Genomic DNA, 72,089 nt, shown 5'->3' with positions numbered 1-72,089 from the left:
AATTGGTAAGTTTTTTATCCAACTTAAGTCTTTTTTGTCATGCTTTGTTGTATCAGTGACTTTCCTTTCATAAATGTACCTCAGTGCTTGGGTTTCTTGACCATTTTTTCCTCTGGTTGAATCTCAGCTTGAGTTTGCTTGTCTGCAAATGGCTTGGTGCTTTGGTAAGGATTTGTTTAGAGTAATGACTTTCTCTTAGAGGTTTCTTCTCTGGTACAATACCCAGACCTTAATTTATTTTTATCCCAATCATTTTTTTTAGCTGATGGCACTCTTTCAATGTCAAATCTGCTTAACAGCCATCAAAAGTCAACAGGCCCTTACTATAATTAATTAAATTTATTTTTCTTCAAGTAAAGCAGTAAGCACTAACCCTCTTGTTTATTTGTTCTGGATATATTTATGATGGTCTCCTCACTGAAACTTTAAAGTGAATAGCTTCAGGGTTCAAAGTGGTTTATCTGAATGAAGAAAGTTTATCTTCTTTGGCTATTATGCACATCTTTTATTTCATTTTATTTATATTTTAATGTTGCTTCTATGTTGTATGTTTCTAAGGCCTATCAATAACCAAAATACTTCGTTGTTGGATTCAGTATTTATACACAATTAGTGACTACCTTTAGAGACCATCCCAGCATAGCATTGCATCCCACATATACGCACATTAGCCAAAATCATTCAGTTTCTTATTGAATTATATACTCATTTATATAGGAAACAATAAAGTAAGTGTTTTCATTTTGCAGGTCTTAAGAGTCTCTCAGTCCTCACAAAATGGTAAATCTGTTGCAGTTCCATGTGGTGGTGGGGGAATTCCTTTTTCCTCCATCCTGTCTCCCTGATAAATGAAAAAACAATAATCAGAATACGAAAATACGTAAACAGATGCTACACAGAATATTAAGAAGACAACTTACTGGATATATCACAGGCTTCTTTTCAATAATACCATAGGGAGTGGGCTGCAAACAAAAACAGAAGAATAATGATTATGAAGAAAGAAGCAATTTGGACGTTCTTTGGAATTTATCTGATAGATTTTTCCTCTCTTGGTATCTTTTCAATTCCTTGTATTATGGAATCAGTACATTTGACCTCAATGCGTTCTCAGCAAAATTCTCTGCAGCCAAGTTAAATCAGAATATAGACATTTTCACGAATAGGAGGTAATCGTTTTTTAATTAGGCTTCTAGAAAATACCTGTATCTGTTTCTTATTTATGCATATCAGCACATGAATGAATAACACAGTTTCTTAACAGTGAAAGAACACATTTCCGAAATTACACAGGTGCTTACTAAATATATTACTGGTACGGTCAAATGCCAGTATTAGAATGGGGAATAGTGGTGTGGTAAAAAAAGAGATGAGAGTTGAAGCTCATCACACTAAGATTCTATTTCACAGTTTTCAAAGGAAGACCCAGGACACTGCAGAAACATCTGTGCATCATTGACGCTAACTGCTTTGGTGGTTTTATTTTAATTTAAAATTTTGTATTTTGCTGCAGAGTCAAATCCCACAGGTAATTAAATTTTCAGAACCTTATTTCCATTAACACATTTCATTCAAACCAAATATAAAACAATGTACTGTCATACCACACCCTAAGCCAAAATTTACTCCGTCTGCTTGTCTATGAATGTATGATTGCTAATGCTCATGAGCTGGAAAGAACCATAAAACCATTTTGAAAGAATTTGGCTTCCCTCGATCTATGGTCAGTCGAATACTGCATGAGGAGAGAAAAAACAATAACACTGTGGAGTACATTAGGAAGATGACCCTGAAGAAAATGGGCAAGAACTATTATAAAAGGGGCCTGAAAAATTCCTTATGTCTTGGACAACAAGAGTATTTAGAAGAGACCTGAGCAGGCTCGTCTTCGATATAAGAGCAGTTAAGCACAATCAGGCTTGCAAGATGTTATTGTTCTGTCTTGCCTATCTCAAGAAAGAACAGCTCTAATCTTCCCATGGGGTCAGTTTCCTAATCAGGTCTACCCTGAAGGACATGTGTGGTGATCCAACACATAATCAACCCAACAGAAAGACATACAATACTCTTGTTAGGTCACTAACAACAGCAGGGATTTGCAGGCCATTCTTGCTTTTTCTGATGCCAATTTCATAAATCCACTGTAAGGAATTTTCTTAAAAAAGAGTGCTGTGCACTGGAGAAAACCACTGCTGCACTCGTTGAAAGCAGATTGCTCACCCCAGTACCCTCTACTTGTCTCAAAATTGTCAAAAGCCATGCGGATGATGTAGCAGGCTGTTTGAACAATGCCATGTTGACAGGTGAGGTGAAAGCAGAACCGCTAGGCATTGATGAAAAACACTACATATTGTGGGGGGAAATGTTGATATGCTGCATTCCAAGAAAAGATCTTCACTGCCACCATGAAAAATGGTAGAATCAACGTGCCTCGGGGCAGTTTCCCAAATTGCTCAAGATTATTGAGTGAACAATGGGTAATTTGCAGCAGATATCAAGGCAGGATATATTAGCTAAAATGAGTGGTGCAGTGGCCTAGAGGTGGAGATTTCACCTCACAATCAGGAGGCTGTGAGTTCAATCCTAAACAACTCCTCCTCATTGGCGATAGGAAGGGCCAGTAAACACTCATCTCCATTCAACTGCCCAGATTTCATCCTGCAAGGGATTATGGGGTTGTTAAAGAGGATGATAATGATACATTTTATCTAAAATGGCTGCCAATTGGGAGGAGAGGAGGAGAAAAAAACCTTAAGACTGGAACAGTGGGTAGAAACAAACAAAGGAATTTAATATGCAGAAACATAATAAGTAAGACAAACAAAAATATATACAGGATGGGGAAAAGCTTGCTCAAGAGCAGCACATATAAGAACTTGACTGTATTAGTAGATCACAAGCTCAATATGTCCCAGCAGTGTAATGCAGCTGAAGAAAAAAAAAAGAGCGAGTGATATCTTGAGGAGCATCAAGAGAAAACAGGTATCAGATGATACAAAAGTAATTATCCCGCCTTAAGCCTCATCTGGAGTATCATGTTCAGTCCTTTTCAGCTCAGTTTAAAAGATATTGATAAACTGGAGCTAGTCTAGAGAAGGGCTACCAAGATGTTGAAAAGATTGGAATTCAAGTCCTACAATAATAAAATAATTCCCTCAACACTGTTCAACTATTTACAAAGTGTACATTATTACTGTTAAATCTTCTCACCACTCCTTATCACCCATCCCCTCCCACTTGACTGTTTCCTGGTATGATTTGATTGTTGATTGTACCCTATGACTATCATTAAGTGTTGTACTTATGATTCTTGATTCTTAACAAATGTATCTTTTCTTTTATGTATACTGAGAGCATTTGCACCAAGACAAATTCCTTGTGTGTCCAATCACACTTGGCCAATAAAGTATTCTATTCTATTCTATTCTATTCTATTCTATTCTATTCTATTCTATTCTATTCTATTCTATTCTAGGGATGGTTAAAAGATCTAGATAAGATTAGTAGAGGAGAAGTTTGAAAAGAGATGTGATAGCTATTGTCACATTGTAGAGGGCTCTGACTTATTCTCACTTGCTTTAGGTAAAGACTAGAATTAATGGGATTAAATTTCAAAGATATTAAAAAAAAACATATTGACAGGACAAACAACCAATCTTCCCTTCCCTGGAAGTTTTCAAAACAAACAAACAAAAAAGGCTGGATAGTTCTATAGCGGGAATGAGGTAGTGAATGCTGCAGTGTGCAGGGAATTCAATTTGGTGATCTCTTAGGTCTCTTTCAACTCCACAATTCAGGACCGCACTACCAAATGTCTATGGAGATTCTCAGTCATCCAGGTCATGGTTGTCCAAAAGGTGTTTTTTCAGGAGGCAACTGAACTTTCTTGGGTTCTTTTTGAACACGTTTCACTTCTCATCCAAGAAGCTTTTTCAGCTCTGACTGGATGGCAGGGAATGGAAGGATTTATATTCCTTGCAGACAGCTGGTCATTTGCATTCTTTTAGAGAATAGCTGAGCTCCCTAGGAGGTTCGTTTAATGTCCTCAGAGTCACCTGAGTAGTGCAAATGTGTGTGTAGAGCCTTCTTGGCTGCAGGATGTTTTCTGCCCTGTGTCCCTTCACTGTTGAAGAGAGGTGCGAGGTTGTTGGGGATGTGTCTGTGTCGTCTGCATCTCAAACAGAAGCACAAATGGTTCCTATAGTCTGCAAAAAAAAATCTGTATTTTTGTTCTGGAAATCCGTTCACAGTCCCACATCATTTGAAGGGCGTTCACCCCAAAGTGCATAGCTAAATGTCTATGGAGATTCTCAGTCACCCAGGTCACAGTTGTCCCAAAGGTTCAGAAAACATCATGCAGCTGAAGAAGCTTCTTGGATGGTGAGAAGCAAAAAACAAGAAAGTCCAGTTGCCTCCTGAAAAGGCACCTTTGGAATGACTGCATTACCAAGTTCTAGAGAAGAACGTCAGAGTAGTATTGAGTATAAGCTGAAGTTTACACAAACGTGAGCCATGCAGCACAATGATCCTGAACACACAAGAGAACATTTATAGCAGAGGAATTTTCTAATTCCAAAGTGGTCAAGTCCATTCCCAGACCCCAATCAATTAAATTGTTGTGACATGACCTAAAGCGAGTAGGTCATGCAGGATTACAAGTATCACTGAAAATACTTCCAAGGCCATATGCTGAATAGCTATAGGAAAAGAAAAATGTTAAAGTCATTATTGTTAAAAGAGTAGTTAACAGGTATTAAATCTAACGGTTCACTTATCATTTCCCCCAAAAACAATTAACGCTGGCTCAGTGTGTTCAGGAAAGCTATTGAGGCAGTGCATTGTTCTTCATGTGCTTTAACCAGAATTTCTTACCCATTAAAAGGCTTTAGACAAAGTTCTGATCAAACTGTAGGCATTCATAATTATTATTTTGTAGTAGCATAGTATCAAAGACTTTTGCATGTTGCATTTTCCTGGTGGGGGCATATCAGATTAGAAAGAAAGAGATCACCTTTGGTACTGCTACTGGATCTCAGATTAATTGAATAGTTTTTTATATATATATATATATATATATATATATATATATATATATATATATATATATATATATATATATATATATATATGTTTTCTGAGGTTCTCAGGGTATTTATATGTGGATCTTTGGTTGTTAGGGTTTTCTCCCGCGTAAGATTTGAGGTATCTAGGCAACGTTTCATGAAGTCTCATTCATCATCTTCAGGCTTCTGTCTCCGGCTCTGTGCTTCTCAGAGTAATGGAGATTGCAGCTGCTTCCTCCTTTTAACTGCCAGTGGGGGTGGGACTTGATTGGGTGGGGCTTGGCTGTGTTCTGATTGGGTGGGGTGTGTTCTCATTGGTAGGGGTTTGGCTGTGTTCTGATTGGTTGGGGGTTAGCTGTGTTCTGATTGGTTGGAGGCGTGTTCTGTTCAGGAGGGGGCTTGGTTGTGCTCAGGTTAGTCTTAGTTGCTGGGGGATTTGAGCTGAGGGGTTGTGATCTTGCTGTTTGGCTTCTAGTTCGTGGTCCTGCTGCATCTTCATAGTGGGTGTCGGTTTGCTTCATGTATGGCTCAGAGGGTTTGAAGTGGGTAGTGATGCAGCTGCAGTGCAGCTTCTGGTCCATGGTCGTTTCTCATTTTTGAATGGGTGGGAGTCTGTTTTCTACATGGAAGTGTGGTGGTGGCATCTTGTGTGGCTCTCATGGGTGTGGGTCCGGTGTCCTTCTTCATGTTAGGTACTCGTCTGTTCATGAGGGCGGGTTTCCAAATGGCTGGAAGGCGGGAGGTGTCATCTCGTTTGTTCATGCTGTGTGGGCGTTTTTCTATCTCTATGGCTTCTCTGATTATTCTGCTGTTGAAGTGTTCGGTTTTGGCGATAGTTCTGGTATTTTTAAAATCAATTTCATGTCCTGTGGCTTTGAGGTGTTGGACCAGGGAAGAGGTCGTTTCTTCTTTTTGATTGAGTTCTTATGTTCTTCAATGCGTGCACTTATTCTTCTGTTAGTTTGTCCAATGTATGTGGTAGGGCAGGCAGTGCAGGGGATTTCGTATACTCCTTGGTTTTCTAATTCGATTTTGTCTTTGGGGTTTCTTAGGATGGTGGATATTTTTCTGTTTGTGCAAAATGCTGTTTTGATGTTGTGTTTTTGGAGGATCTTGCTAATTTTGTCTGTAGTGCCTTTTATATATGGGAGGAGGGCTTTACCATTTTCTTGTTCTCTGTCTTGGATTTTGGTTGGGGTTTCTTTTTGGATTAGGTGGGTAATCTTCTTTCTTTGGAATCCATTGGCTGTAAGTACGTTGGTGAGAGTGTGTAGTTCGGTTTTTGGTGTTGTTCATCGGCTAAGCATTTTGTTCTGGAGATGAGTGTCTTGGCTACGGAATTGATCTGTGCTGGGTGGTGGTGTGAGAGTGCATGTAGATAGCGGTTAGTATGCGTTTTCTTCTGGTAGATGGTGTGTCCTAGGGAGCCATTGGATCTTTTGTATACCAAGACATCTAGGAAGGAAGTTGATTGTTGGCTTCTGTTTCCATGGTGAATTGTATTTTGGGGTGTAGGCTGTTGAGGTATGTGAGGAAGTTGTTCAGTTTTTCTTTCCCGTGTGGCCAGATTATGAAGGTGTCATCTACGTATCTGAGCCAGAGTTTGGGTTTGTGGTCGTATTTTTCTAGAGCTTGTGTTTCAAAGTGTTCCATGTAGAGGTTTGCGATAACAGGTGAGAGGGGTGATCCCATGGGTGCTCCTTCTATTTGTTTGTATTTTTGTCCATTGTAGGTGAAGTAAGTATTGGATAGGCAGTGGTTGGTTAGATCTAGGATGTGCTTGGGGGGTTGTATTTGTTTTGGATGGCTGTCAAGGCTTCTTTTATTGGCACTTGGGTGAAGAGGGATATGACATCGAAGCTTACTAGTAGGTCGCTAGATTGTAAGTTTTGTTTCTTTATGATCTCGATGAACTGGAATGAGTTTCTTACGTGTGAGTTGATGGATTCTGCATAGGGTTGTAGTTGTTTGGCAAGAAATTTGGCCAGGTTTTGTAGAGGTGAGCCTATGGAGCTGACTATTGGTCTGAGTGGGGTTCCTTCTTTGTGTATTTTGGGGAGACCATAAAGCTTGGGGCATCTGGATGATTTTTCTCTGGGTATGATTCCTTGCTGGATTTCTTCACTGATGGGGGAGGCTTTTATTTTGGATTTGGTAGTTTTTTTCTAGGTAGGTGGTGGGGTCTGTCTTTAGGGGTTTGTATGTGGGGTCTTGGAGTAGGTTGGTTAACTTGGTTTGGTAGTCAGATGTGTTCATTACCACTGTCGCGTTGCCCTTGTCTGCTGGTAGGATTATTATGCTGGTGTCTTCTTTCAGGTTAAGTAGTGCAGTTTGTTCTTCTTTGGATAAGTTGCTTTTGGGTGGTTTGCTAGTGCAGAGGATGTTGGTGATTTTGAGTCTGATTTTGTTAGCATCATCGGGTTGGTTTTGGTCAGGCTGGTTTCAACTCCGCATATGATGGTTTCTGTGGGGATGTGTTTGGGAGCGACAGCAAAGTTGAATCCTTTAGAAAGGATCTTGGTTTCAGCTTCAGTGAGGATCTTGTCTGAGATGTTGTGCACTGTTTGTTTCATGTGTGGCTGTGGGGGGAGGAGTTGGTTTCTGGCGTTGTTGTAGTTTCCTGAGTTTGTTGGTGTGTGTGTCTGTCTTGAGGATGGTCTGTGTTTCGGCTCTCCAGACAGCGAGTTGTTTGGTTTGTCCCAAAGTAGAGGTGAATCTTGTTGCTGAGTCTGAGGTGGAGTGTGAGGAGATCTTTGTTGATTTGGTCTAGGAGAAACCTTTTTGTGTGAAGTTCATTTCTGATTAGGGCCAGTTCTGTTCTTTTAAGGATGCGTTTGGTGGCTGCTGTGTTGGTGTGGAATTTCAATTGGAAGCTTGTGGGAATTAAATTTTGATCTCGGCAGTTGCATAGGAATGCAAGGTCACATAAAATGGAGGCTCTTTGGACTTCAAGTTTTCATAAGTCCTGGTCAGATGGTGGGTTTCCTCCCGTGAGGTGCAATATTTGTTTTCTGAGGTTCTGGGTATTTATATGTGGATCTTTGGTTGTTCGGGTTTTCTCCCGCGTAAGATTTGAGGTATCTGAGGCAGCGTTTCGATGAAGTCTCATTCATCATCTTCAGGCTTCTGTCTCCGGCTCTGTGCTTCTCAGAGTAATGGAGATTGCAGCTGCTTCCTCCTTTTAACTGCCAGTGGGGTGGGACTTGATTGGGTGGGGGCTTGGCTGTGTTCTGATTGGGTGGGGTGTGTTCTCATTGGTAGGGATTTGGCTGTGTTCTGATTGGTTGGGGGGTTAGCTGTGTTCTGATTGGTTGGAGCGTGTTCTGTTCAGGAGGGGCTTGGTTGTGCAACTAAGACTAACCTGAGCACAACCAAGCCCCTCCTGAACAGAACACGCCTCCAACCAATCAGAACACAGCTAACCCCAACCAATCAGAACACAGCCAAACCCCTACCAATGAGAACACACCCCACCCAATCAGAACACAGCCAAGCCCCCACCCAATCAAGTCCCACCCCACTGGCAGTTAAAAGGAGGAAGCAGCTGCAATCTCCATTACTCTGAGAAGCACAGAGCCGGAGACAGAAGCCTGAAGATGATGAATGAGACTTCATCGAAACGTTGCCTAGATACCTCAAATCTTACGCGGAGAAAACCCGAACAACCAAAGATCCACATATAAATACCATGAGAACCTCAGAAAACAAATATTGCACCTCTACGGGAGGAAACCCACCATCTGACCAGGACTTATGAAAAACTTGAAGTCCAAAGAGCCTCCATTTTATGTGACCTTGCATTCCTATGCAACTGCCGAGATCAAAATTTAATTCCCACAAGCTTCCAATTGAAATTCCACACCAACACAGCAGCCACCAAACGCATCCTTAAAAGAACAGAACTGGCCCTAATCAGAAATGAACTTCACACAAAAAGGTTTCTCCTAGACCAAATCAACAAAGATCTCCTCACACTCCACCTCAGACTCAGCAACAAGATTCACCCTCTACTTTGGGACAAATCCAAACAACTCGCTGTCTGGAGAGCCGAAACACAGACCATCCTCAAGACAGACACACACACCAACAAACTCAGGAAACTACAACAACGCCAGAAACCAACTCCTCCCCCACAGCCACACATGAAACAAACAGTGCACAACATCTCAGACAAGATCCTCACTGAAGCTGAAACCAAGATCCTTTCTAAAGGATTCAACTTTGCTGTCGCTCCCAAACACATCCCCACAGAAACCATCATATGCGGAGTTGAAACCAGCCTGACCAAAACCAACCCCGATGATGCTAACAAAATCAGACTCAAAATCACCAACATCCTCTGCACTAGCAAACCACCCAAAAGCAACTTATCCAAAGAAGAACAAACTGCACTACTTAACCTGAAAGAAGACACCAGCATAATAATCCTACCAGCAGACAAGGGCAACGCGACAGTGGTAATGAACACATCTGACTACCAAACCAAGTTAACCAACCTACTCCAAGACCCCACATACAAACCCCTAAAGACAGACCCCACCACCTACCTAGAAAAAACTACCAAATCCAAAATAAAAGCCTCCCCCATCAGTGAAGAAATCCAGCAAGGAATCATACCCAGAGAAAAATCATCCAGATGCCCCAAGCTTTATGGTCTCCCCAAAATACACAAAGAAGGAACCCCACTCAGACCAATAGTCAGCTCCATAGGCTCACCTCTACAAAACCTGGCCAAATTTCTTGCCAAACAACTACAACCCTATGCAGAATCCATCAACTCACACGTAAGAAACTCATTCCAGTTCATCGAGATCATAAAGAAACAAAACTTACAATCTAGCGACCTACTAGTAAGCTTCGATGTCATATCCTCTTCACCCAAGTGCCAATAAAAGAAGCCTTGACAGCCATCCAAAACAAATACAACCCCCAAGCACATCCTAGATCTAACCAACCACTGCCTATCCAATACTTACTTCACCTACAATGGACAAAAATACAAACAAATAGAAGGAGCACCCATGGGATCACCCTCTCACCTGTTATCGCAAACCTCTACATGGAACACTTTGAAACACAAGCTCTAGAAAAATACGACCACAAACCCAAACTCTGGCTCAGATACGTAGATGACACCTTCATAATCTGGCCACACGGGAAAGAAAAACTGAACAACTTCCTCACATACCTCAACAGCCTACACCCCAAAATACAATTCACCATGGAAACAGAAGCCAACAATCAACTTCCCTTCCTAGATGTCTTGGTATACAAAGATCCAATGGCTCCCTAGGACACACCATCTACCAGAAGAAAACACATACTAACCACTATCTACATGCACTCTCACACCACCACCCAGCACAGATCAATTCCGTAGCCAAGACACTCATCTCCAGAACAAAATGCTTAGCGATGAACAACACCAAAAACCGAACTACACACTCTCACCAACGTACTTACAGCCAATGGATTCCAAAGAAAGAAGATTACCCACCTAATCCAAAAAGAAACCCCAACCAAAATCCAAGACAGAGAACAAGAAAATGGTAAAGCCCTCCTCCCATATATAAAAGGCACTACAGACAAAATTAGCAAGATCCTCCAAAAACACAACATCAAAACAGCATTTTGCACAAACAGAAAAATATCCACCATCCTAAGAAACCCCAAAGACAAAATCGAATTAGAAAACCAAGGAGTATACGAAATCCCTGCACTGCCTGCCCTACCACATACATTGGACAAACTAACAGAAGAATAAGTGCACGCATTGAAGAACATAAGAACTCAATCAAAAAGAAGAAACGACCTCTTCCTGGTCCAACACCTCAAAGCCACAGGACATGAAATTGATTTTAAAAATACCAGAACTATCGCCAAAACCGAACACTTCAACAGCAGAATAATCAGAGAAGCCATAGAGATAAAAACGCCCACACAGCATGAACAAACGAGATGACACCTCCCGCCTTCCAGCCATTTGGAAACCCGCCCTCATGAACAGACGAGTACCTAACATGAAGAAGGACACCGGACCCACACCCATGAGAGCCACACAAGATGCCACCACCACACTTCCATGTAGAAAACAGACTCCCACCATTCAAAAATGAGAAACGACCATGGACCAGAAGCTGCACTGCAGCTGCATCACTACCCACTTCAAACCCCTCTGAGCCATACATGAAGCAAACCGACACCCACTATGAAGATGCAGCAGGACCACGAACTAGAAGCCAAACAGCAAGATCACAACCCCCAGCTCAAATCCCCAGCAACTAAGACTAACCTGAGCACAACCAAGCCCCCTCCTGAACAGAACACGCCTCCAACCAATCAGAACACAGCTAACCCCCAACCAATCAGAACACAGCCAAACCCCTATCAATGAGAACACACCCCCACCCAATCAGAACACAGCCAAGCCCCCACCCAATCAAGTCCCACCCCACTGGCAGTTAAAAGGAGGAAGCAGCTGCAATCTCCATTACTCTGAGAAGCACAGAGCCGGAGACAGAAGCCTGAAGATGATGAATGAGACTTCATCGAAACGTTGCCTAGATACCTCAAATCTTACGCGGGAGAAAACCCGAACAACCAAAGATCCACATATATATATATATGTATGTATATGTGTGTGTGTGTGTGTGTATGTATATGTATATGCGTGTGTGTGTGTGTGTGTGTGTGTGTGTGTGTGTGTGTATATATATATATATATATATATATATATATATATATATATATGTATGTTGTTATTCGGGTTTTCTCGCATAAGATTGGCAGTATCTAGGCAACATTTCGATGAAGTCTCATTCATCATCTTCAGGCATCTTCAAGCCTGAAGATGATGAATGAAACTTCATCGAAACATTGCCTAGATACTGCCAATCTTATGCGGGAGAAAACCCGAACAACCCGAACAACCAAAGATCCACATACAAATACCCGCGATAACCTCAGAATATGAATGTGTGTGTATGAGCCAGTAATACTTCTTAAAGGAGAGACACTATTCCAATCAGGAAACAGGCCCATCCTAAATCCTTGCTTCATCAGAAAAAACTCTATTGTCTCTCAGAAGCTAAAATAGAAGGGACATTTCAGCAGTCTGAATTCAGCACTCTGATGGGGAGGGGGGAAGGGGGCTTTAACATATCCTAAGCCTAGCTTTCTAATATCAGAAATAAAATCTGTTATTGCAGTTAAATCAGCAAAGAGATACACCCCACATATATACATACCTGGACATGATACTTGACAATATAATGGGCAATCCACAGAGGAATAAAAAGATGAACTATAGCATATTTTCCAACATTGTAGACATTGAATACCTAAAAATAATTTTAAAAATTAGTTCTTTGATGCTTGATTACATCAATACAATTTCATTGGATTTGTTGAAATTTAAACATTATGTTTAATGTTATTTTTATGTAATAGCAAACTATGGTCCTGTAGGAATAAATCTTCTTTGCCTTCTGGAATAGCCTCCAGGTTTTAGAAATGTATCTGTACATATTTTGTTATCCATACATATTTATCATTTCATCCTGTACTAAACTATAATTTTATGCTGAAAGATAAAAGATGCCTTGCAGCATGTGGTTATCTCAGAGACTTTATATAAATTGCCTTTATGCCCAAATTAAGAACTTTCACATATTGCCAAATTCCTGTTTTGTTCTCCAAATATAGGAAATTCCAGATATATTACAGAAATGCTTCACTTCCTTTGTAGAACACTGTGCCTTTTAATTGCATTGCTTGTAATTTAGTTTTTCAGAGATTTTCAAAAACAGAAGGCTGAAAAACACTCTGTTAGAAAATATTGCTGGATTTCAATGGAGTTACTTCAAACATATACATCATGTACTGGTATGTATAAAAGATCTTTTGTTGTTATTTTGTCCATACTAGGGCCCTGAATAAGATTAATCACCTTTGTGACTGAAGACTATACAGGTAGTCCTTGACTTATAATAGTTCATTTAGGGACCGTTCAAAGTTACAACGGTACTGAATGAAGTGACTTATGACCGTTTTTCACAATCACTTCCTTTGTAGCATCTCCATGATCATGTGATCAAAATTCAGGTGCTTGGCAACTGGTTCATATTTATGACCAGTGCTGCGTCTCAAGATCATGTGATCGCCTTTTGCGACCTTCTGACAAGCAAAGTCAATGGGGAAGCCAGATTCATTTAACAACCGTGTTACTAATTTATCAGCTGCAGTGATTCACTTAATAACTGTGGCAAAAAAGTCATAAAGTGGGGCAAAGCTCACTTAACAAATGTCTCACTTTACAACCCAAATTGCGGGCTCCATTGTGGTCATAAGTCGAAGGACTAATGGATGTGATTCCCCTGTGTACTTCATTCTTCAATCTCTATTTTTCCCTCCCTATTTTCTACTATACTTTTATCTTCTTTCCATCACGACCCCCTCAGAATCAATCTGGAATAGGGGCAATATCTAAATCCAATCCAATCAATAAAGCTCAATATACAAAATCTAGGAAGATCTGATTTGCTAGGGACATATTTTATTATGGGAAGCCTTACTGTACATATCATTATATTTACCTTAATGCACTTTTTAAAACTCTTTTTTTTTTAGCTTTCTTGGGAAAGTGGCGTGACCAAATGACCTATAGATTCAATATCGCTCCAGTAGAAAGACACCAGTAATTACTATGGGAGCATCTTTAAGCAAGATGTCAAGAAGGGGTATGTGTGTGTTTGTGGGGGGGACACAAATCATAACACGCGTCTGCTAAGTGGCGCTGGTGGGATCTCACATCCAGAGGATCAAGGAAGAGATTGGGCTGCCATCTGTCAGAAATGGTGTAGGGTCTCATGCTTGGAGGGGGGGTGTTGGACTAGATGACCTACAAGGTCCCTTCCAGCTCTATTCTGATTGATTGATTGATTGATTGATTGGAGTTTCTACCTTTAATCCCAATAAAATATAGGTTTGCAATCTTAACCCATCAAGACCTTGCTTTGCTTCAGTAAAGCACCTTCCCCGAAGCTGTTGCCCGGGCCAGATGCTGTACTACAACCCTCATCGTCCTCAACCCCCGTGCCCAGAAGGTACCGACCAGGCTACCCCGGTAGGAACCCCATTTCCCCCCGCCCTCCCCTTCTCCTAGGCTTCACCTGTCTCTTCCACAACCTCTCGGGCTGAAGGAAACGCTGCCAGAAACCTTCCACCCAGCCGACCTTCCGCGGGGGAAGGACCGGTTCCCGGGGGCTCAGCTCCTGGTCTTTGAGCCAGCGGCGCCGGAGCTCGCGCAGCTGCTGGAGCCGGAGTTTCTCCTCCGGTTTGTAGCCGATCACTTCCTCGGGGAGGTCTCTGGGTTCCAACCCCGAACCCCGCGGCATCTTGGCCATCTCTGGTCTGGGAACTTGCTGCGGCTCTGCGCCTGCGCGACCTTCCCGCGGAGAGAGGACAGTCCTGGGTGGAGGGAGGAGTACATGGATGTCACTTCCGAGTCGCGTGCCCAGCCATAGAGTTAGGAATAAAGACAAGCGATATCAGACACTATACGAAAGGGCATCTGCTTCCGGTTGCCCATTTTCCTCTTCATTATTTTTTTCCTCATGATTAGCAGGGTTGGAGTAGGCAGGGGGGACGCTTCCCAGAATTCCTCAGCCAGCAAGGCTTTCTGGGAGTTGAAGTCCACAGGTCTTAAAGTTGCCAAGGTTGGAGACCTCTGCGAAGTGTCTCGAAATCTCATTGTCTTGTATCTTAAAACGAACGGGAAAGGATTTTTCCACAACCACTCCCCCCCTCCCGTATCTTGAATGCCTTTTCTATATGCAAAAGAGTGATTCCTAATAAAAGAATTGTATACAATATAGGCATAGCATATATAATTATGTTGCATTTATTGTGTTATATTAATTATAATATCAGGATGCCTGGACTGTCCCAATCGGAGCGTGTCAAGTGAGCTCTGAGGGGTCCTTGGGGTTCTCAGAACTTGGTTGCTTTCTCACAGACATTTCATTATCCTTTCCTTTGTGCCCATGAAAGTGTGAAGGGTCCCTTAAAAGGACTAAGTAAACGAGGTCAACCTGAAATTATTCCCTCAGGCAATTTAGCAGGCTAGTAGTGCAAGCCTGTCTAAATTGGAAACTTAAAATGAAAGGCATAATGGATATGGATGGTGGGAGAGTTTCTACTTCTTTATAATAATTTTATAGCAGACAGCAAGAACAAGCGAAAAGCACCTGGGAAGAAGATAAACAAATTATCAGCAAATTAATTAAATGGCCCCCACAATGGGAAACATGTTGGCAGATGATGGGACATCCCCAGTCACGTTGATTATCATCGGCTTCTTGCATTTCCTCCTGCTGCCTGGAAATCAATCCAAAATATGTCATTGGCCCGCAAGGAACAAAGTAAAAACAAATGCAACTTTAAAAGGACCGGGAGAGGAGAGACTCAAACAATAAGCGTTTACCTGTGGGTTTTTTTTTTTAATAACCCTAAATTGGTCAAGACATGACATCTGATAAGGGTGAAAGGGTGGTAGAAAAGAAAGTTTGACAATATTTGATGCAGGCTCCATGGAATGGTATGATCTATCCAAGAACAAAAAAGGGTTTTGTTTTCAACTTTTGGTTTTAGAACTAATCACTGTTAGAACTATTCACCCAATAGCAATAGCACTTAGACTTATATACTGCTTCGCAGTGCTTTTACAGCCCTGTCTAAGCGATTTACATAATCAGCATGTTGCCCCCAACAAGCCGCCTCATTTTACCTATCTCAGAAGGATGGAAAGCTGAGTCAACCTTGAGCCTGGTGAGATTTGATCTGTCAAATTGCAGTCAGGAGAAGTACCCTGCAGTATAGCATTCTAACCAATGTGCCACCATGGCTCAAGGAATATGTACTCCTGTATATTTGAGCTCTGCAAGATCTCATTCTATCTAGGGAGTTATTAAGCATGGAAAGGTATTAAAATTCATGTGCAGCTGGAGTAAATAGGGATGAACTGGACAGTTTAAGTCTTGCTTTAGGACTATTGGCTACACCTTTAACCTATTACAGTATGGAACCAGCTATCTGGGGCAATGCCCGCCACATGCTAACCCTTTCTGCTTTATATTCCCTAAAGGAAAAAAAAAGTGCAATTAAAGTGAAAGCAGACAAATTCTTCCAGTTCTGGTAAGCTAACTTTCTTTTGGTAGACTTCAATAGGAACTTGTCAAGAGAAACTGCGGACACTTCAAAAAGAATTCTCCAAATTACTGAAAAATTATACAACAACACCTGATGCCATTAGAAAACTACAAATTGAAGTCTCCTCAGTGTATCAAATTGTTACTCAGAACCCTATGACTTTTTATTGGCAGATCAAGGTGGAGTTTGTGCACTCATTAATGCTAGTGGTTCTACCTATCAACAGAGCCAGGTTGTTTGTAGATGTACAAACTATTTTAACTCAGTATGCTGTTTTTCACACTGTAGGTATATGTTGATGCCCCTCTTCCTCTCGGTTTGCTTTGCTGAGGTCTATTCATGCCAGGGCACGAGCCTAGAGCCAGACTTGACTGTCACATTGCTATATGACAAGGAATGTCACACTGAGAAAACAATGATCTGTCTAGGTAGGATGAAATGACATCTCTTCTTCTGTGATGAGATCATTCCATTTATCCACCAAGAACATAGAGAAACAGTGAACTGCTGAGGGAAGAAATCACCTTCTCTTCTCCTTCACAGGCAGACCATAAGAAGCATAGCTAGGCCACATGGTTAGTTCATTGGAACTTTACTTGCAAATGATACACATAGGACTTTGTTGCTAGTTATATCCATTTGGGAGACCCCACTGATCAGCTAAACGTCTGTCATGAAAGAAGTATTCTTCTTTCTATCAAGCCCATCAGAAAGAGAAGTATTCTAGATTAACTCTCAGAATATATTTCAAGGTCATATTCAAACAGAGGTTTTGTTCCCTCTCTGTCTTTTTCTCACACAGTGCATTTGCCTCTATGCTATAATCTGGACTGAAATATTTATTGGGAGATCACCTCCAGTCATCTCATCTTTTTGAGAGATTGGACAGAATCAAAAGTATACATGCAACTCAAATTAGTTTAACAACTGCATGCCTTTGTGTTAATCTAACTGAATTTTCAGCTGAAATCAAACTGAAATCTGTTAGTGACAGTTAGTCAAATAATTCAACATCATTAGTATGTCCTTGTGTTTTCTTTCCCATTCTCTCCTGGGAAAATTAGAGCAAGTTCTAGGTGCTCTTTACACTTGCTCGTATAAATGTTCATATTCCTGTTTTCCTTTATTTATCTTGGGAGATTTCGTCCACTTTCTTGCTCAAAAGGTTTATATTGGCCATCTTTCCATGCACCCTGACTCGATAAATGCAGGTGTACTCTGGATTTCCCCAGTTGCTCTGCACTTTGATTTTTACATACTGGAATGCCTTCTCTTGTTCATTCTGAAATGTAGATGAGGGAAGAGAACAAACATAATAAACAACAACAGAGATCTAGAAGAAGTCACCATCTTGAATGGCTCTATCATTTTAACAGAAGAGTGCAAAACCTATATATCTGCAAACCTGTTTCCCAAATAGCTGATATAACTGCTTTGGGATTGTTACAAAAGGATTTTTTTTTAACTATGTCCCATGAGCTCCCATCAGTACAGGCAGTCCTCAACCCATGGCCACAATTGAGCCCAAACTTTATGTTGCTGAGTGAAAAATTTCTTAAGTGAGTTTTGCCCCATTTTACATTTTTTTTTTTGCCACAGTTATTAAGTGATTCACTACAGTTGTTAAATTAGTAACACGGATGTTAAATGAATCTGGTTTCCCCACTGACTTTGCAAAAGTTGATCACATCACCCCAGGATACTGCAACTATCATAAATGTACAGTGTCAGTTGTCAAGCATGCAAAAGTAAATCACGTGGCGATGGGGATGCTGCAATGATCATAAGTGTGAAAAATGGTCATGTCACTTTTTCAGTGCCATTGTAACTTTGAATGGTCATTAAGCAAACTGCTGTACGTTGAGGACTAGCTAGCTAGCTACATCTTATCTAAACTACATTCCTTAGGAGGAGCTCTGATTTTCCAGCTCTAGCCTAATCCATTCCTTAAAACGCTGAATTAAACGTTGTCCGATTTTTAGGAGATGTGGCAGAACATGGAGAGGTTCTTTCAAAACCGTTCAATCCGACATAGCCTCTTCAGGTTTACTCTCTCCTACTGCACTCATTCTTGGTTCTACCTCTGCCCCACTTCTCTCATTTCTAGTTTACCTTCAGTGGGAATGTCTGAATTAATTCTTTCTCAGTATCATACATGAACGTTCCCAGCAGGATCTCCTCTTTTGTTTCATCATTTAGCCCCTAAAATTAAACGAAAGGAATCAGCGTAGAAGATTCAAAAAAAAGAGTTGAATGCTGCAGTGGCGCTGAAGGACAACCTAGAAACAGTTCTTGGTCAACGATGTCAGGTCAATGCAGAGATAAAAGAAAGGAAGCCTTGAGTCTCGACAGGCAGACACTCTTAATGGTGAGGGGAATTATTTTATATGAAATGGGCAGAGAGCTATGGAGAGTGGTGTGATAAGTACACTTTTCACCCTATTGCTAGGGGCATTTGAGACTTTGTTTTTAAGATGATGTTAAGATACCTACGTTAGGGCTTGTGTATCAAAAAGCCATGCTGCTGATTTCCAGCAATTCTGGTGCACTGATCTAGAAATTAATATTCTCAGAAAAAGCTGGAAGTAGCAGGAAAAAGTCTTGTCCATTTCATCCTCCTCCCACATATTGTATCCCAAATCACTCTCCTGTACAGTGATGGTAGTGAAGGCAGAAAGTTTCCCTGATAGTCGCCTTATGGAAGTATCCCAGGGAGTGGGCAAAGGGACAATCTTTAAATGAACTCATATGGGAAGCAGCAAAGAAAGTGCTAGTCATTTTCTGAGTTAAAGACACCAGAGAAGGTGAAGCCATACCATTGGATAAGCAAAATTAATAACTACTTAGGGCAGAAGCTGGTAGAGTTAGGGCAGCACTATTGCTTGTCTTAGAATCCTACAGTTGAAATGGCCATTTAGCCCATTATTCCAAAGATTTGTATCCTACTTTTATTATAATTTAAGGCATGTACATAATGCTTCCACCTCCCATTCTTTCCCAAGAACCTTGAGAGATGAATTGACCTGAGAGAGAATGACTGGCTCAAAGTCACTTCGCTGGCTTTTGTGCAAAAGAGAGGATTAGAACTCAGAGCCCTGATTTCTAATCCTTCACCTTAACCCTTACACCAGAATGGCTCCTTATCATATATCAGATCAATATCAAGGGCTTAGTAGCCTTAGTGCTTTCTAAATCAAAGTTCTTTCAATGCACCTTAGCGAAAAGATATAGCAATATTGTACTCACATAAATCAAAAAATCTTTTAAGGCGCTTGTGATTCCTTCCGAAAAAGCTATTGCTTTAGAGATGTGTTGAACTGTAATGGCTGTGAGTTGGACTTTTTCAGGCAGTTTAATTACTGCTTGACCATCAGATCCTGAGAATGCCCAGCAGTTTCCAGGGTTAACGTCCGGCTACAAACAGGAGGCAATTAATATAAATAAAATGTTCAACAGACACAGTCTAAATTCAGGTCCTGCAGATTGATTTTATGTGTGAGTACAACCACCACTGGAGTTTCTCCAGGAGTGTGGTGAACTTTAATTGTGAATGTGTGACAAAATTGCTTCTGACCTTTTACCTGTGTTCTCTCTGGCTTATTAAGAGGTCAGATACATCAGCAAAGTAAACTATTACTCGGCAAATAAACCAGAATAATATCCCAACAAGTGTAAATTTTCCAATCAATTGCAATCCAGAAAATGTCATTCTTCCCCCATTTCTCCCTTTTGAATGAGGCATTCTTTCTTTCTCATGACTGGTCTGTCTATCTGCCTTTTAATCTCACTGAGGAGATTAGTGAAGAGAACGGGCAAGAAAAGCCCCGGATCTCCAACACTTTTATTTGCATCCCCCTAGAAATAAAGAACATGGGGAAAAGGTTTACATAAAGTGAGGAAAGTAGAAGGTGAAAAGAACAGAGAAAGGGGATGGATGGGATTAAGCCCATTACAGGAATGTTCCTGGAAGATTGACAAATGGTTACTAAAGATGGCATGGTCCCAAGCATTTATCACCAGCAGTGTGGTAATATATCCATCATATTCTGCAAGTTCTTGTACAGCTTTGTAAGATCTGGGGGTATCACAAACGCTCCTCATGAGGGCAGTAGTGTCTTTATGATGAGAGTTTGATCCTGTTATCTGCAAAGCTCAGAGGACAGGAATGTGTGTGGGAGTTCACAGTACCTATCCGAGCCATGGGACCTTTGGTGCCCTGCTTTCTCACGGGAAATTTATCACCTTCGCCAAGGCCTAGCTAGATAATGTTGCTGAGCTAATGTTGAAGTCATTGTTTTGATTTTGTATTTGCATTTTCTTAATAAATACTGCTACCCGGGGGCTCTCGGGGCTGGCAGTTGCTCAGACGTCTTCTCTGCGTCTCCCGTCATTTTTTCAATTGCCAGTCCACCACACAGCAGTCAATGCTTTACCCGCATCTAACTAAATATACAAGGAACCATTTTCTTCCATTCTGAATGCCAAATAATGAAGAATTCTATAGAAACCAGAGGGAATTCTCCTTTTGTTTCCCAATGTCCAGAAAGCATAAATAAGGAGTCTACGTTATAGCAATTGGATTTATATACTGCTTCAGAGCGCTTTACAGCGCTCTCTGAGCTGTTCAGCATATTGCCCCCAACAATCTGGGTCCTCATTTTATCGACTTCAGAAGGATGGAAAGCTGAATCAACCTTAAACTGGTCAGGATTGAACTTCTGGCAGTGAGCAAAGTTAGCCTGCAATTCTGCATTCTGGCCACTCTGTCACCACAGCTGTTGCCATCATTTAAAATATTTTTAAAGACAGCAACACGAAATTTCACAAACTTCACAAACTATCCCTCACTCTGCTCTAAACCAACCAAAATCACTTATTGTAATTTGTATAACGCAAGGAAATGCAACAATTATATTTTCCAGTCAGAACAAAATAAGCCCTAAGGAACTGCAGAAAAAGTTTGCAGAGCCATACACAAATATGTGCATAATGAATATAACAAGCGGCACTGAGCTTTCCTTAAAATTAAATGAAGTCAGATTTTTATCAACATTTCATTTGGGAATACAAGATCTCTAAGAAATCCAAGGGCTATATAGGCTAGATTGAAAAATTAAAGAAAACACCCAGAAGAAAATAATGACATGTAATTATGAGATAGAAACTGGACTGAGAGGACAATCATTTTTTTCTAGTTGAGACATTGTACTATTCCATTGAATTAATAGCAATGATAGAAATACTGCACCTCTAAAATAGTTTCAGGGGGGTTGGCTGAGGAGATAAATGGAAACCAACAGTATTCCTGATGCAAAAAATTGTAACTCTTAGATGTCCTGTCTTTATCGATCGTGGCTCCTAGATAGACAGACAGATGATTATGTACCCTCAAGTCATGTTCCATTCCTAGTGAGCACATAGATGCATTTTCTCATAAAGCTAGGTGACAGATTTTTTAAAAAGTCTAGAATTAGTACAGAGTAAAATACAAAGAGATTTCTTATCAGAAATTTCATTCATTCATTCCCAATATCAGTTCCCACATAGATAGTCCAGGGGTGGGATTCTACCAGTTAGCACCTATTCACTAGAACCGGTTGTTAACATTCTAAGCAGTTCGGAGAACCAGTTGTTAGAAGAAATTACTGGCCTAATCCTGTTAGGGAGGCGGGAAACATTCTGGTGTTGCTTACAGAACCTGCCTCTCCGTTAACCCCAGGGGTGGGATTCTACAGGTTCACACCTATTCGGTAGAACCGCTTGTTAACATTTTAAACAGTTCGGAGAACCAGTTGTTAGAAGAAATTACTGGCCTAATCTTGTAAGGAAGGCAGGAGGGAAACATTCTGGTGTTGCTTACAGAAACTGCCTCTCCGTTAACCCTTATTACATTCTTGGCAGGACTAGACTTCCTGTCTCAGGAACATCTCTGGAGATTTTTCCCCTCCTTTGCTGGTACTTTGCTTGTGTGGAGTGACCGTTCAAAGTAACAATGGCACTGAAAAAAGCGACTTATGACCTTTTTTCACACGACTGTTGCAGCATGCCCAGTCATGAGAGGCCAGGCGAGGAGATGCATGCCTCGATGTGAGTGATATTGAGTTGGCCACATCCAGCCAATAACATGACCACCAAGCCATGCCCACCACCTAAGCCACACCCACAGAACTGGTTGTTAAAAAATTTGAATCCCACCCCTGAGATAGTCTCCATGTAGATAGATGATAGGCTTGTATAAATGCTAGAATAAGTACAGAATAAAATATAAGGAAGCTTTTCATCAAACATTACATTGTTTTATATAATTATCCAATAGCAACTCATCTTTTGTAGAGTTTAGTGTGGAGAGAGAGATAAATCTTCAAAAATGATTTCAAGTCACTTTTTTTTCCCAAGCTTCAGTTCAGTTCTTTTCCATTCTCATACCAATTTGTTCAACGTGTCTATTTGCACACATTTCCTTCACTATATATGCTTATTTATTAAACATATCCATATGGCTGCCCAACTCTTACACAGTTATTCCAGACAGCTTACGACAATAAAAAGATTACAGTGTGAAAAACCTCACTATCCCTCCCTCCCCAGTGACAGTTACCACAAACTCACATCAGCTGCTTGGTTAGCGCCATATCAACCAGGGGTCCTCAGGCCTGCTGACAAAACCAAGCCTTGCGAAAAGTAACAAGGTGGAGGCCAATCTTATTTCTGAGGGAATGATGTTCCAAAGGGAGGGGGCTACTATAGAGAGAGCTCTTCTCCTTGGTCCCACAGGATGTACCTCCCTAATAGAAGGAACCCACAACATACTTTGCCTTCCCACTCTGGTGGACCAGAAAGATGTAACTGAGGAAAGGGTGTCCTTGTAGGGATTTAAAGGTAATATACAGCACTTTGAGTTGCACCCAGAAGCAGATTGATAAGTTTCCTCATAAAAGGTGATACATGCACAAATCTTGTCTTGTGCAAAACTATGTGGGCCGTTGAATTTTGAATCAACTGAATCTTCCAGATACTTCTTAAGGGCAACCCCACGTAGAGCACATTATAGTAGTCCAAATGGGAGACTACTACAGCATGGGTGAGGGCGAAGCAGGCATGTGGGTTCAGAACTGGGTGTAACTGGTGCACAAGTAGCAGTTTATGCAAAGGCCCTCCTGGCCATGAGTTGTAAACCCAAAACCACTCCATCTTGTCAGGGCATTACCTATTGACTTTTGAGCCCAGTCAGCCATCTGTATGTCATCTTCAAAAATCTTCTTAAAAGCCAAATTGAGTATATTGAGCACTTCCTGTGAAGGAGAAGAAAAATGCATCAGGGGAATGGTTTATACACCATAAATTATAAATAGCACAAAGGCTTGGTTCCAACTGCTAGCAACAGACACAAGAATATGGAGAATGAAGCATCATGTCAAAAAAGCCAAAATTTGCCAATTCAGGAAATGGTTTGTTCCTCATGTTTGCTGGATAAAGATAGAAATGTGCCCAAATGAATAGCTCATAAAGGAATGTTAACTGGTATCTAATGTTACCAGTTGATCTAACCTAATATTTGTTTATATCAAAATTTAACTAATAAAGAGTGGCTGCTGATGCTGTGTACTACAATTCTATTAGATAGTATTCAGATGTCTTCATATATGATTTAAATATGTAGAAAGATGATGGTTATGAAACACTCACTGTAGCCAGCCCTAGGGCACAATTGAGAGCTCTACTTCAAATAACCATCTTGATTTCTCTAGGAAATGATGATTTCTTCAAATCTTTCAGACCACTGAAAGACAGCATTTCATTTTGAGAGCTCTAGTCAAAGGCACTTTGAGGCCAATGTCAAAAGACAAAACTTTATGTCAGTGCAGAAATCTCCATGCAATGCCTATATTTTGGGGTGTGTGAAGGTTGGGACTTTTGCAGATAAGAAAAGTGGACAGAAAGGAGAGGTGATTTAATAATTCATAGGACATCAATCAATTGAGCCAGACTAGTTCATGTAGCAGGTTGAAGATCTACAAATTCCCTTTGAACTTTTGGTAAATGGTAATCCTATAATTTTAGTTTTTATTTATTTATTATTAAATTTCTATACCACCCAACTCTCCAAAACACTAATTGTCTTCATCATAAAGACTTAAAACATACTAGAACACCCTTTATTATAAGTGTTGACCTATTCCCCATTAGGAGAATGAGTGCACTCAGGAAACGTAGTGAGAGTGGTGTTGAATAACACACAACCAGCATACAGATACAATGAATAGTAAAATGTAGGTTTTACTTCCAGTAAACGGGTAAACAAAGTCCAACAAACAGTTCAAATCATACACATTTCAAGCAGGTAGTATTCAATACAATCAGTCCAGGGATAATCCAAAAACGAAGTCCAGTATCATAAACGAAGTTCAGAAACCTGGTTTGCTCTCTTCTTGCATTTCCTTGTTGCCTTTTGCCTGAATATCGTTCTGCTTGGATTGCTGTGAGTCTTGCAAACTATTAGCAAACTCCATTTACTGAACTTTGTTTATGATACTGGACTTTCGTTTTTGGATTGACTGTATTGAATACTACCTGCTTTAACCATGTATGATTTGGACTGTTTGTTGGACTTCGTTTACCCGTTTACTGGAAGTAAAACTTACATTTTACTATTTAGTGTATCTGTATGCTGGTTGTGTGTTATTCAACATCAGTCTCACTACGTTTCCTGAGTGCATTCATTCTCCTAATGGGGAATAGGTCAACAATAAGTATCACTATCATGAGCAGTGGGAAACCTGTCTAGGGGTTGTCCTACTTTTGCCTCATGTTACTACATACCTGGCACATCCTTAGCCAAGCAGACAAGATAACTCCCATCATACAGAACACACTATGTCCTCACTAAAGACATTTAAACACATAAAAGAGCTAAACTGTACACCATGAAAATCTATTTAGTCCTTTCATAGAATAACAGAGATGGAAGGGAACTTGGAGGTCCCGTAGTCCAACCTCCTGCTCAAGAGCAGGAAACCCTATACCATTTCAGAGAAATGGCTGTCCAGTCTCTTCTTAAAAGCTTCCAGCGACAGGGTTGCAAAACCTGGGAAGGCAAGCCATTCCACTGGTTCGTTGATCTCACCGTTAGGAAATTTCTCCTTGGTTTTAGGTTGCTTCTTCTCTTGATTAGTTTCCATCCATTATTTCTTGTCCTGCCCTGTGATGCTTTGGGGAATTTGACCTTCTCTTTGGGGCTGCCCCTCAAATACTGGAACAGTGCTATCTTGTCATCCCTAGTCCCTCTTTTCATTAGACCACATATACCCAATCCTTGTAACCATTCCCTGTATGTTTTAGCCTCCAGTACAGTGGTGGGCTGCAAATTTTTTAACAACTGGTTCTCTGGCTGGGTAGGCGTGGCCGGTTGGTCATGTGACTGGGTGGGTGATGTCACTTATCACAACCAACTCCACCTCCTGGCCACTCGCCTCAAAGGAAGAGGTAAGATCCAGCCAGTTGGAGCTAATCCCACCAATGGCTGGCCCCACCCTGCCCATTTGTTGGCCTGTTTTTGGTCTGTTTTCAGGCTGTTTTTTGGGCCTGGAAAATGGCCCCAAAACAGCCAGAAAAACAGACCAAAAAAACAGGAGGGCCAGGGCCAGCCAACGGTGGGATTTGCAGGTTCACCAAACTGAACCTAATCTTAATTACCAGCCCGCCAGAACCAGTGTGAACCAGCAGCAGCCCACCTCTGCTCCAGTCCTCTAATCATCCTTGCTGCTCTTCTTTCTCAAAATCTTGTTTATATTGTGGTGACCAAAACTGGATGCCATCTAGGATACTAGCGCCCAGTATGAAATTGTAACACACACACCCTTTGCAGCAGGAAAGAGACCCTCACTGGGGTTCAATGTTTTCCCTACTGTATTTTTAAGCATATTTGGTAGTCTTGAGGCTGGGCATGAGAACAAGTCTAATAGACTTAGTTTTGTGAAAGAAAAAAAGAAAGAAAAAAATGACGTTCTATGGGAGCAATAGATGTGAAAAGAAAAAACGATAATCTGGAAAGATAGGAAACCAGAGAAATTCTGAGATTAGCCTCAGCTTCCTACTTTCTTCTCTCCTGGAAAGTCACTTTCCTCAATGATTTGCTTTGTGGACTGTAGGATGCCTTTCTTGATGCTGCCGATCTCAGAATACATCTGATCCATCTCTTTTTTAAGGCCCTGAATTTCCTGGAATTGTTCTTCAAGCAAATGTTGTGATTTCCTTGGAATAAAGGGGGAAAAATGGGTGTCAGGATTATATATGGGCTGCAAAACTCTGAAAAACTGTTAGATGGCAGCAAAAGGATACAAATCATTCTACTGTTGCTGCCATCTTGTGTTGCCCGGAACTTCGCCGTAGACCAGAGGTCTCATTCTCGCGGCCCGCGGGCCAATTGCGGCCCGCAGGACGATATCCTGTGGCCCCCACCATGATATGAAAGTATAATATTAGTGTATAATATAAATATAAAGTATAATATAAAGTATAATATTATGCGGCCCAGCCTCACCCAGACTCTGCCTCCAGCGGCCCCCAGGTAAATTGTGTTTGAGACCCCTGCTGTAGAGTAATGTTAATACAGGGAGCCTTTGACTTACAACAGTTCACTTAGTGATGGTTTGAAGTTATAATGGCACTGAAAAAAGTAACTTATGACCATTTTTCACACTTACGACTGTTGCGGACTCCCCATGGTCACAGGATCAAAATTCAGACATTTGGCAACTGATTGATCACCTTTTTGCAACCTTTTGACAAGCAAAGTCAATAAGGAAGCCAGATTCATTTAATAACCGTGCTACTAACTTAACAAGGGCAGAGTTTCACTTAACAAGTGTAGCAAGATAGTCTTAAAATGGGGCAAAATTCACTTAACAAATGTCTCGCTTAGCAACAAAAATTTTGGGCTCAATTGTGGTCGTAAGTTGGGCACTGCCTGTCATCATAACTGTTTGCCAGACCATTCCTGGGCCTGCAATGCAGCAGCCTATTATTGTGGCTAGATTCAGGAAATGATATATTATGCATGCCTGACCCCAATACCCTAAAAATACATAGTCAGGAATGAATCTTACTGAATTCAGTGGAACTTACTTCCACAAAAAGGTCCATAGAATTGCAACTTAAATATTTTATCGTGCAGTGCGAAAGAATGTTGCACTGTGGTCTCTAACCAAAGTTATTCTCTGGATAAGTCTTCCAATCAGAGGTAGTATTCAGCAGGCTCTGACCAGTTTTGAAAAACTGGTAGTGGAAATTTTGAGTAGTTCGGAGACCTGGCAAATACCACCTCTGACTGTCCCCACCCCCATCTATTCTCTGCTTCCCATTGAGTCCCAGCTGATCGACTGGGTCTTCTTTTGTTGCCCTGCACAGGAGAACGGAGCTGGAAAGCAGGTTAGTGGGGTGGGAAGGGAATGGGATTTAGCAGTAACCTTCCCCTGCCATGCCCACCAAACCGGTAGTAAAAAAATTTGAATCCCACCACTGCTTCCAATGTGTTTTCAATCTTAAGACTGTCTCCAAAGGGATTGGTGTAGGCCAAGGATGGGATTGGACAACCTATCATTTTAATCCTAATGTACATGAGGTCATGAGGGTTGAGGCCTAAACTCCTAAACTAGGACATGGCTGGTTGGGAATTCTGGGAGTTGAAGTCCACAGGTCTGAAGGTTGCCAAGGCAGGGCAGTCCTGTCTTAGGTGGTTCATGTCAGTCTAGCCTGGCTGAGGTGATGCTGCATTTCAATAAGCCACATTCCCTGAGGTTTGTACAGCTCTCATGCTATACAAGCCTTTAAACCATCACTTTTCTTCCATATCTTAGGTTTGAAGGGGAGAAACCTCTTTGGGGTGTTTTAGTTTATTGAATGAGGATCTCTAGACTTTTTTTTTAAAGCTTATGCACATTCTTGTTTTTACTATTGTATTTTGTAAACTGCCTAGAGTTGTGATAGGCTGAAGCAGCTTATAAATTTAATTAATGAGTCTTTTTTTGGAGGGTTGTAGAATAGCCTTACCAGAGTTCATTTAGCTCAGTTTCGTACACTTTTGTAAGTTCCTGTTGGAAGAATAAACAAACAGATAAGATTCAACTTTAATATTAACAGTCAAACATGTGGATCCTAACCATAATTAACTGTAGTTAATCTACGACCATCTTAGAAAAAAATATCTCTTGACTTAAGTTCAATTCCATACCTACCCAATCAGAATTATGTGGCAAATTACAATCTTATCATACTGATTACAGACAAGTCTTCATTTAGTGATTGCCTCAGACAGTGACAATTTACAATTACAAAGATGATGAAAAAGTAACTTTGAGACTGATACCCACATTTACCTTTGCAACGTCATTTGGTCACATGTCCGCATTGCCTTGTGCTTATCCCATTCCCCTCATAGAGCCAAGAGATTTTTATGTTTGCTTGTTTGTATCCCACTTTCTACTATTATTATTATTAATAATATTAATATTAGTATTATTATAAACAAAATAACCTATTGTGGTAAGCCAGGGGGGTTTCTACCGGTTCTGTTCACCTCTGTAGAACCGGTAGCTCTGAAGAGCAGCAGACATAGAACCGGTTCTATGTCTGCTGGTGTTTTTGCCCACCCGCCCACTTGGGCTCTTACCTGATCTTTATTTCCTAATTTTTCAACTTCAGCTACCAAAGAAACCACAGCTGCAGTTAAAAAAGCAGGAAAACAGGGCTGTTTCAAAGGCTGCATCTCTGCACACAGCATGCTGATGATGATTTACAGGCGCGTGGCTCACAGCATGCAGGGAAGCTCGTAAATCCCGAACCGGTAGTTAACCCTGTCGTATCCTACCCTGTGGTAAGCATATCCAACCTTCTTCCTCTTATTTTTCCTACAATGTGAAGTGAATTAGGCTGAGAGAGAGTTTGACTGGGTCAAGGTCACCCAGCTTGCTTTCATGGTTAAGGCAGGACTAGAACTCACAGTCTCCTGGTTTCTAAGCCAGCACTTTAATCACTATACCCAATTCAACCAAGCTATCACTTCCTGAGCTGCTTGTTTGTATAGCAGTGCTTCCTCCAAAATTGCTGAGAACAACTTAATAGGCTCAGGTGTGTAATCTTAATTAGTTGATTACAGCCTGCTGGCAGCTGCTGTCTGGAATTGACAAAATCCTAATCACTTTCACCCTGAAGGCATTGGCCTCCTAAGAAGCTAGCAGCTACACTCCTTTCAATATGTATTCCCCCATTGTGTGCCTGCTCACTCTTGTAAATACAAACATTAACTTCCTTCTAATCATCCCAGTGCTAGGGTGAGCATTTCAAGTGGTGTGGAATAGGGGAAAAGGGCATTTTCCCCAGGTTCTTCATAAACTGAGTTTCCAACACCTTCCATACTGTTTGGGCTCATGCAACTGTTTGGGATTGTATCTTTCTGATGCTGTAAAGCAAGGGAAAGCTGAAGTAAAATAATAAGCAGAATTGTGGTCATGTAATTTTTCACTTAGTGACAGCTTTGCTGAACAACCCACTTGTAGTTTGCCAATTGCAGTCACTAAACAAGGACTGTCTGTTATTGGATACAAAAACAGAGGAGCTACTTGAGCCATTCTTTTATTTAAAAAAACAAAGGAAATCCAGGTTTTAACTGTCACTCCCATGATGGTGGACTATACACAAATTCATTTTCTGTTTTCCAGATACAACATTTTTGGCAGCCTCAAAACCCAAGAAAGCAAACATGAACAGCACCTCCATTATGTTGGCCTCTGCTTATCCAGCAAGTGCTTTTTTCCATTGAGAATCGCTAGTGAGGAAAAGCTCTTTGTGTGTGGCACCCATTTTGTCTTGAGGCCCACGGCCTACTTCCCAAATTCTCCATGAGTTGCCCAATCTGGCCTCAAACCGTTTTGATGACTTCCCTTTCTGTGGAATGGTATTTACCTTTGATGCTAGGCCATCTGATAATTGGAGGTATTGACAAACGCAGTAAACAACACCTGTAAGAAATAAGCAAAAATGGGAAGTTTCTACAATTAACTCTAAAAATGTCTTTTAACTTGAAGCTTCATGTCCGAGAAATGGCTAAAGGGGCACAAAATTCAACCTGGTTATTTCACACAGAGGGAATTGCTCAAGTGCCGATTCATAGACTTGCTTTTTCACACTGCAAGTCCAATTTGAAATTACATGACTCTCACCTACAGCCTCTTAACTGGGACTTATTACAGAACAACTCTCAGCCTCAGTATCCAGTTTAGCAAATATAAAATTTCCTTTTATTGAATGTGGGTCAGTCACCGGATCCAGAGGTTGACTCCCAAGCTTTTGGACTCCGGTGGGAGCCCATATTCAGGAAACTTCTCTCTACTGGAATCTCCTTTGAGTGATGTTTAATGTCTATTACCTATGCATGTGTCCATGCAGTTTTCATAGTACTGGTAATCCTCGACTTACGACAGTTCGTTTAGTGAACATTCAAAGGTACAACGGCACTGAAAAAATGACTTATGCCTTTTTTTCACATGTACTATTAACTTAACTGCAATGATTCACTTAACAACTATGGCAAGAAAGTTCCTAAAATGGGGAAAAACTCATTTAACAAAAATCTCACTTAGCAACATAAATTTTGGGCTCAGTTGTGGTGATAAGTTGAGGAGTACCTGTATTTCTGGGTCTCTGACAGGACTGCAGACATGCGACATACTAGAACAGTATTAGGAAAGAAGTCTCTAACATGTTATCCCAGGGGTCTCCAACCTTGGCAATTTTAAGACTTGTGGACTTCAACTCCTAGAATTCCTTAGCCAAGCAAAGCTAAGACTGGAGACTTCTGTGTTATCCTCTTTCCTCGAAACACTTCAAGAAGTAAATTAATCCTACTTCTGCTGAGATTTGGTAACTATATTGAAGACTTTCATTTTGAAAGAATAGAAAAGCTTGGAAGACTAGTTTTATAAACACTGTGTAATATAGAAGTGTATATAAGAAAGATATCACCACACCAAGCCATCTTCTCCCACTACCTGACAGAGCATTTAAAAACTAACTTCTTCCTACCAATACTTGCCATTCAAACTCCCAACTATTTCTACTTCAACCACCTACCCAAATTTTCCCTGACAGAATCTCTTTCAGTACTGGGAGAAAAATCTGTATCTGCTAAGAAAAGGGTGAAAGTCATAGGATGCATAATAACATGCCCTTGATGCAGGTTGGATCCTTCTGCCGTACGCTGTCATGCATATTTGTCCTGCAAGAATCTGCAGGTGTGCCATGACTTTGTCGGATCCCGGTTCAGAGCGGGAGTTGGAGTTCTTGGAGCTGGGACCTCCCAATAGGGAGGACACAGTCCTCTCCAAAGGAGTGGAGAGTTGAGGGGCTGAGGACGAGGCAGTCCCAGGGCTATCTGGCAGTGTAGAGGGTGGCAGCCAACTGGATGGGGAGCCCCCTGCTGGAGCAGAGCAGCTGCAGAGGGCCAACAGAGATGACAGGCTCCAGATCACGATGAGGAACAACCCTTTCCCTCGCCAATCCACAGATGAGCAGAGCAGAATAGAGAAGGACACAGAGGAGGTCAGCGAGGTTGCTTGCGAGGAAGCAGCTTTGCCCTTCCTCACAAGGAAAGCTGGGGAAGGGTGATTTAACCAGACATTTAGGACGATGTGCTTGTTGGGGGCACCTTGCTCATTTTGAAGTGTTTCTTCCCGGCTTCGCTGGATCCTGTTCCTTGAACATTGGACTTGGACTCAGCTCTCAGACTTCGGACTCTTGGACTGTGTTTTGGTTGCTGGAACACTGGACTTGTTGGTATTGTTGCCTGCCTCTCGCCTTGTGGGCTGGCTGGAACTTCGTCTGTGAACCCAGGCTGATGGGAAACTGAAGGCTGGGGTGGAGCTTCACTGGCACCATTGCTGGGTTGTTTGTCACTGTGATAATGAGCAGTAAACAGACCCTCCTTGACCTCTGCATTGTCCACCTGACTTGTGTTATAAAGCATGAACTTTTTTGGATAAAAGTGACTGTTATCTCTGGCACATTGGGACTTCTGACACTCAGATCCTCAACATGAGCTCACCTTTTATGTTAGACCCATGAGAACCTGCCACTATTCAGATATTTTTCAAATCTCAAATGGAACAATGAGTACTTACTTACCATAAATGATTGAGGCAGCTATGATGAGCAACGTCAAGCATCTCACACAGTTTGCCATGGGGTTTTGATTCCTGAGGAGGAAAGTAGGATCATTAAGTGAAAGTCAATGGACGGAACAATTCTTAGGACTTGCTAAGGATAAGAATAGGAATCTTGATAATAGCGAAAGTCACTCAAGGACTTTACTGGTTTCTTCCCAAACCAGAGAGGTTTATTAACAAGTCATTCTAAGAGTTGCTGCTACTTCATGTCTTTTTCTCTCTCCTCTCTTCCTTGCTTGATATCTGCCATAAAACAATGCATGGTGTGATGTCATCAACAGGGTGTTTCCTTAACCCCCAGTGCCAATGGTATCACATCATACCTTATGGCCATACTAGCTGTTGCATGAGAGAGGGAACAAACACCTAGAACTTGCATTTACTGAGTTCAATCAGATCAGTATTGCTTAAAATGTTAGCAGCATTCTTAGATTTCAAACAGGGGCCTTTCCCAGACTGGATAAGCAGAGATGGAATTGGAAATTGCTTGCCTTTGTGTAAAACTGGTCATTTTCTCCTAAGCATCCAATTCTAGGCAATGCTCAAGTTGTTCCATTGCTTGAGACACAGAAAAGTAGAAAAGAGAGGAAAGGAAAGAGAAGAGTTGTTGGAAACCAGGAGGGTCAGCAGAAAGACTACTCGTGAGTAAGCAGTACAGGAAGACATAGCACAAGCCTTGTCTCTCTTCCTGCAAGTAAGGGAGGAAGTAAGCTGGTAAGAAGGCAAGAGGCTATTGGAATAAATTAGAATAAGATTATCATGTAGAATGAATGAAATGATATGATATATGATATTGTAGGCCTATAATGTAGACAAGACTAGAAACCAAAGCCATATAAATTCAGATGTTTTATTGCAAATCTGTACTAACAGAATCTTGTAAGTTGACATGCTTCCTCCCTCCTTCACTTTATCTTCATATGACCTGGGGAGGGACCTGAGATATTTTCACACATTATTTTCTTGACCTGGGCTCAAACTTGTTCTAACTATTGCCTTCATAGGGATCTATTTTCTGCCCTTCAAGGACATTCCCTCTGCCCTCCACATATCTTGGCTGTTTGAGAGCAATCCAAAAGTATCCAGAAAGAGGCAGCCATCTTGACAGGTGGAGGGCAAAGGATGAGATATAAGTATCATCTTGCAGACCACCTGATTTTTGTACTGTCGTGTGATACTGGGGAATATCAAAGGCCAATACATGCATCATGATATGTATTTTGTCCTTTGCATATCATCATGATCTGTGATGGATGCATATGCAGTTTGAATTATTAGGCCATTATTCAATCTACGTGCATTTTTAAATCAGTTATCTATATATATAAAAGCGAAATACCACTCACACATCATCACAAAATCACCAGAACTGTAAAGCCTACAAACTTGAAATTGTATGTTCCTCTTGGCTTCTAGGTGCTCACCAAGAAAGGATTTTTCAAAATGACCATCAGAGCATTAGTATTTTGTATATTATTATTAACACGCTCTGATGCTAAGGAGTTCTAATCCCACTCCCCACCTGAAAAGAAATCTCTTCCAAATGCAAAACACAAGCAGAGAAGAGTTTCAGCTTCAGTTTTAGTTTCACAGCACCAAGTAGCTTTAGTACAGAACAATTGAGCTAGCCATGCCCAGGCTCATTGCTATCTCCTCCTTGCTCACACAGAAAAACTCTTTCAGTTTCCAAACAGCCCTCAACTCTCTCTCTCACACACACTGATAGGATGCTAGACAGATGAATATCGATGGATGCTTGTAGGCAAAGGCAGAATTCCCCCTCCCCCTTCTTTTCCTCCCCCCCAAACTAAGCCGGACCACATAGTTTCGTAGCGAAGCATGGGTATCGAGCTAATCTTGATATATGGGGCATATATTTTATGCAGGGTGTCCGTTCTAGTTATCCACAGCACTTTAGACTGCAAATGCCCTGTGCATTCCTATGTTTAGGATTAAAATGACTTCTCTGACACACTACAATCCTTACTCCACTTCAAAACCTTCTATTACAAACACATTAAACTGACTTTCTAGGTCAATAGTGCCTTCCCGTTTCTAGACATAAAAGCTGTAGCACATGGGAACATCAATGCTGTTTCTTCAAATATGTACCGTGTTTCTCATATAATAAGGCCGGGTCTTATTTTTTTTTTTGAGCCCCGAAGAAATGGCTAGGCTGTCTTTTTGATGTGTGTGTGTGTGTGACTTAATCCCCCCCCACTTGCATCTTTGGGCGGGCTGGTGGCGATGGCTTGGAAGTTGACCTCGGCGTTGGTGGGGCTCTTTGTATCGGGGTCAACGCAGGCAGCACCATATCCGGGTGTGCAACAAAAGTACTTCCTAACGGCAAGCCCCCCCCTCACCATTCCCCTCCATTTTGCATGTTTTAATATAGGCCTTAATTTGGGGGGAGGGGCTTAATTTCATTTCATGCCTATAAAACATGCTGGGACTTCCTATTGGGGGAGGCCGTATTGTTGGAGAAACAGGGTAGTGATACCACCACACAGTGAGTCAATTATTGTGAATTAAGCCTCTTGGCCCCTAGACCTCATTATACAACTTGGGTAGTGGCATGATGCGAGCAGTTAACCCCAGTCTTATTTCTCCCTCTTTACTGTTGATTTTGGTTTGCATCTACTGTGAGCCAAAAGGCTTGATAGGCTGTTTGGGCTTGATAGCTACCAGAAGTATTACCATTCATTGTCCCGGTATGGTAAATGAAATCCAGGGGATTGCAATAAAGTTGGTGTAAACTAGGCAAAAGTTGAAATGTTAAGCTAAATCACAGGATGTAGAAGAGTTTGTTCTTCTAAATATCCTGACTCTGGGAATATACTTTAACCAGCTCCTAAGAGGATCAGGGGAAATAAACCAGGATCGTGATTAAGAATGTGCTCAGAAGCATGTTAAGGTCACACAGTTGAGACATGGAAAAGCAGAAGGGAGAGGAAAAGAAAAAGTGGTTGGAAACCAGCAAGAGGAATACTGTGAATAACCAGTAGAGGAAGACATAACACAATCCTTATCTTTCTTCCTGCAAGTAATGGAGGAGAGAGGCAGCTTGAATCCATGCCAAGGATTCACAAAGTCAGTGGATATCTCAGCTGGATCTACGACTATTTGATGCGGCCCACTCGCCATAGCCAACTCACCACGGCCAACTTGCCACAGGACAAGAGTTACACTAATATCAAAGAAATGATGGAATGGAATCATTGAAGAAAGGATGGGAAAGGAGGGACAGGATGAAATGTAAATGACAAAAAATAAAACATCTTTAAATTTATTTTAAATAATAAATTTGAATTGTTAAATTGTCCCATGGCAAGTTGTCTTGCGGGTAGTTGGCCATGGTGAGTTGGCTGTGGTATATTGGCCGTGGCGAGTTTGGTTGCAGGGATGAGTTTGGCTATGGCGGGTTGTCCCATTCCCAGCTCAGCCAGGGTGGGTAGAACAAACTTGGCAACTTTCACCACCAAAGAAATTGCCAAGTAAGTTGGCTGGAGAAGATATGAGGTTTGGGGAAGTAGACTTGAATGGAGAGGGAGGGACTTAGTACCAGAGAGACAACAAGCAAGGAAGTGCAAATGGGACCATGCAGAATTCGTTACTTTTGGAGTCAAGGAAGGGAGAAAATAAGGATAATTAATTTGTGCATAAAATGCACCATTAAAATACAATAAGATAGTGGAATGTTTCATAAAATTATAACAAATTATTTTAATATATAACATGAATTTACAAATAAATAAAATATTTTTTAAAATATTTAAAATACGTAAAGTTCATTAAGACAATTAAAATAAGAAAGGTGTTAGAGAAAGCACATCTTTAAAGTCTTGCCTGTCAAAAGACATCTTAATATATGACATTTCCAACTTCTACCCCACCCAAGTGAGATCTTCTGTAATGGAGAAGACTATCAGAAGCAAAGTCTTGGTCATGATTTCTTTCCAAAGGAGCTTGTGAACATTTTTGCACTGCTACTTACCTTGAACAGTAGCAGGACTGTAAAAGTTTTCGAAGAAAGCAGATAATAGAATATATGATGAGGCTGGGAATGCAGCATATGGTTTCTGTGAAACAGAACAATTCACAAAACATTGAAGGAGTTATTTCTGAAAGTTTATAAAGTAACTGGGAATATACTTGTTTGGTCATCTGATCTGCTGAGGACTGTTAAGTATAAAGGTAAAATAAATAAATGAAATTGGTAAATTCACAATTCAAACTCTTAGCAAATACACCAGTTAGTACTATTTCTGGTATGCACCATGTATGTTGTTGCCATGTATGATTCATCATGTCACAACATGAGATATCGGATCAAACTCTATTTTAATGTGGTGGGATCTAGTCAACATTAAAACCCCAAATAAAATGTTAGGTTACACTGAGATCTAGATCTGCATCCCATTCTATCAAATAAGGCTCTCCAAATTACTGATATGCAGAATTATACAATGAAGTGGCTTAATCTGAAACTCAGTAGATCAAATGAATATAGCCAATCACTACTACTGACCTTAGGTTCAATCCAGAGGAGATTAGGCCTTCTTAAATCTTACTAAAATCAGAGGAACTTTTAGAGTTAAATGTTCATTTCAGTTAGACTTTTTAAGGTTAACTTTTTCTAGACTGTATAAAAAAAGGGGGGCTTTAATTTTAAATGCATCATCATGTCCACCAAAACTGTTGGTGGAATGTAATCCTATTCTTTAAAAAATATGTCACTTTAGCAATATATTTTAAGACTTTCACACTAGGTCAGAAAACTATTATGTTCTGTAGGCAACCTTGAAAAAGTTTTCTGACACTCACTGTCCCTTTCTACATATAGGAAGAAATACAGTAGATGAGAAAGATGGATAAGGGTATTCTCAAGTCTGTCATTCCTGCATTTAGCACTTACTATAGGTTTGGATGAACATGTAAGTTTCTGTGCTACAGATCTGGTATTCCAGAAAAGCCTGAACACCACCAGGTGAAACATCTTGTTACCATGGTTGTGTCAAAAAAAAAAGCACCTTTGGGACAATCGTTGTGTCAAGTAGATAAGAAAAAACTCCAGAAGAGTTTATATTTGTCAATCTACTTAAATATCACTCAAAGACAAAACAATATGTGACCATCATGATATTCTAAAGTTGGAAGGTGTCTTGGAGGATTAATTTCCATCCTTGGTTGAAAGCTGTCTAGCTCCTGCTTCAATAACTTTAGCTATCAAATGCACCATATTTTCAGGAAAGCTGTAGGAAAGTGGAACTGCTAGATACATACTCAGCGTACTCCTTTGAGATGAAGCTGTGGAATCAGATGACAAGCGGCTACAGCAATTCTCACTGGCAATGACTTCTCTGGTAAAACCTCCTGCCAAAGAAAACCCTTTTCATTATTCAATCCTTACTGTCATTCTAAATCTGTGATGGCAAACCTATGGCACACGTGTCAGAGATGGCATACACAGGGGGCAGGGGGCATGCGCGGGGGAGTGCATTGCATTTTGGGGATGCACGCGCACTTTGGGCACTTGGTGCCAAAAAGGTTAGCCATCACTGTCCTACATCAATGATTTCTGTATATAGATTGGATTGACAGCAGCTGCTCTGACTTCCATCTGCATCAATATATATTTCTACAATCTGTACAGTAGTTTCTTTTCTTTCCTATTCTTATTTCTTCGCCCTCTTGAATAGATTAATTGCTAGAGAGAAGATACAGGGGGGACTGCAAAATTATGTGTTGTTAGGCCAATACTGAAGATCTTTAGTGGATTTGTATACACTGCACAGATCTAAACTAGCAAAAAGATGCAAGATGCAATCCTGACATATTTTTTCTATTTTTGTTTTAATCTGTGGCTTCTAATGATTAGTGGGTCCTCCAAAGCCTAAATGTTTCTTAGACTTACGCCCATTTTCTTCTCCCTGATCATAAATTGAAGACACCTGGTTAGATGTAGATGTCCTGGGACAACCTCCTGAAGAATTAAGCAGGTACCAGCTGAAAGAAGAAGAGTTACAAATGATCTCCAGCACTCTAAAAATGCACATGTTATGCTGGGGCACCATTTGTAATTACCGTGAAAAATACTAACCCTTTAGCATTGAGCAATAGCATTTAAGACTTATATACCGCTTCATAGTGCTTTACAGCCCTCTCTAAGCAGTTTGCACAGTCAGCCTATTGCCCCCAACCACCTGGGTCCTCATTTTACCGATCTCGGAAGGATGGAAGGCTGAGTCAACCTTGAGCCGGTCAGGATCAAACTTCTGACAGTCAACGGTGAGTTAGCCTGCAATACTGTATTCTAACCACTGTGTCACCACAGCTCCTGAATAAAGCTTTATTCATGTTTTGTAGCTGTAACGTGGAGGCTGCCTGAAATACATTATCCTAAGAATGATGTTCCTTAGCGTCAGTCTCATCCATTGTGGCAACAAGGCATATTAAAATACTATTTGCTATTCCTAAATATTGGTTCTAGACTATAGTTTCCCAAACATGGCATACCTGTCTTGGGAAAGTGCAGACAGGATCCAAAGGAGGTGTGAAAAACCTTTTAACCCCATTGTTACAATAAATCCATCTTTCCCAAAGTTTCATTGTATTGCTTTCATTGTTCATTTGTGTTCATATGAGTACAGTATTAAGGGAGATGTGTACATTTAGATTATATAGCAGAACCTCTCGTCATGAACGCTTCTGACCACAACTAAATCGAGTTCCAACCCAAAAATTCACAAAAGATTTTCACAGCCGATTTCCTCTTCTGTGCCATTTTTTTTTTTTTTTTGCAAGCACCAACTTTCCAAAATTCGGTTTGGGTAACGACCAAATCAGGTTGCAACCAAAGTTATGGAACAAATCATGGTCATGACCAGAGCTTCTCCTGTACTTGTTTCCAATACTTTTTATTTTATTCAAAAAATTAAAACACAAAAACCCAAAGGGGAAAAAAATTAACAAAAACAAAACAAAACTAAACTAAAACGTTTAAAAAAGATGTGAGTTAAAATGACAAAAAAGAAAAACACATATCATCCCTCCTAGTTTGAACACTGACAAATATATTGCAACAATAATAGTTTTCTCCCTTGCAAAACAGGTCCCAGATCAGAGGTGATATTCAGCAGGTTCTGACCAGTTCTGGAGAAACGGTAATGGAAATTTTGAGTAGTTCAGAGAACCGCCAAATACCACCTCTGACTGGCACCGCCCCCATCTATTCTCTGCCTCCTGAGTCCCAGCTGATTGGCTGGGTCTTCTTTTGTTGCCCTGCACAGGAGAACAGAGCTGGAAAGCAGGTTAGTGGGGAGGGGAGGGAATGGGATTTTACAGTAATCTTCCCCTGCCATGCCCACCAAGCCACGCCCACCAAGCCACACTGCCCACCAAGCCACAGAACCGGTAGTAAAAAAAATTGAATCCCACCACTGTCCCAGATTTATAAACTTCTACACCTATTTGCAACCCAGTTTGACCTGTCATACATTTTATATACATGAAGAAAACATAGTTAACAGTATGTAGCAGATGACCAGGCTGAGCCTGAGGGAGGGATCAAACTTGTCATAAGTCACAAGTCCCTGGGCACCCACAAGAGAAGTCCAGCCCACCTTAAATGCCTCCTGAGCATTTATCTCCTGAGCATTTCCCTTAATGGTCAGTTGGCTAGATGGTTGTTTAAACTTGCAATAAATCTTTGTACACATTGATACTTACCTGAATGGTCTGAATCTTCTGATTTCCCAGATGTTTGACAAGGTTAATTAACAGCAAAGTTAAACTTCAAAGCCCTGTTAACAATATATTATTACAATGGATTTGATTTAAGGTTGTGCCCAAGGGTGGGATTCAAATTTTTTAACAACCGGTTCTGTGGGTGTGGCTTGGTGGGTGTGGCTTGGTAGTCATGTGACTGGCTGGGTGTGGCCAACTCAACATCACTCACATCGAGGAATGCATCGCCTCACCTGGCCTCTCATGACTGTGGGGATGCTGCAACAGTCATAAGTGTGAAAAATGGTCATAAGTCACTTTTTTCAGTGCCATTGTAACTTTGAATGGTCACTCCACATAAGCAAAGTACCAGCAAAGGAGGGGGAAAAAAACTCCAGAGATGTTCCTGAGACAGGAAGTTTTGTCCTGCCAAGAATGTAATAAGGGTTAACAGAGAGGCAATTTCCGTAAGCAACACCACAATGTTTCCTTCCTGCCTTCCTTACAGGATTAGGCCAGTAATTTTGTTCTAACAACCGGTTCTCCGAACTGCTTAGAATGTTAACAACCGGTTCTAGCGAATAGGTGCGAACTGGTAGAATCCCATCCCTGTATTGGTCACCTGCACATGCTCTAAGTTACTTTTCCCTCTTCATATCCAGATAACGCTTCAGTCCAATATCTCAATATCATCTACACTGCTTTGAATTTCTTGGAAAAAGGCCGGTTTGTTAGATACCATAAGATTTGTTTGTTAAGTTTGTTTGCCGCTCATCTCACTGTGGGATACTCTGGATGGCTTACATTCAAATTGAAAAAAAAAGATTAAAAATATAAAAATAGCAATACTAAAGGAATGAAAGAATGAACAATGGAAGTACAGTAATATGAAATATGAAATAAAAAAAGATGAGCAGAGGGAGAGCAGGAAGTGCAGGGGGAAAGTGGAGACAGCAAGTTGGTCTAGCAAACACCTCCATTGATCTACTTCCTTATTGGATCCCTAGGCTAACCAGCCAAGCCAAGTCTCCAGGCCAGAGGTCTCCAAACTTGGCAACTTTAAGACTTGTGGATTTCAATTCCCAGAATTCTCCAGCCAGCTGTGCTCTTGCAGAAGGATAGGAGGGTGGGGACATTCCTCACCCGGGGAGGAGGGAGGGAGAAGGATGTTGCACAGGGCTGGCGTTACAATGCAGAGGGCTCTTCGCTTTTAAGTGTTTTAAGAAATGCCAAATTCCACGTTCATCACATTATACAATCTATTGTTCGATCAATTGATTACTGTAGTGATTTCCAATCCTCCAGTGTTTGTCTTTTGAATGTTGAGAGTTCTATTATATTAATATATATTTCAATGTACGGCAAGGGATACTTTCCCACAGGTCACTTTTATCTTATATTAATAATGTTATGGTATCTGCTGCTCCTACTTTCTTTTGAATGCACTGTTCCTAGGAAATCCTCTTCACCGCTGTTTGCTAAAGGAGTCATTGTCCAGTGGTTCATTGCAGAAAATTGAGGAGTCTGATTTTTTAAACAAACAAACAAACGAACCACTTATGTTTTGCTTAGGGATATGGCCAGACTTGTTTGGCCCAGATGCCAAACTATGACAAACTGAATATGAATCCTCAGATGCATTCAAAATATCCTTATTGTGGTGTGTCAGTGGAAAAGAGATACTGCTCTCGGGCCTTTTGGCAGCTTATCTTCCTGTTGTCCTCCTCAACAACTGATTTCTGGATATGATTGGAAAAACTCAGGATTTCAGCGACCACATTGGGAAACCCAGTAATGCAATTAGAGAATCATTTACGAGCAACTGGTGAATTGCAGCAGCATATGTGCAGTCATGTAGTCATTCATAATATCTTCTCAATCTGTAGGAAGCTATACTGGACAAATGCAGCTGAGGAGAAAGTTGAGGGAGTGGTTGGTTGTGCTGGCTGAGAATTCTGGGAAGTGAGGCCTCAAAAGAAGAGCATTAATTTGAAGAAGAGTCTCCTAGATTCTTTTTCACAGATATATTTGTTCTTTACAGTACCTATATAAATATAGATGCATGCATCCTTCTTACTTGTTTGATTGGGTCTTGCCTGATCCTCTTGTCGCCCTGGAATTGTTACCTTGCTCAGCGGAGTTATCTTGAAAAGCTGGCATTGCTTGAGCTGGGCATCTTCGCACAGAGCGTTTCCCATCCATGACTGAAAGGACAATGGGATAATTGGACGTATGTTGAAAGAATTCTGTTGGTTTCTTCTTCTAACTGATTGTGCTCTCAAAATCTCAATACCAAAAAGGGACATGCACAAAAAAGCACCCTGCTTTCCACACGCCTCAAAATAGCCTCCATTCTGTCTTTTCCGATGCACTTCTGTGACGTGTGAAGATTAACCGCCTGACCTCCAGTGTGTGATGTCACAATAGGAGGCCTACAGTGAGATAAATATGATCATGTCATGACATCACAATATGGCGTATGATCTGATCAGCAGGGAATTTTGTTCCTGTTTGTAGCAAGTGTATGGTCACGTGCTTCTGCATATTTATAGTGGCATTTTGGGTGTTAGCCAAATAGAAGCTACAACTCATGTTTCTCTCACAGAAACCTGAGTCCTTTAATCAAGTTATTTAGGGAAGGGTCAGAAAGGGTCAGTCTTTGTCTCTGTTGCAAAAGCAAGAATTGATCCCAGGTTCAGGTTCTTGGCCCTGCAGTGATGTTTTGCTAAATGGATTAGGGATCAAAAGCAGCTTCTTTTATTTCTAACCAGTCCTGGACTCCCTTTCTAAAATGTTGCTTGTCATAATCATCCTTTTGGCACAATCCACAGAAAATATGTGTCGTGAAAAGATCCAACAGTTGCTACTTTTTTCATGTTAACCGATGATCATACTTTGTGCACCATCTGAAATGGAAGTTGATTTACAAAAGCTGATCTCTGTGAATGGCTTCTTCCTTCATTGCGAGGAGTCCTCCGTATGAAATACAAGGACTCAAAGCAAAGGAACTTTAAAAGAAAAGAAAAACAAGTTATCAGAGGAAGAAGGAAAACAAATGAGTTGAAGTGCTGGGTATTTTCACTAGAGGTCAGTCTTACTTCATATTAAACAGCTCATGATCCCTTGTGGATGATTCTTTTGGAGATACCTATTTCCTCACTGAAAGGGAGAAACAGAATGATCTTGGGTGGGCAAAAAAAAAGGACGGGGAGCAGGCGTGACTTCCAACTTCCTGTTTGATTCCCCATCGATGTTGCTTGTGGGAATCTGGCAGGGAGTTCAGAAACCAACCCTATTCAGCTGACCAATGAAACTGCCTGCTTGTGGAAGGGAGAGGACAATGGAAGCTGCAGACCGTGAGGAAAACTGTACCTCAGCATGTCCACAAGGGTCCCCCCTCTTCAAAGAGAAAGGGCTCACCCATCAATCTCTGGCACTCCCCAGAACTTCTGAGTCTTTCTCTCGTCCTTATTTCACCACCTTCCTTCATCTCCAACACTCTTATTTCAATTGTCAACCTTGGTTCCAAGGCAGCCAACTGCCATTTGCCCATCCGCCAGCTGATTGGATGCAGGGGAGAGAGGGAGGTGGGAAAGAAGGTGAAGATACAGTGTTCCCGCCCTCCCATGCAGCATACAGCTATGGGTTTCTGGGAAGTGTAGTCGGAAGGCGTGGTGGCGGCACTGAAGTGACAGCTTTCCCAAACTTCGTTCCTAAGTGAGTCATGGGTGCTGGATTTCTGTAAATTAGCTCACTTGAGCTACTTTCGTTCAATAATTCTTACCTTATGCCTTCCAATTTACAAAGAGCCACGAGAGTATATAGATATACAAAAGCATATCCCCATAGACAAAGCCGTGGAGAATCATAGGCAAGAAATATAGGGCATTTTTTACTCTCTTAGCCTTTTTTCCTGCATTATTTAGCCAGCCTTGATCTTGCAATAACAAAGAACCTGTAAGATTGTATTGTATGAGTGTGTCATTCATTAGACAGGAAGTTGTGCCTTCCTTGCTCTAGCCTTGGAGCCTCTCAAAGGCTAAAACCTTGCATTATAGCATATACTTCAGAGATCCAAGACAACTTCATCATTCAAGCTAATCAAGGAATGGGGATGAGCTGTTCAAAATAATTTGCTTCTGTTTGGATAATTCCGGTATTACAAATGCAACATATTAAGCACAGCTGGTTCTACCACCTCCTCACCCTACATATTCATAAGCAAACATGCACACGTATGCAGTATTGTATACAAAAATCTTAACTCAGATATGAGCTCCTGTGTGATAGGATAAGAGGTTATGGGGAGAAAAAGCAGATCCCAACAATGATCAAGGGATTAATACTTACAGTATATCCTCATACTGGCCCTAGTCTGTTTCTCACATCTATTTAAAAAGTCCTGTCCCACTTTTAAATCCCTTCAAAGCCTCCAAGAGCAATAAATATCATAAGGATTGCATATCTTTATATATGATAACCGTCAGGGGTGGGCTGCTGGGGGTTCGCAGGGGTTCAGGAGAGCCCCTAGCTAAAATTCTGTGCAGTTTGGAGAAACTCCAAATCCCACTTCTGGCTGGCCCCGCCCACCCCTCCCCTCCCAGGAGTCCCCACACAACCTGTTTTGGATGTAAGTAAGTGCAGGGCCCACGAGAAGGCTCGGGGAGGGTGAAAAACGAGCTTCCTGGAAATGGGCCTGTTTCTGGCTTCCAGAGAGCCTCTGGAGCCTGGGGAGGCCGTTTTTTGCCCTCCTGGAGGCTCAAGGAAAGCCTCTGGAGCCCGGGGAGAGCAAAAACAACCCCCCACGGTGCAGGAGACAGACTAGGCCACACCCACAATGGCCACGCCCACACAGCAAGCAGGCAGAGAACCCGTTGCTAAAGTTTTTGAAGCCCACCCCTAGTAACCATTCTCCGTATCTTCATCAGAGGACCATCTCTGGATTTTCTGCCAACTAAACTATATTTATTTGATTTTTAAAAAATATTTTCAACCTTTATTACTTTATAAGTAACTCAAACATATCTAATAACCCCAGGGGTGGGATTCTACCAGTTCGCACCTATTCACTGGAACCAGTTGTTAACATTCTAAGCAGTTCGGAGAACCAGTTGTTAGAAGAAATTACTGGCCTAATCCTGTAAGGAAGGTAGGAAGGAAACATTCTGGTGTTGCTTACAGAAACTGCCTCTCCGTTAACCCTTATTACATTCTTGGCAGGACTAGACTTCCTGTCTCAGGAACTTCTCTGAAGGGTTTTTCCCCTCCTTTGCTGGTACTTTGCTTGTGTGGAGTGACCGTTCAAAGTAACAGTGGCACTGAAAAAAGCGACTTATGACCTTTTTTCACACGACTGTTGCAGCATCCCCAGTCATGAGAGGCCAGGCGAGGAGATGCGTGCCTCGATGTGAGTGATATTGAGTTGGCCACATCCAGCCAATAACATGACCACCAAGTCACGTCCACCATCTAAGCCACACCCACAGAACCGGTTGTTAAAAACTTTGAATCCCACCCCTGAATAACCCTCCTATTTTTTTCCACAACTCTGTGAGGTGGGTTGGGCTGAGAGAGAGTGACTGGCCCAAGGTCACCCAGTCATCCCAGAACTCACAGTCTCCTGGTTTTTTTAGGCCAGAACCTTAGCTACTACACCAAACTGGCTCTCTCTTCTCTACTGAATGATTCCTGGGAAAAAAAACATTTCCTGGGATGCTAAACTTATGAGTGCCTGCTGAACACATTTTAATTTGCTCATCTAAATTTAAAATAAAATTAAATATGAAGGCACAACTTTGTATATTTTATCAAAGCCAGGACTGACCAGGACTAACCTTTTGGAGCTCCTATGCCAAAAATTGCATGTGTGTTAGTGTACGCGCACTCGTGTGCCAACACCCACAATGCAATGCATGCCCCCCCACCCCTGTACATGAGTGTGCAATCCCCCCTGCCACCCCCTTACCTGCACTGCACCTCACAGCTGATTTTTTGCTGGTTTGAGGCCTTTTTGGCCTCCCAGAGGCTTGGTAAAAGCCTCTGCAAGGCTTTTCAGGCCAAATAATATGCCTGTTTCATCACTTCTGGTATTACAGGAAGTGACAAAACGGGCCTATTCGTCCTGAAAAGCCTCTGGAAGGCCAAAAAAGCCTCGTAGAGGCTTTTTCCAAGCCTCTGGAAGGCCAAAAAAGACCTCAAACCAGCCAAAAAATCAGCTGAGGTGCACTCATGCACAGTGAGTAAGTTTGCCTGCAGCTCGCGTGCTGGCACAAATGGCTCTGCGTGCCACTTGTGGCACACATGCCATAGGTTTGCCATCACGGGACTAGGTGTTTGACTTGTCTTCTCTCAGGCTCAGTCCTAACAGCGTTAGTCGCAAGCACATGGACACAGAATAATTCTTCACTACTTGTGCACTAGTGAGTTATGAGACCTTAGGACATCATCTAACCATTGCTGTGGCAATATATCACTAATAAAGGCCGATTTCATATTGCCACAGCAGTAGCTCAGTGAAATTGCATAAGGCTAGAATGGCTTTTATGGGATGCCTATTCTTCACTTTTAAGGTTAAATCATGTCATGCCAAGCAGGACTCAATAAAAAATCTTTCAGCAATCTGTAGTAAATTGGTAATAGTACTATGGTCCTAGATGTTGAACAACAGCCACAGAAGTAGTTTTTTTCCTGAAAAATAGGCTGCTGAACATAGAATTCACGAAGAAGTAGGATATTGTTTTTGATGCATTTCAGTCTTGGTACTAAATGGAAATATTGGGCTTGAATCAAGATGCAGTCAGAGATACCCCATCCTTTGGATGTTGGACTTTGAGGGAAAAAAAAGATTGTTTTAATAAGCAATATGGGTACTGCACATTAAATGCAGTGAAATTCGTATCTTAATAAAGAGGCATTAGAAAGTATAATGAGAGCAGAGATAATGAAATGCTTGTTCTTAAATAAATATTTTACTAGAATTAAGATTGCACTCATATATAATAAGCACATGCTATTAAATGCTGTAGCATGATTTCTATAGAATATAGTATTTGCTCTTCCTTAACCTTGGGTGAATTAATGAAGGGCCAGATAGTTTAAATCAATAAATATTACAGATTTCATCTAAGAAAATAATTCATTTAACATAGATAAGGGCAACTTGTGACAAAATTCAGTGATGACATTTGCCTATGAAATTTGAAAAAAAGATGGTGATATTACTAAATATAACACTTTAATGCATGGGGAAAGAAATAAATGCTTTGGAATGATTTTTGAATATACGAGTTGTTTAATTAATTAATTTCCCCCCATGTTTAACAGCATAGCCAGAACTGATACACATCTCAGCAGCCCAAATTACAGCAAGCAATGGATTGTCAATGTTAAAAATTGTACTTCTGTATAGAATCATGAATAGGAACTTAAACATGTAAAATTAACTATTAGTTATAAAATTTATATTGTAGGTAGGCGCAGTATTTATATGTTCTGAACAATGTATAAATTTTAAGATAAAACCGCTAAAGAAATTGTGGGAAGTATATGGCCTGTCTTTAGAAAGTAATTACCAAGGCTGTAAGTTCATGTTTATTAATCATTCACACCCAATTATTCCTTTCATTCTTTGTTCTCTAGAAAGATGCTTTGATGGCTTCCGTTTTATTTTTTTTACAAAATAAAACTAATTAGATGGGTGAAGGATGGAAGCTTTTCAGAAATCTCTTGTGTTTTTCCATTATGAATTTCATCTGCATAAATAAACCATCCTCACTGGTAAGAGCTGAGCAACCTGAGCAACATTTCAAGTTTTGTATCTCTCTCTTTCCTATCCTTGTTAGCTAAATCAGGGTAGATTTTAGAGGGAAGGGTTGTTTGTGCATGGATTTGTAACTCAACATCCCTTCCTGAAAGTGGTGGCCATTAAGCAAACCCATTCATTTGGACTTATTTTGATGAAACCAACAAAAAATGCCAGAAACTAGCAAAAAAAAAAACCCATTGTGAATCAGGAATAAAACAGTAACACTTGTATGGGACTCCTCTTAACAATGGAAACATGGGAATTATAATCAATAAAGGAGCAAAATAATGTTGGAATCTGAAATCAATGATTGGCTGTGTTTGTGCATATCTGCACACCATACACACCTGTACATTTCATGGAGCAAGGAATTCAATGTGTTGGAAGAAATAGGTAGCCAATAATTATCCAAGAGAATCAGTGTTGAAGCAGTTGAACTGAAAATAAAAATGCAAAGCTCTCAATTAAAAGGCAGAATTAAAGAGACAGTTGAAAAGGAATGCTGGGTGATTACAGAGTACGTTTCTGATATAAAAAAGGAAGCATCCGCACTGAATGCTTATTGCTTTTGAAAATAATTATTTGGACAGTAATAATTATATAAATATTGGGTCCTCACAAAAGGGATTTAAAGAATATTCCCCATGTTCATCACAAGATGGCAGGATATATCCAGTTTTACAACTTTGAGAGACAGTGGGTGAGTGAGAAAGAGAGGGAGGGAGAGGAATTATGAGTACAGGTAGTCCTCAACTTACAACGGTTTACTTAGTGACCGGCCCAAGTTACAATGGCACTGAAAATAGCGACTTATGACCATTTTTCATACTTAGGAGCTACGGTGGCGCAGTAGTTAGAATGCAGTACTGCAGGCTACTTCTGCTGACTGCCGGCTGATTTCAATTTGGCAGTTCAAATCTCACCAGGCTCAAGGCTGACTTAGCCTTCCATCCTTCCGAGGTGGGTAAAATGAGGACCCAAATTGTTGGGGGCAATATGCTGACAATTGCTTAGAGCGGGCTGTAAAAGATCGAAGTACTATTGCTATTATGACTGTTGCAGCATCCCCATGGTCACATAATTTACATTCAGATGCTTGACAACTGACTCATATTTATGATGGCTGCAGTGTCCTTTTGCTACTTTTCTGACAAGTATAATCAATGGGGAAACCAGATTCACTTAATAACCGTGTTACTAATTTAACAACTGCAGTGATTCACTTAACAAATGTGACAAGAAAAGTCGTAAAATGGGGGCAAAACTCACTTGACTAATTTCTCACTTAGCAACATAAATTTCGGGCTCAGTTGTGGTCATAAGTTGAGGACCACTTGTAGTTAGCTTCCTTTCAAAAATTTTCCCCAGTTCAGATGTATATGGAAAGGGTACATAGCATTCTCCAGCTAAGTCCCACAGTGTTTCTGACAACAGAATCAGATCAAGATAGTTTTAAAACCCAGATGAGCACAGATTGATACTTTCCCGTCTTTGTTGCTTTTCTTGGCATTTTTTTCATTCTTCAGGATGCTTCTTCCCTTGTGATGTCCAAAACCAGACACATCATACATATGAGTCAGCTACCAAGTGTCTGAATTTTGATCACATGACCATGCGGCAGTGTGGAAGTGGTCATAAATAACCTTTTCAGTGACGTGATATGTCCGTGTGTGCTTTTTCTTTTTGAAAGCAAACTTTATTGAATATACAATTAAAATAAATGAACAAACACATACTAAGAAAAACAAAGAAAAAAAATGAATCAAGGGCAATTCCATTATCGACAGCTTGTGGTTCCTTATTTGTTATCATTATTGGTGTCATATTTACAATTAAATCTTAATGCAAGTATATAGTTACTACCGATGTAGCTTAATCTCCTTTACAGTTTAATAATGTTTACTCTTATATAATCTATCTTTGTTCTATCCAATCGTACCAACATTCCCAACTCTTGTAATATTCTGATGATTCTTTTTCCTTAAGTGCTAGGGTCAATTTATACATTTCTGCACAGTTTACTATTTTCTGAATTGTCATTTCCTCTGTTGGAATATAGGCTCGTTTCCAACATTGTGCAAAAAGCTAATCTAGCTTCAGTAAGGATGTGTAATATTATATATTTAGCATTTTTTGGAAGTTGTCTATTGAATATCCCTAATAGGAAAAATTCTGGTTTTAATTCAATCTGTTCAGCCATAATTTTCTCCAACCATTTTTTGATTCTCCGCTGTGTGTGCTTTTTCAAGAGGCAACTGGAGTTTCTGTTTTTTTCTTTGAAGATGTTTCGCTTCTCATCCAAGAAGCTTCTTCAGCTTTGAAAAAAATCAGAAAGTCCAGCTGCCTCTTGAAAAAGCACTTTTGGGATAAATAAAACCAGTTTGATCTAGTGGTTAAGGTGGGAGAGTCTGAGCTCTAGTCCCATTTTTGCCATGAATGGCATCTGTGTGACCTTGGTCCAGTCACTCTTTCTCAACCGAACTCACCTCACAGGGTTGTTGTTGTGGGGAAAATAAGATCAAAATAAGGTATGTTGGATATGTTTTCCACCCTGGGGCATTTGAAAAAAAATAATGAGGGTGGGATACAAATAAATAAAATGTTAGCCCTGAGGATCAAGTCATTTTACAAAGAAACACAGCAGTTCAATTTCCAATAGTTCTACAGCTGACAATGTCTTAATTTTTCTTGCAATCTTCTTTGGCATAGATAAGGGTTGTTCAAATTCTCAAAGAGGGTTTCTCAAAGGCCTGTCGCAATTCATAAAAGGGCCGAGGCCTTTTTCCAGGTTTGTGCTTCATCGGCTACTCCCAACTATGTCTGCATACACGGACACGGAACCACTACTGGGCATCCCTCTTGTACATGCACGCACAGCTACAACTCCAGCTGAGGGAGGGATGAAGGGCAGGGCCTATAAGTTTAGTCAGATCTAAAGCCTCGCATCTGAGAGACTTCTACACACATATATATGTTGCCCGCATTTCTACAAAAACCCACATTTCTCAGAATAGTTAATCTGTCGGCAAAGCTGTTTAGCCAAATTGAAGAAGAAAAAAAATCACATGACAAGATGTGATTAACAGTATTCTCACTATAATTGGTTCTAAAAATAAGTCTGCATACATTCTTTTTTTTTTAAAAAGGACCGGCTAGCTGAGCCATATTTCTTTGAAGCCATTTAATCCAGCTCATTAATCTTAATCCTTATATTATGTCAGGTGACTGGCTCCTTCTGAGACTTCAACAGACCTTGCTATCCCCCCCCACACACACCGCTATTCCCCCCCATGGCTACATTGTCAAGGAATTGTGGAAGGAGATTGCTACAAATAGGGACACCGAAGTCTTGTGAATATCAGTGAAGCTTGTGTAAGTGCTAACTCATACTGAAAGTGTACTGAAGTCCATATTTGGTTGATTAAGCATAACAGGAGCCCATGTGGTTACATTCCTTTGGGGAATATTTCTGACAGCTGGGCTTGCCTGAAGAAAGTAGAAATCCACGTTGGATTGCTCCATGAATATAGCACACAACATTCTTTTGCTCTGCTTTTTTGTTCTAATAATTTTTTTAAAATAATGCATGCAAAATTCTACAACCAATTAGTATTAGTTAAATGGAGCTAATGTATGCATTTGATAGCACCAAACAATGGATTCAGAAAGCTGGCAAAATGCTTCATTGTTTTCCAGTTTGTATCATGCAGAAGCAGGAAGCATGTACAACTTCACTCCCATGGGGGCATCTATTCATACAGAGATTGGGGGATGAACATCTGTAAAAATAGAACAGAATGGGAGACCATTTATATATTGTACAGCATATCAAGGTGTTAAGTTCTGTCAATACCTCATCTTACCACTACTGTATGTTTTGAAAATTCCTTTTTGCAGTCCCAAAGGTGATATCAATTGTCTGGACCCTAAATGGCTTTCATTTAAATAAAGACAGGTTTGAAAATGTTGAAGAAACATAGAATTTTAAATGGTGCCAATTAGAAATTCGTTGACAGAAGAAAAAGTTTTCATTTACCATTCCAACAACATATAACAAAATAGGTAAAAATCAGAAAGTGGCTATCTGTTCCACTTCAGATATTTAAAATTTGTTCTGTGAACGCAATAATGAATAGTGAAGCACACTTGTTTATGCATTTAGGCAATTTTGCTTCTAACATTTTTCTGGAATGGAAATATTCATAATATTGCCTGATCTATTATTGAAACATTTAATTGCCTGATCTACTGATAACATGTCAAGTGGATCGGCACTCAAGTGGGAAGAACCATTGACCAAAATATACATGCACAAGAAGAGATATTAACATATCTGGAAAATTCCAAACATTTACACACACACACACACACACACACACACACACACACACACACACACACCCACACACACACACATATGATCACAGAATTTCAAAACACGCCCCTAACTTATGGAACAGAAATGTTGCAACTCTATGATCCCCGAGCCCTTAAAATAATGTATGTATCCTGTGAATAAAATTGTAAGACATTTTACAACTGTAATACTGTCAATTTCTCCAAGCAGAGTGGGAATGTAAAACCAGCTAGAGACTCTAACAGTTCTAAAACAATTGGGAAAGGAAGATGGCCAGCATAAAAATGGAAAGGGATAGGGGGAACTGAGAGCCTTATAAAGAGGTTCCTGAATACTTTGGAAAATGATATGCTGTGATACGGGGTGCTGTGATACTTATGGTCAGCCAAACTAATGAAGGGCACTTGATTGCTCTAGATGAGGGATGTCAAACTCAAAGCCTACGTACTTAGATCTGGCTTGCCAGGCTGCTATGGAAACAGCAAAGGTCTGGCCCACGGTGACTCTGCCAGCAAAAATTAAGCTTGGGAGGGCTCTGTTTTTGCTGGCAGAGGGTTGCAGGAGGCCATCCCAGCCGAAAACAGAGTTTGGGAGCCTGTTTTTGTTGGCAGAGCGCTCGGGCCACAGGCACCCCCAACATGAGTGATGTCAAGCTGGCCACGTCCCCCCCCGCCCGAGGTCAAACACAACCCTGATGCAGCCCTCAATGAAATCAGATTTGACACCCTTGCTCCAAATAAACTAGTCAGGAACCACCTGCTATCTTAGAGCCAAGGCAGGTGACTCTTCTGGTGAAGCAACTGAGATGTGAGATTGCTGGATGGAGAAAGGTGCCAGCTGTGCTTTGGGCAGCTCTCAAGACTTTGGCAGGGTAAGTGGGAGCCGGTTAGCTGCATTTTCCAAGATTTCTTAAAATCCAGCTGGATCTAGTTATCTCATAGAGCAGATCATCCTATTCAGCCCATTAGTACAGCCTTATCCAGACAGTGAACTCTCCATGACAGTGAGAAAACCAGAGCCATCCACATGCAAAGAACATCTCCCCAATCAGAATAAAATACCAAGTAGAACGGGTGATTTGCATCATAAGCCAGTTGAGATAAGGCCATGGTTTTCATAGCCACTATGGGCTTCTGAACACTTCTAGGCAAGCCAGCCCCAAACTTGATTAGAAAATCCCTGAGCTGTCAGCATAAAAAACGTAAAGGTTCCCCTCACACATACGTGCTAGTCGTTTCTGGCTCTAGGGGGCGATGCTCATCTCTGTTACAAAGCCGAAGAGCCAACACTGTCCGAAGAAGCCTCCATGGTAATTTGGCCGGCATGACTAAATGCTTGAAGATGCACAGAACGTTGTTACCTTCCCACCAAAGGTCCCTATTTTTTTCCATGCTTTCAAACTACTAGGTTGGCAGAAGCTGGGACAAGTAACGGGAGCCCACTCTGTTACGCAGTGCTAGGGATTCGAACCGCCGAACTGCCAACCTTTCTGATCGACAAGCTCAGTGTCTTAGCCACTGAGCCACCACGTCCCTTCAGTCAGCCTAGGGGTCTCCAAAATCAAGTCTGAAACCAGCTCTACCAGAAATTTCATGAACCAATAGGGCACAACATACTAAGAGAATCCCCCTTATATCTCTGATCCCATGACCAAAAGACACTCATTCAGTAAGAACTGGTTTCTCTCCTATGCATCTTGCTATATTGCTTTTATGAATCATAACTATACCATACCTCTTCCCATTTCCCACAACTTGCAAGTACCTAGTCAGGAAAATCTGAGTTCATGCCTACATAGCTAACCAGGACTCAATTTCACAGGAATTTTATGGTTTATTGATATTTACAAACCAATGTCTCTTTCTTCAGAAGTTAAAACTGCCCTGAGAACATATAATTGGCATTTTTTAAATTAAAATCAACTATCAGCCAATATAAGTAAGATATATATGCAACTTAAATTTTGAGCAAAGCAGGCTTGGAACTAATTAAACAGATTGAATTAAATATCTATAGCCCTGTGATTACTAGCTACAATGTATGAGTTAAAAGGGAAGATCTTTTTTCATTTAATTTTTTCATTTAAGTGTGAGATCTATTGTTTAATTAACTTGCCTTGATTGCGACATATGCTTTTGTAACATTTTATATAATTGCCATTTTAATTTTAAAAATAACAAAAAAGGGAAGTAAATGCCCAGCAGTGAAATAAAGAAGCCAGGACAAAAACAGTAACAGTTCTTTCTATCACATAGAAAACATTGTGTGCTTGCCAAGCAAAAAAGCATCATGGGAATACAAATGAATAATTTTGTCAACTGCTGTTTCTCTCTTCTCTCTCTTTTCAAGCAAATGAATTCCCTAGACGTGGTATTCATTATAACTGGGCAGGAAAATTGGAGAGATTGCTCTTAAGGGTGGAGAAATGCACTACAGGGAAATTTGTGTTTGGCAGATTATGTTCATACGAAGAGTAAAAACCAGGCAACAGGACGAAGGGATCTGATAAATATAGATTCAAAGGCATTTACCCGATAGGCCAGTGATGGCTAACCTTTCTTTCCCCGCGCGTCAACAACCATAAGGCAATGCATGCGGGCCTCCCATGCCCCCTGCGCATGCATGCACGACACCCATGTGCACGCCGCGCATATCTGTGCGTGTGTGTGCGACCCCCCTGCACGTCCCGCGCCTTTCCCTCACATGCATGTGCGTCTCCCATGCGCCTCCCCCTACACATGCGCGATAGCTATCTGTCGATCTGCTGGCAAGTGGGTGGTGGGCGGGTATGCGCAGTGGACCTGCTCCGGGGCAACGATTCATGTGCCAGTGAAGATGGCTCTGCCTGCCACTTCTGGCATGTGTGCCATAGGTTTGCCCTCACAGCTATAGGCTAGGAATGTCAAATTCAATTTCATTGAGGGCCACATCAGGGCTGTGGTTGACCTCGGGGGGCCGGCTGGGCTTGGTCAACTGGGTGGTCGTGGCCAGCTTGACACCACTTCCCAAACTGCTGGCATGTTTCCTCTTCACATTGGGTAGATTCAGTTGAAGCAACGTGGGCCGGCCCCTTACATTTTCCAGGATGGCTCCATGGCCTAGATCCGACCACATTGTAGGCTGGAACTGGCCCGCTGGCCTTGTGTTTGACACCCCTGCTATAAGCCTATCATATCTGCCAAAGTCCAGCGAAGTATTAGGTACCAGCAAACTCTAACTGTTCTGACCCAAACCCTTTTCCAATAAAACAAACAAGAACCAAAGAGAACAGAAACTTTTTAATGATTTTTACGAATCCCCGGTTAAAAGGCTGCTGCAAACTAATTAACTTTGATAAGCACGAGCCTCGCCAAAACTGTGCAAGGCTGCCAAGAATGGCAGATAAGGTGTTCTAGAGATATTTTACAACACAAGAGTCTTCAAATACCAACTTAAAATACTGCAATGTCCACGAGGCTCGAGTTACAAAACGTTTTTGCTTCCTGCAAAGAACGTCCGATTCACAGCTGGCTTTTATCTTTTTGAAGGAGGGGCCATTACCTTGCAGCCTTACTCCCAAATCGCCCGTGCTGCTGCAGCTGCTCTTTCTTGCGAGCAGCCCTGCGTGCACGTGCACTTGGCACAAGCTCCTCGGGAACCTCCTCATCGCTGCTGCCAACCCCCGCAATCTCTGAAGGCAGCAGTCCACTCCCTAACGGTCCTGGCCCCTCATCTGAGTCCTCGCTCTCCTCAGCTGCCGGCTAACCACAACACTAACTTTTTGCAGACAGCTAGTGACTCTTCAGATTTTTGCACCCCAGTTTTAATATGAATATAGATAGTCCTTAACAGTTGAGCCCCACATTTCTGTTGCTAAGTGAAACAGTTGCTTAGTGAGCTTTCTCCCCATTTTATGACCTTCCTTGCCACATTTGTTAAGTGAATCACTGCAGTTGTTAAGTTAGTAACACGGTTGTTAAGTGAATCTGGCTTCCCCATTGACTTTGCTTGTCAGGTCACAAAAGGAGAAAAAATGACCCCAGGATACTGCGGCTGTCATTAATATGAATCAGTTGCCAAGCGACTAAATTTTGATCGCATGACCATGGGGAGGCTGCAATGGTGATAAGTGTGAAAAATGGTCACAAGTTGATTGTTTCAGTGCTGTTGTAACTTCGAACGGTTACTAAATGAGTTGCTTAAATGGAGGACAACCTGTAATGTTCCCCTAAATGGAAATGTTACTTCTTTGGGGTCCAATCCAGCTACTTTAAAACATTCAATAGGAACAGTCAATGAACCTGCATTGAGAGGCAAAACTCACTTAATGACCGTCTCACTTAGCAACAAAAATGTGGGGCTCAATTGTGTGTGTAAGTTGAGGTTGGAGTAGCAATTGGGTTGTGCTTCCAGATATGTTCCTTGACGTACACATGTAGGAACAGTATTATAAGCATTTAGCCATCCTGGATGGGGAGACAGGGACTATGGCATTGCCTCTCCTCCTTCCCCCAAAATGCACAAACTCTATTGTCTATCAGAGGGGGGATTATATTTAGTGGACCAAAGATTCTTTCTGAGATCCCAAAGAAAACCAGACTTAAATAATTATCAACATTCTATCTGGAATAAAATGTCAATATGGAGTATTGATAAGTCACATGTAGCTGTTTATGAAATAGTATATAAGAACATTCAGATTAAATAAGGAAGCCCTGGCTCGCTATTAAATCAAAACCGAATCTGGTTTTTTTTTCTGACTTTTTACAAGGCATGGCGTTTCTCCATGAACTATTCCAGCACATTTTATAACTTTATTATCTTTAATGATATACAGATTTTGGTTTGCCTTCTTAGCAATTAAGAGCCATCAAAAAAGTTTTCAGCTGAACACAGCACAAACTGAATTTTTTTTTTCTCTATTGTCTATTCCTATTTTGGGTTCCTATGCTTTTAATAAATCATAACAGTATTTTCCACTGCAGTACTCTGACAAAACATTACCCTGTTTTGTGCCATACAGTAATAAAACTGGCAGAGGTGGATATTTAAGAGGGGGGGGGATAATCCATTTGGATTTGCTAGCTCAAGTTTGTTAATGAATTTGTAGGTGACATAGTTACTTTGATAGGTGTAAAAGTAAACCATTGAGGTTTCATAAGCACAAGAGAAGAAGAGAATTTATATCGACTGATCCCAGATTAAAGCATAAACTATTCTCTGACAAGATGCTGATTTGTCAAAGTTAATTGCCTGCTGAACCTGATTACAGTAAGTCTATTCCCATAAGTCAGGGAAGCAAAAAGACTACTGTTCCTTTTATTTACGTGAATATTATTTTTAGCCTTCAATAAGATGACAATCAATACACTCATCAAAGCAATGATATATTTGAGTAATTCATATTGCTAATAGATTCTGTATGTTGGTCTATCAACAGAGGCTGTAGAAACCTAATGGACTGGTTATGTGGTTTTTCCTATAGGCTGAACAAAATTTAACTTGCATATGTTATTCTATGTTTACGGTCCTTTAGAGAGGCATTGTGGCACCTCTATATAGGTCTCAAATAATTTTTGAATGAGTAAAAAGAATAAATTGTCAAAACCAAAAATAGCAATCTTTTTGTTAATTCCACTTGTAGTAACTACCGTGTTTCTCTGAATATAAGACACTGTCTTATATTTTTTGCCACCAAAAAAGGCACTAGGTCTTATTTTGGGGGGATGTCATCCATTGACTAACCTCACCTGCGTGCATCGCCCCCGGCCTCCTCCTTGCTGTCAGAGACCTTTAGGAACTTCTTCTTCTGCAGCCGGCAAGACTTTCCTGAAGGCCTCTACAGCTGATAACAGAGCTCCAGATCGATCTGGGGCTCTGTTATCAGCTACAGAGGCCTTTAGGAAAGCCTTGCCCGCTGCAAAAGAAATGGGCGGGAAGGCAGGTTTCGGGGTGTGCAAAGCCTGGTTACAACTGTCGAAAGGTAAGTAGTAGGGCAGCTTTACCCTCCTCGCCCACCATTCCCACCCGAGCTTAATTTTTTCCCGTGCACTCTGGGGTGCGTGGGATCTTAACTAGGGCTTATTTTGTGGGGTAGGGCTTATATTGGACACACATGTAAAAATCAAGCTAGGACTTATTTTCAGGGTAGGTCATATTTTTGGGGAAACGGTATTTGTAGACAAAGGGAAATTTAATCAGAGCCTTTCTGAGACACACATTTATCTTGAAGATCAAATGATACATCCACTTTGCCTTCACCCCATTATCCCCAGCTGGAATTGCCTAGATTAGAGTCTGACAATATACATAGGATGCTTCACTGGCAAAGTTGGACTTATTCCAAGAAAATGAAAAAGTTCCCTTTTAAACAGTGGTAGGTTTAATTCCTTATATTTCATTGTATAATAAAATGGAGGGATATAATATAATCCTCCTCAAATACCCAACTGTTTTTTGGACTGCCCATGGTTTTCCATATCAATATTTTATGCTGTTGAGTAACTTTGAAAATGGACTATCTCTGATGCATCTAACAAGAGAATTGCTCGGAAAATGAAACTGAGCAGAAGGTGGCCTTCATCCTGACGTTCCTTTTTGCTCTTGAGAGAAGGGAAATAGAACACAGTCATAATTCTGTTTTTTGACAGAAACGAGGTTTTAAGAAACGGTCATACTGCGTCACTAGTTTCCCTACATAGAAATCTTCCCGAATGCCTCTTGTTCTGCAAGGTTACCAGCAAACCACCTGAAATCAAGCCAATCCATTGCCATAACTAGAAACAGGTAGAAAACCTTTGGAGATTTGGATCCATTCTTGTGACAAAATGTTCTCCTGAACATAAGCAGAATGCTAAGAGAATACTAAGTAGCAGAACACCCTGTTCAAAAATATGCTCAAATGATGGTTGTCTTGGATGGAGATATCCGCTTATCTCAGCTCTCAGTAAATCCTAAAATTCATTATACTGGAAGCAAAAGTAGATTAAGAAATAACTGAGGATTAAAAAAAAAATCTCTCTAAATTGCCTCTTGAAGGGGAGAATCCCAAGAGAGAGAAAAAGAGTTTCCCTTTCCCTCTTAAACACTTAACAATATGCCGGATAAGAAAGATAGAGAAGACTTTTCTACTCCTGTATCTTTTACCATTTGACTTAGTAGTCAAAACAGTGTGAAGAGAGGATATAAATCTCCAATGTAGTCATTCCTCCCACTTGGAAAAAAACAACAACGTCAAGTCTGTTTCCTTGCAAGACAGGAGGAAAGGTGCAAGCATTTGAATTTTGGTTTCATTATAAATAAGGCCTACATTTAGTACACAGCAGTTCTGGAATCCTTTTGTAATTGCTTTTATTAGTGTCAGTCCCCACTAGGTAGACCAGATTAAGAAATCCACTCTACAGGAAAGCTACAACTCCTTTTATTGAGATTGGCTATAATAAAAGAAACTTGCAAGTCTGGTTATGTTGTTCCTTTGCCTCCAACTTATAGGTCAGTGAATTTTGGAGGTGACTATCTGAGACAATTTCAAATATCATCTGTCCTTTGTAGATTTAAAATCAGTGTTGTCTCTTATCACCTTCTCAACACCTTGCCGACTAGACCTGGCACAAGTCCAACAAGGTCATCTTTTTTATTCTTTACAATTAGTTGTTCTACAATAAATCTCCAAATCAGAAGCTTGTCTGTAGCTGTTGTAGATTTTTCTAGTTCTAAGGTTTATTGAGAAAAAGCTTGATAGTACTATTATAGGAAAATAAAGACCTATTCTGGAGTTACAGAAACCATCCATAATAAGCACAATTGTTTTCTGTATTCTTGCAGTTGTACTCATGCCATGCCACAAATCTCCCCTTCTGGCCACTGAGGAGCCTTCTTGAGATCCCTCTCTTGCCCAAGTTGGTTAACAGGACATCCAAAAAAATAATAAAAATTGGTAGATACCTGCCTGAATAATTGGCTCCACTGTTCAAGGGCTCTGTTAGGAATTTAAAAAAACAGCAATAACCCTTTCAAATAGAACTGCCTTCCTGTAAGTACAATCCACAATTTCATGTCTTGCACTGTGGAATAAGAAAAAATAAAACTCAAACTTCTTCTTCCTCTCTGTCCTTTTTTCAAGACTAATCATACCCAGATCCTTTCATTTTTCTTTATTTGTCTTTAGAGTAAGTAGCTTCTTTGTCTGCTTTTGAACCTGTTTGGATCTTCTGAATTCTTCTTAAAGTGTGATGCCCAGAATTGATTACAGAAATTAAGGGGTGGAGGTGGTTTCTGACCAATTTAAAACAGAAAGGAATAATTATTTCCCACTGGGAATTATTTGGATGCAACCTACAATTATATTTACTTGAATCTTTTTTTTCATGGTATCAATCTTTGTAGGCAAAGATATTTCTTGGAAGGTACAAAGCAATTCTACAATTAAAAAAAAAAGCTCAGCAGGATGAACTGGATGTGGTTTTTCATCTGGATGCTTATATCTCCCTGTGATTTCTTCTGGATTGTACTGTATATAGAGAAGTAACCAAACAAATCTCCTGTGGATTTCAGCCAGTGGTTCAAAACAAAATTAACAAAGCAAACTTAACATTGGTTCTCCATTTCATACTAATTCCTAGTCTCCAAAGGAAATAATTTCATCAAGTATGTGATAAATTATGATATGATATGCTATCCTAACTTTATATTCATTCAGAAGTTCCAGTGCCAACATGAAGCAAAAAAAACCACATTCCTCAAATTACTACACCCCTCTATTTTTAATATTCTGTGAAAAGCCATTAAAAGATTTATGTTGCTTGTCTCAAATCCAATCCAAGCAAAATTTATGCTTGAAAATTTGATTTCCTTTGTCTAGCGTATTCTGTAGAGAAATTGCAATGGCTGCTAAAACTAACAATAACTTTGTTGGGGGGGGGTTTGAAATTAAACCATCTACTATTAAAATGTAAATAGCAAAGAGATGTGGTGTTACCAATAATACAGCTCTTCTGTGAATAAGAATATTCACAGCAAAAAATAATGTGGTTTACAAAAATGAACTCATTTTTGCCTATTCAGATTTCTTTGTGCTTTAACTTAATTGTAGGTGTCTTTTGTGTGTGCGTCTGTGCGTATTAACCAACTCCTCGCTGTTACCTAAAATGCATGAAGCAATGACTCCTTTATCATCTTTAAAGATAGAGACTTTTAGAAATATTTAAAGTAAACAAACCCATTAGAAGTACTACTGAAAAGAACACCTACAGCACGTCTTCCTGAAAAATGTTTTAAAACACAAAGTAACATTATTTGAGCTTTAAAAATTAAAGGAAAAAAAACTAGAGCCAACTTGTCTCACACATTAATCTAACTTTAAGAAAGTATTCTTAAGCCATTAAAACATGTCATTTTACTTTTTTAATGTACTGTCTTGTAAATACAAACTCTGATGGAAAAAAAGCTGTAATTAGTTATGAAAATAAGTGTAACCATTCTTAATTCATCAGAATTTCACAGTGAGAGGTAATGATTTCTGATGCCAGATTTACAAACAGCAAGAGACAGTAGCAAATACAGAAGACAAATTATACTTATGCATAAAATCATGACTGCAATTCTTTAATGACCTATCTTACTTTGAAAGGAGGGCTCTGAAATTTATTTCTGGTGCAGAATGGAGCCATTAAGGTATCTATTGAATGAGATAGTCATTTAAGACAGTCCATAATGTATTGCACTGATTCTGTATTAAGTTATGGTTGTTGACAGCAAGTTTCTAATTCAAAATTCTCAGTTGAGTTTGATCTTTAAAAAGTTAAATAGGTCCAGATTATTGTAAAAGATCATCTATATCCTTAAGAGCCTCTTAGGGCATCTGCTCCTTTTTAATAAATATTCTGGATGTTGCATTGATGAGATATTCATGATGTTTGGATTTAAATTATGTGTCATATGGGAGAGATTATGTTCTTTTGGGAAGGCTGCAATCTTGAAAGTCAGCTTAGAAATATTTATAATAAACGAAGTCAATCATATGTACACTTATTCATTCATGCCCTAATGAATGTATTCTTCAAAGGATTTAGCTAGCTTTGGTAGGAAAGAAAGTCTATAAACAACTGGAGCTTAACTTTTGAGCAATGAATGTTGGGTTGAGTGATTACACTCAAAAGACTGTAATCCTGCTAGATAAGAATGTTTAGAATCACAGGCATTTTGCTAATTTTTATAAGAACTGCTGCTGCTGAAATCAATATGTCGGAGAGGCATGCATTTTGACTTTGCCCATTGAGTTCCAAGTGGTTTAAATTGTATGAAATGTCCAGAAATTATACTTTCTACCTGCTTCTTTCATGGGTAGCTAAGTAGGACCTACAAACTTTAAGGATTGATATATGTGGATAATGTGGTTAAAAAAAAAAAGGAGCCCTTTGCTGAATTCCTTGTTTCAAATCTTAGACAGAAACATTCAGCAGTGGTCGTGTCATATAGGCAAGCACAGCCAGGTAAATCCAACAGAGCTGAGTAACCAACATCTGTGTACACACACATACACACTCTATCTATCTATCTATCTATCTATCTATCTATCTATCTATCTATCTATCTATCTATCTATCTATCTATCTATCTATCTATCTATATCTATCTATCTATGTATCTATGTATCTATGTATCTATCTATCTATCTATCTATCTATCTATCTATCTATCTATCTATCCATCCGTATCTATCCATCCGTATCTATCCATCCGTATCTATCTATCTATCTATCTATCTATCTATCTATCTATCTATCTATCTATCTATCTATCTATCTATCTATCCATCCATCCATCCGTATCTATCTATCTATGGACTATCTGTATTTTAAACATTTAATGCTCTTTTAAAAGCTACTAAGATATGGCAGGAAGGATGATGTGATCTCCAGGATGCTGTCCCAGAAGGCAGTTAGCACAACAGTGAAAGCTACTTCCTGGGTCCTGTTAAGTAGCATTGTTGTTTAAGCCAGAGCTGGGGAATGATGGCCCCTTTAAAACTTGTGGGCTTCAATTTCCAGAATTCCTGAGCCAGCATGGCTGTCTCAAGAATTTTGGTAGTTGAAGTCCACAAGTCATAAAGGGATCATTATTCTCCACCACGGGCTTAAGCCAGGGGTGTCAAACTCAATTTCATTGAGGGTCACATCAGGGTTGTGTTTGACCTCGGGGGGGGAGGGGGGGCTGGGATGGGCATGGCCAGCTCGATGTCACTCATGTCAGAGGTGCCTGTGGTGGCCAGAGCACTCTGCCAGAGAAAACAGGCTCCTGAGCTCAGTTTTCAGCTTCAACAACCTCCTGCAGTGCTCTGCAAGTGAAAATGGAGCTTGGGAAAGCCGTACGCAACCCTCCTGAGCTCCATTTTTGTTAGCAGAGGCACATGGACTGGTCCTTTGTTGTTTCCAGGGTGGCCCTGCGGGCCAGATCTAAGGACTTTGTAGGCCGGATCCGCCCCATGGGCCTTGCGTTTGTCACCCCTGACTTAAGCAATGGTATCAAGAGCCAGCCAACTGTATGAGCTCTTCACTTGAACAACTTTCTCTAGACCAAGGGTGTTAAACTCGCGGCCCACGGGCCCGATGTTTCACATGCTGGTCTTGTCCCCGCCCAGTTTAGTAAAGGGGGAAAAGGTCCCGATACACCACGTGACGCCGCCATGATGCTGTGAGTTTGACACCCCTGCTCTAGGCTTTCTCTTATCCTTTGGGTCTGTTTGTGACATTTCTGTTGCTTTAGAATAGCCACGAAATTGTACTTTAGGTTGAATTAATCAGTATGATTAATTCAACCCAAAGTACAATTTCGTGGCTATTAGGCACCTAAGCTTCTTTTAGGAAAGGCAGATGCGTGAGGTTCAAAATGCAATACAGTGTTGATTCATGTAAAGTAGACATGCTTCTTTCAACCCATTTCTGAGCCATCACTACTGGCTGCCAGCCAACAAGACAGCAAGCTGGATGCCCGACACACTCTAGTGATATATATATATATATATAGATAGATAGATAGATAGATAGATAGATAGATAGATAGATAGATATACACATACACACATACATACACACATACATACACACACACACACACACACACACAACCTCAGGCAGAACTCTTACAAGAGTCATTTTTAGCAGTATCTTAAGATGGCAACTTGCAAAGGTAATCGCAGGCTTGGCACAGTTGAGAGAAGGAATCCAGTAAGGAAGTGCCAAAGACAAGAGACACAGTGAGGTGGAACCCAGAGTCCTAGGCAAGCATAGCCAGGTAAACCCAACAGAGCTGAGGTTTGAAAAGTTGTTTTCTGCATCTGTTCCCAGGGAGGGAGGCCAATAAATCCACCATACTGTGGTGCCTCCGCTCAACAACCATCTGCAGCAGTTTACTCCTCTGCGTTGTCTATTCTGAAGCCTTGTTTCTTGGTATGACTCTTTGATCTATGGAGTCCTGATCTCGGCTGCCAGATCGTTCTCTCCTATGCTTTGGACAGGTTGGCTGAACTTCAGAGAGACAGTTGGGAAACGTGGGCAAGATGTCCTGGGGACTTTTTGGAGCAGATCAACTAGTGGCATTACTGGCTCCATCACTACTGGAAACAGCGCCACTAAGACAATAATCTCTAGATGCCCCTGGCTCCTCCCCATCCTTCTCATACATATCCATAACAAACCCTTTTGAGAAAAAAAAGCTATTTCACAGAGGAACTTTATTTGGCATAATGTGTTGGTATCAGTGGTGGGATTCAAATTGTTTTACCACCGGTTCGGTGGGCGTGGCTTGGTGGGCGTGCTTTGCCTAACACCAGCGCGCAGCTTTTCCCCACACCAGCTGAGACCTGCAGCGTCAATCAGCGGAGAGGATAAAGAGGAGAAAAGCGCAAGTGCAGATGGGACGGCCAATCCTGCGCTTTTATCTTCAAATTTTCCTCTCAGCTGATTGTGTGAGGATTTTTTTCCTCCTCTCAGATGATTGTTGGCTTTTTTTACTACCAGTCGGCCGAACCGGTCCAAACTGGTAGCATACCACCACTGGTTGGTATTTATAAATATGTAAGTTGAACTGTAAACCAATGGCTGTAATCTATGAGAAGGACCAGGGAAATGAATGCTGTACACTTTTATAATCATACATGCAAAGATATTCAAAGGCTTCATGGACACTATTATTTGTCAATTAACAACAGTCAGAATAAAAAATAATCTTTTCTTTCTATATTTGAAAAAGCATTTTATCATTGGAAGGTCAAGTACAAACTGCAAACACTCAATTTCACGTTTTTCCTATTTATAAATTTATATAAATGTCAAAAATAATTATGTAAAATACAATAATATGTACATAAAATCATTGCTGTTCTTTCTCTCTCTCTCTTTCTCTCTCTCTCTCTGTTTCATACTGTATACATTTTCTTTGATGCAGTTTCGTACAAGAAATGTATATCTGTTCTCACATTTGGAAGATTATTTTTTTGCAATGGATAAAAATTAATTTTTATACACAACTTCATATTTCACCATTTTTATATGGAACTTATGAAAAGGCTCCTATGTCAGGCTAGTCCTAAATAGATTGTGATTATTAGAAATTGGATGTTGCCTTTCAAACTCACTGGGGTAGTTCAGATCGACGCATATTGCAGTCCAATATCTCTGGAGACTATGAAATGTGAAATGATTAGGAGTTAAAGAAGTTTTCTGGCAAATGTGAGCCTTTTTAAAAACATTTTAGTATTTCGCAATTCACTTCCAAAGAAACTCCAGTAGGAATATATAAATTGGTCAAGCCATATCAACCATATTATTTGAAACTTAATGTTCAAATTTGTTCCTAAGGCAGAATATCCCAAACCACTTGCGGAATCCAGCCAACTTGTGATGAGCCACTGCACTATTGTCTTTAAACAGGATTCATTAGCAAAGTAGATAAAGAATAATGAATTTCTCATCCTTCATTCCGCCTCCTCTGCTCACACAGTCATTACAGGGAAGCCCTAATGTTCAAAGAGATTGCAAAAGCAGAATTATATTTCATTGCCTTTGCTAATTAAGCATTATATTTCCCCAGACATTTTTCAGATATAGAGGTTATTTCGTACCTGGTTTGAGTTTTTATTTAACTGGAACCCATTTTATGCAAACTGGATATCCATGGGGCTGCTCAAGTGTGTCAGGATTCAAATTTAGCACTCTTTCTGTTGAGATCAACACAGAAACTGGCCAGTTTGGAGTTCTTATGTTCATCTTGAGAAGTACTTGGAAGTCCCTCCCTCTATCTATTAGAGACAACTACATCACAATGACTTTAAATACAGCAACATCTATATATAATACATTTCCTGGATTATGTCTGGAGTATCAAATCTCTATGACACTGGCACTCAGAGAGTTTTCAGGAAGCCAATCAGTATAGCCTTTAACTAGCAAAAATCAGTTGGTGGAAGAGGGTAAAGATGTCCCTGTGGGTTTTATCCCACTAGTTGTGACCAACTTTAGGGGGCGGTGCTGTTCTTCATTTCTTAAGCCAAAGAGCCAGCAGTGTCTGGAGACATTTCCGTGATCAAGTGGCCAGCATATCATGCTGCATCAGGCCAAACATGGAATTCTGTTACCTTCCTGTATGCTTATATGTGGTACCTATTAATCTACTTGCATTTACATTATTTCAAACTGCTAGGTTGGCAGGAGCTGGGGCAGGTGACCGGAGCTCACTCCATCTTGTGGCACTTGGGTCTCGAACTGCTGAGCTGTAGACCTTTCACGATCTTAGCACCACTGAGCCACAACGTCCCTGTTGATGGAAAGCATACAATTAAAATGTGTATGCCGGATATTCAAATTATTTGTGTGATATACCATACACATTTTGAAAATGTTACTTTTGGCATAGCAATCTGTTACCTTGTAGGTAGCATTTGGGGAGTTATGCTACCCATTAACTATTACAGGTATGGTTTTGTTTAGTGAATTCACTAAACTTGGAAGCTTTCTCCAACCTCTGGAGAAATAGAGTCTTTCCATTCAACTTAGAATCACAGAAACTGCCTCTCCTTATTGCCATCCTCCAGAGCAGGTTTTTGTGTTTTGCCTTCATAGTTCATGAGGTTTCATCAAGTTATTGTGAAATACTATTTCAAAAACTTTACCCTAGAGTCACTCCTAACAGGCGACAGACAAATGAAGCCAACTCAACTCTTAAATGAAAATTGATCAAGTTATGAAAACGTCCTTTCCTGGTCATCTTTAAATTCAAGTTTTTCATGCTGCATGTTAAGTGATCAATGCAGATAGAAATCAATTTATTGTAAGAAAAGAATAACGAGACATTCTAATGAGAAGATCTCATTAGAATCTACAACTCAGCAAAGCCATTTGTTTTCTCAATGGCAGCTGGTTTCTGGCAATGAGAGGCCTTGAAGAAACTATCTAGCATAGAATACACTTACAACGAAAACAAAATACATTCTGGGAAACAGAGCAGAATTACATTGTATTGCTTTGTGATAACAGATGACAGGAGAGCTCCTATTTTATATTTAATGTATGAAGCCAAGGAAGGTATTGAAGAAAAATATTAAATATTTAAAGACATTAAGAATAAGTATTCTTCCATCTTGCTCCTGCCTAGGTGAGGAGTAGGGTTATTAAAGTCAGTGGAGATGTATGCATATGCCAACAATCCCTAGGAGTTGAGGTCAACTTGAAGGAGACAAGAGCATGTAGCCTCAGAGTGAGGCAATAAAATAGGTTGATCAGGGAGGAAAAGAAAGGATGTGTATTTGCCCATCATAATTACATATAGTCACACTGCACCTTTATAGAACATTAAGATATATATCTGTGATTCCTCTAAAAGCAACGGAATAGGTGCAATCCTGAAGAGACTATAACATGATACAGCCCTCTAGGGTTGTGTTTAAAAACTTTTAATTAAATGTTGGGCTTTCTTCTTCAGATAAAAGCTGTCCATCTTACTTGGTCTTTCTAAAAGAAGAGGAAGATGCCCACCCCTAGAGAGATTAGGTTGCATTTTTAGTGACAGCCCTTTCACTTTGGAACAGTGTGCCCCATGAGATCAAGCTGGCATTTGCACTTTTATACTTCATGAAAGAGATAAAAACTTTTTCTATAAGATTGTTGGGAAGGGAGTTTAAACTAGATAGCCACAGATTTCTTTAAGCATGTAAAATGTGTGCATATGTATATGTGGTTGTGCATGTGCACACACCAGAGGTGGTATTCAGCAGGTTCTGACCAGTTCTGGAGAACCGGTAGCGGAAATTTTGTGTAGTTTGGAGAACTGGCAAATACCACTTCTGACTGTCCCCACCCCCATCTATTCTCTGTCTCCCGAGTCCCAGCTGATAGACTGGGTCTTCTTTTGCTGCCCTGCACAGGAGAACAGAGCTGGAAAGCAGGTTAGTGGGGTGGGGAGGGAATGGGGATTTTGCAATATCCTTCCCCTGCCATGCCCACCAAGCCACGCCACACCCACTAAGCCACGCCCACAGAACTGGTAGTAAAAAAAAATGAATCCCACCACTGGCACACACACTCCAGTCCAGCATTATTCAATGACAATAAACCACACATTTGTCCGGAGGCATCCTCAGGCATTGGGCATTTGCAAACAAAACATTTGCAAAAATATCCTGCATGTTTTTCAGTAGGTAAATGCTTTTTCACATTCAGTGACACACAACAACTAACACTGAATCTTTTCTATTTTACAAATCTAGTCAGAGAACTCCAACTTAAACTAGTTATCAGTTCTCTTACCATGCCTGAATTTATGCTAATAGTTTTATAGTCTAATTGTATATTTTCTGTGACTCCGACAATAAATCCTTAGTAGGAACAAGGTTTCTGAGGAAATAATGTATTGAAGGCGGGAGAGATGCATGCATTCTGTCACTACACATGATTGACAACCAAAGACATTCATTTGGAAGATTTTTATACTAACCCAGCAATGGCAAAAATATAAAATGACTCTGCTTGGGAGCACTGCCAGATCGCCAAGCACTTTGAGTTGACACATGTAATTCCCCCAGGAGTGAGCTTAATAGAAGAATGGATTGAAACTGGGCCTTCTATTGGAAGGGAAATCACTCAAAGACTGTAAAACTAAAACCAGGCAATTTAAAACTGCAAGCTGATTTCAGATACTTGCCGGGTACTTTTATCATTATCAAGCTTCAACTGTTCCAACCAGTATGTCTGTCACATTGAAGAGTTTCATGGACAAAGCATTACAGCCTTGATGCAGTATAAAAATAAAACCATCCCTAACTGAAGTCAATGTGTTTCATGGCGATACTTATCTTGAGGGTGATAGCTGTCTTGCAGAAATAGTTTGTGTTTCATTCTGTTCCACTGTTTTTATTTCTCAGTTCAATCAACAGCTGTAGATTTCCTGGTGGTCTCCTATTTAAGCCCTAACTAGATCAATCCACTTTCCAGACTTGCTTAACTCCCCTGTGATCTAGCAAGCTTGTTTTTATACTGCTACTTTCTATGACTCAATTTAGCATATGATCACCCAAAGTCTCAGTAAGAAGCTAAAAGAGGCTTTATTAGGGTCAGGTACAAAGGATGTAGAGTTAAACTGCAAAGCAAATGACCAGCCAAGAAAAGGAACCTCCACAGTACTTTACAAGCATTTGCTACAATAGCTTTTTTTTGGGGGGGGTTGCTGGTCTACTATTGTCATTATCCTTTCCATGGTGTACAGTAGACAATGTCTGTCTTTTCTCCAAAATAGTACAAGGCAGCAGCAATTGTACCTACATCCTTCTGCACCTGCTGAAAAGCTGTGCTGCCTCTCTGTTGCAGAGGCAAGAGAGGAGGAAAGACAAAAAGAGAGTCGTTTAAGAGAAGGATTAGCCTCTTCATCCAGATTTGGTTGCCTGGCCCTTTTCTAATGCTGGGATTCTCTAACAGAATAGCAGAGTTGGAAGGGACCTTGGAGGTCTTCTAGTCCAGCCCCCTGGTCAAACAAGAAATCCTATACCATTATCAGACAAACAGTTGTCCAATCTCTTCTTAAAAACCTCCTGTTTTGGAGCAACCACAATTTCTGGAGGTAAATTGTGGCACTGATTAATTATTCTAAACCTTCTGTTCCACATAACGCTTCACTTGTTCAACACGTCTAGTGTTTGGCTCTATTAATTCAATGCATTGGTTTACTTTGGGCAGGGAGTCCCATATCAGTCACTGTAATTCTATTTAATAAAAAGTGCATCTTCTAGTTATACTTCTGAAAAGAAATACAGAATTCCTATGTTTTCCATTCATTTTGCTCTGAAACAGCATGACTTATTGCAATTACTGCTCAAATCACCAGGACTTGGGAGCTGATGAACTTCTCAGACGGAATTATTGGGGTAGATGTAGTCAGCCACACTTATAAGCACAAGGATTATACAATCAAATGAACATGATCTCCCAGCATTACCACTGCAGACTATTAGTTAGGGGAGCAAGCACATGTCAGACAGGTGTTGCCATAGCAATAGTGTGGCACCATTATAGTAATGTGTTGATTGCCAATTATATACCGCTAGAATGACATGTAAGGAAATTGAATGTGTATATGATCACTATTTCTGTCCGTCATTCTTGGCCTTAAGAAGACTATAATCTAGAAATAGGTACAAGTAGATAACAGAGAAAAAAGTAAGAGAAATGAAAATGAGGTCAAGGATCAGGGAAAAAATATGCAGTCTTTCAACTGCACATATTCATGTATAATTAAAGTGGAATAAAAAGGTACGATGAGTGATATGAATGACTGAAGAGGAATTGGAAGAATGTAACAGAGGGGACAATAAGGATACATGTATAGTTTTCTCAATGCTAGATTTCCAAGATTAAATTTTTGTATAAGAACAGAGACTATCGTCAATATTTCACTATAGGTAGGACAAAATAATGTAATTGCATGGGTTGATATCTGTGCCTATGATCCAAACTATTTTTAGTCTACTCTTTCTTTGCATAGCAGTTGTCAAAACCATTTGCTAACTCAAACCAATGGTCTATGAAACAGCTAGAAGTAAATGATTCAATAGTTGAACAATCTACCTTTAAATATCTATTGACCTCAGAGGCAGCCCACCGTGTCCCTGTATGATTCACTGGAAGAATTTAGGTCAAACCAATCATTTCCCATTATGCAAGGGAAATGCCGCATTATCATTAGACCAGTCAGTTGGCCACAAAGCAAAATTACCATGGAGTGACTGGCTGTGTTACCTTGTTGTGCTTCAACACAATCATTCTTGTGTCAGTCAGGAATTTCCAGAAGAGGGGCTCATGCAGATACATAGAAGAATGAGCTCTTTTGCTGATTTAAAAAAAAAAAAACTTTTACGTTTTTATTGAACAAACACACAAAAAAAAGAAATATCCATTTAAAAACAATGGACATGGTGCAATCATCGTGACACACTTAGTTGTCTTATACCGCTAATTCATATAAAGAATAATACATAATTATATTTTATATACATAGTATATAATATATACATAAACGTTAATCATTTTTTATATTTTTTGATCCTTTCTAGTTTCCAACCAGTGATAAAACTTTCCCCATATTTTGTAGTAATCAGAATAATCATTATATTTTAATTCTTGTGTCAATTTATCCATTTCTGCGCAGTTCCAAATTTTCCTAATTATTTTTATTTCACCTGGAGTTTCTTTACA

General features: G+C 40.4%; 2 protein-coding genes across 2 annotated transcripts in view; both read right to left on the bottom strand.

Annotated features, from left to right (window-relative positions):
• Positions 1 to 14,529, bottom strand: part of NDUFB6 (NADH:ubiquinone oxidoreductase subunit B6) — a 14,790-nt gene extending 261 nt beyond the window's left edge. Inside the window, exons 1-4 of the mRNA XM_026713436.2 lie at positions 14,234 to 14,529; positions 12,311 to 12,403; positions 921 to 965; positions 1 to 841 (exon numbers count right to left, since the gene is read on the bottom strand). The exon at positions 1 to 841 is cut by the window's left edge and continues 261 nt beyond it. Of these exons, the coding sequence (XP_026569221.1) occupies positions 764 to 841; positions 921 to 965; positions 12,311 to 12,403; positions 14,234 to 14,467 (450 nt within the window). The 5' untranslated portion in view covers positions 14,468 to 14,529 and the 3' untranslated portion in view covers positions 1 to 763. The remainder of the gene's footprint in view (positions 842 to 920; positions 966 to 12,310; positions 12,404 to 14,233) is intronic.
• A 2,380-nt stretch (positions 14,530 to 16,909) lies between these two features.
• On the bottom strand, positions 16,910 to 42,415 carry LOC113444609 (SUN domain-containing protein 3-like). Its single transcript, XM_087923207.1, has 12 exons — positions 42,340 to 42,415; positions 37,772 to 37,861; positions 36,483 to 36,567; positions 32,448 to 32,518; positions 30,231 to 30,286; positions 28,320 to 28,360; positions 26,366 to 26,522; positions 23,479 to 23,563; positions 21,520 to 21,629; positions 19,518 to 19,685; positions 18,384 to 18,473; positions 16,910 to 17,553 (listed from the first exon to the last, which is right to left on the bottom strand). Exons 1-12 carry the CDS (start codon positions 42,413 to 42,415, stop codon positions 17,395 to 17,397), a joined length of 1,188 nt encoding a protein of 395 aa, XP_087779333.1. The 3' UTR covers positions 16,910 to 17,394.
• Positions 42,416 to 72,089: the final 29,674 nt, after the last annotated feature.

Source organism: Pseudonaja textilis, chromosome 2, assembly GCF_049901715.1.
Source record: "Pseudonaja textilis isolate UNSWEBS1 chromosome 2, rPseTex1.2, whole genome shotgun sequence".
In the NCBI taxonomy this organism is placed as follows: Eukaryota; Metazoa; Chordata; class Lepidosauria; order Squamata; family Elapidae; genus Pseudonaja; species Pseudonaja textilis.
The sequence above is the reverse complement of the archived record's forward strand: the minus strand, read 5'-3'. Positions and strand labels throughout refer to the sequence as shown.

What these genes read in the sequence shown, in the direction of transcription:
- LOC113444609 (XM_087923207.1), bottom strand. Translation starts at nt 42,415, where the DNA reads ATGGATGGGAAACGCTCTGTGCGAAGATGCCCAGCTCAAGCAATGCCA. An exon ending in CTGGGCTCAAAAGTCAATAG is followed by an intron (nt 21,630 to 23,478) that starts GTAATGCCCTGA and finishes CTGTCTATCTAG; the next exon opens with GAGCCACGATCGATAAAGAC. An exon ending in TAAAAGATTTTTTGATTTAT is followed by an intron (nt 18,474 to 19,517) that starts GTGAGTACAATA and finishes GTTTAATTTTAG; the next exon opens with GGGCTAAATGATGAAACAAA.